Below are 60,948 nucleotides of genomic sequence, written 5' to 3' on the forward strand. Positions count from 1 at the left end.
CGTTTCGTTGGCTGCAGGTTTCGAGCTGGTTTCAAGCAGGTTTTCCGCTGGTGTCCTTTTGTCCGGGTGTCGAGCTACGATGAGCTGGAGCTCCAAAGCACAAGACTTCGACCGTGTCACCAGAGCAGCGTGTGCACCAGCATCCTGAGCAAAGACAAGAGCACTCGTGGAAACAGGTCAAAACCCAACTCTGAGCTGAATAATAAAGATAGTTAGGGTATTTTTGATCCAATGAGCGCACTCCAGCTAAACGTGAATTATTTATTTGTGGATTATTTATTTCATTTACATTATTTTGAACTGATTGCTTCATTTTTTTTTCCTGTGGATTTTTTTTTTCAACCACAAACTCAAAGCAAGGCTGGACTGGGACAAAAAATCGGCCCAGGCATTTTGACTAGAGACCGGGCCACCAGGATAAAGATTGAAAATGTGACGTCATTCAGGGGTAAAACCGCAAAGGATTCTGGGAACTTGTGGCAAGAGGTACTAGCGCACGCAGGCTTTCAATTGAATTCAGTTACACAGCGATAAAAAGAAACACAAAAAATGTCAAGAAGTTGTTGTATTATTAACTGCAATAGCCGGTCGCATGACAGCCACGGGAAGCCGACGGGTAGAGAGATCGTTTTTTTTTTTATCGGATTACGTTGTTGAAGAGAAATTTTTTAAGCCATGTTTCCGAAGTAAGAGCAGACGGATGGTCTGGATATGCCGAATATAACGTCCCAGAATCAGAATCAGAATCAGAATCAGAATACTTTATTGATCCCTGGGGGAAATTATTTTTTGTTACAGTGCTCCATTTTAAACCAACATTAAGACAAGACAGACAATACACTAACTAAGAATAGTACAATATATACATATATATACATACATACATACATACATACATACATACATACATAAGTCACTTATAAATAAATATTTGGAAAAGAAACATGTGTAGCTGTAGCAGCAAACAGTGTGTTAAGTGGATGCGTTGTACAGGGAGATGGCCACAGGCAGGAATGATTTCCTGTGTCGTTCAGTGGTGCTTTTCGGTAATCTCAGTCTCTCACTGAACGTGCTCCTGTGACTGACCAACATGTCATGGAGTGGGTGGGAGGTGTTATCCAACATTGTCTTTATCTTGGACAGCATCCGCCTCTCCGACACCACCTTGAGGGAGTCCAGCTCCATCCCCACAACATTGCTGGCCTTACGGATCAGTTTATTAAGTCTGTTGGCATCTGCGACCCTCAGCCTGCTCCCCCAGCATGCAACAGCATAGAGGATCGCACTGGCCACCACAGACTCATAGAAAATCCTCAGCATTTTCTGGCAGATGTTGAAGGACCTCAGTCGCCTCAAAAAATAGAGACGACTCTGGCCCTTCCTGTAAAGTGCTGTGGTGTTTTTAGCCCAGTCCAGTTTATTGTCAATGTGTACTCCAAGGTATTTATAGTCCTCCACAATGTCAACACTGACCCCCTGGATTGAAACAGGGGTCAAGTGTTTCCTGGTCTTCCTGAAGTCCACGATCAGTTCCTTGGTCTTTGCCACGTTGAGCTGCAGATGATTCTGCTCACACCACGTGACAAAGGAGTCGACCACAGCCCGGTACTCTGTCTCATCATCCCTGCTGATGCATCCAACCACCGCAGAGTCATCAGAAAACTTCTGAAGATGGCAGGTCTCTGTGCAGTGGCTGAAGTCTGTGGTGTAGAGGGTGAAGAGGAAGGGGGAGAGGACAGTCCCCTGTGGTGCCCCTGTGTTGCTAATCACCTTGTCAGACACACACTGTGGGAGACGTACATATTGTGGTCTTCCTGTCAGGTAATCAACAATCCAGGACACCAGAGAAGCATCCACCTGCATCGCTGCTAACTTATCACCCAGGAGGGTCGGCCTGATGGTGTTGAAAGCACTGGAAAAGTCAAAAAACATGACCCTCACAGTGCTCGCCGGCTGGTCCAGATGGGTGTAGACACGATTGAGCAGGTAGATGATGGCGTCCTCTGTTCCGAGACGAGGCTGATAAGCGAACTGAAGGGGATCCAGATGTGGTCTTACTATGGGTCGCAGCTGGTCCAGGATGAGCCTTTCCAGGGTCTTCATGATGTGGGAGGTCAGTGCCACGGGCCTGTAATCCTGGGGGCCACTGGGACGAGGCGTCTTTGGTACAGGGACGAGGCATGATGTCTTCCACATCACCGGGACCCTCTGCAGACTCAGACTCAGCATAAACAGTTTATGAAAGACTCCACACAGCTGGGGGGCACAGGCCTTGAGGACAAGGGGACTCACTCCGTCTGGTCCAGCAGACTTGCCTGAGTGAAGTCTCCTCATTTGCATCTCAACCTGGTATTGAGTGAAGGTGATGGGTGGGGGAGGGGTGTCAGGAATCTCACAGGAGGCAACATGTGAAGAGAGAGGCTGGCACAGTGGTGTGGCTCTGGATTCCAGGCTGACTGCAGGTGAGGTTGTGGGGGTGGGAGCAGACACTGTGGTGTCGAATCTATTGAAAAACAGATTCAACTCGTCGGCTCTATTCTCACCTCCCTCAGCTCCCCTGCTGTTGGTTGGCCTGAATCCAGTGATGGTCTTCATGCCCCTCCACACCTCTCTCATGCTGTTCTGCTGGAGTTTCCACTCCAGCTTCCTCCTGTAATTGTCCTTAGCCTCTCTGATCTTGTCCTTTAGTAACACCTGGACCTTCCTCACCTCCTCTTTGTTGCCCCCTCTGAAAGCCCTCTTCTTGTTGTTGAGGAGGGCTTTGATGTCCTTAGTCACCCACGGCTTGTTATTTGGGTAACAATGAACAGTCTGAGCTGGAACAATGGAGTCGGTGCAGAAAGTTATGTAGTCTGTGATACACTCAGTAAGCCCATTGATGTCCTCGGCGTGAGGCTCACAGAGTGTTTCCCAGTCGGTCACCTCGAAACAGCCCTGTAGTTCCGCTATTGCCTCCTCTGACCACCTCCTAACAGTCCTGGTGGTCACAGGTTCCCTCCTCACAATTGGCACATAGCGGGGGGTGAGGTGAATCAGGTTATGATCTGACCTACCAAGTGGGGGGAGGGAGGAGGAGCTGTATGCATCCTTGACGTTAGCATACAGTAAGTCTAAAGTTTTCTCTCCCCTGGTGGGACAGTCCACATATTGTTTGAATGTTGGTAGTGTATTGTCCAGTGATACATGGTTGAAGTCACCCGAGATCACAATAAAGGCACTCGGGTGCTGAGTCTGTAGCCGAGCTATGGCAGAGTGGATAGTGTCACATGCAGCTGTGGGGTTAGCAGAGGGGGGAACATAAACAGCCACCAAGATGACGTGAGAGAATTCCCTGGGTAAATAATACGGCCTGAGTCCAACAGCACACAGTTCAGTGTCCGGGCAACAAATCCTTTCTTTGATTGTTATGTTGGCAGGGTTACACCACCGGTTGTTAACTAAAACAGCAAGCCCACCTCCTTTACGCTTACCGCTAGCGGTAGAACACTCCAGCTCACATGTTAGTCTGCTCCAAGCATTCCCACAAAGGTCAGAGTTTTGTAGTAGTTAATGCGTCATTTTTATAACATAATTGGTGATATAGGTTACAAGCAAGTCTGGCGCTGAACAGAAATTGTCGCGCTATGCTCCTTTGTTTATTGTGCATAAATAGTAAATTGTCCTGACACAATATTGCGCTTCGCTTCTGTTATTACCATGGTACATTGACAAAAACATATACTTTTATTCACAGGATAAAACAGTTGTTTTGTATCACTAATTGTCCAGTACGATTACAACATACAATATTATTGTCACTGCTACATTTCTGTGATGCTACCAGAGATTATTTCCACTACTAATTAATTACCGTTGAGCTCAAAGGTTATATTAATAAACGGTTAACGAATGTGTATTTATGACGACGATTTGTGAGACTGGTAAACTTATGATAGGTACGATGGTCTTTCGTTCTACACGGTGCATTTCAAGGTCCTGTACCCATCCGTCGGCAAACTGTACCTGGGCTTGTTGCAGTGACCTGAAGTTACTAAACTTCATGAGTGTATGCACTCACTCCAAGAACCGTATAATTATAAATATGAGCGTGGTGAAAGTTGGGCAGCACGCTGACGTCTTTTGTCCACTCTGTGTGCTCGTAAGGGTCTGACCCTTTCACTCCTTTGATTTTTCCTCGTATCTTTTCTTTGTCTTTTCGTCAAGTCTGTCTTTGTACGGACCGGCATTGTTCTCCTTTTGTTTTGTACATTCCTTTTTTGTGCGGCAAAGAAAAAAAAGAAGGTATTGGAACCGGAGAATGAACGTTTTGCGGTGCTGCAAATGCTTGCATTTGATGCGGTACTTGGATTGTTTTGCCACGAGTTCCCGGCATGCAATGCGTGAAAGCCACGTGATTGCTAAACAAGGGGGCGGGTCCATCCGGCCTCCTCGGCTGTAATTGGTCCAGCCCAAAGTCGATCATGACCAACTGGCCAATCCAACACCTTTCATTATATATACCCTTCCTATATATATATAAAAAAAAAAAAATCTATCGGCCCATTAAAAACAAAAAATCACCAGCGGCCCACCGGGCAAGTGCCCGGTATGCCCGATGGCCAGTCCAGCTATGACTCAAAGTCTGTTAGTTGCCCCTCGTACAAGAAAAGAGACCAGGGGGGAAGATAGCTTTTCAGTCTGTGGCACCAAGGGTCTCTGAAACAGTTTAACACTCTGGCTTTGTTTAGCAGACTCTGTGAGGTCTTTTTAAAAAGAAAAAAAAAACAACAAAATTGAAAAACATTTTTATTTAATCAGGCCTTCTGATGAATTTTTTTTATGTGTGTTTTTATTTATTTTGATTCTGTTTTAAAATGCTTCTCTTGTAATTAATTTTGTTTAATTGTTGTACATCGATTTGTGAATTTAATGCCTGTGAAAAGTGCTCTACAAATAATCTTTACTTACTTATTATGAAGGATTAAAATTGCGCGCAGAACGAGAAGAATGACAGCCTCTATGCTGGTGGTTAAAAACAAACCAACAAAAAGAAAAACAGGTATGTAGTTGTAAAGCCCTGGCTGTTGATTTGGGCCATTTATTGTGCCTGACAGCTGACAAAGGAAGCGATGGTGCATTAATCCTGAACACACATACATCATAGACATATATTTTTTTGATGAAGACTCTTGTGGATTATTCTTGACACGTTGAAATTAGTTCTTCAACAGAAAGTAATTGATCTAGATTGTGAATATAAGGAGCATAATATAATAGATCCAGAAATAGATTCTGAAAGTAACTTTCTCTCTTCTTTTGTTAAAAATTGTAATTATTTCACTCAGGAACAATATGAAAAAGAAATTAACCTAGACGGGAAGCTCTCATTAATTCACTTTAACAGCAGAAGTATGTACTCTAATTTTGATTTCATTAAGGACTATTTGCAACAATTTTCTCGCCCCTTTAGTATTATAGCCATCACTGAAACTTGGTTCAATGTCGATAAAGGAATAGATTTTTGTTTGAATGGATATGATTTAAAATACATGAATAGATTAAATAAGGCGGGCGGCGGGGTTGCTATATATGTTCATAACTCTATAAAATATAATGTTGTAACAACTATGTCTATGGCTATTGATGGAATTTTGGAATGTTTGACTATTGAGATTATGAATGAAAAAAAGAGAAATGTTATAATAAGTTGTATATATCGGACACCCAGTTCAAGTATTGACACTTTTAATGAATGGATAGAAAAAACGTTTGCTTCGGTGAACCAAAAATTACTATTTATCTGTGGTGATTTTAACATTGATTTGCTAAATCCAACAAGGTTAAAAGCCATTGATGACTTTACTGACACAATGTACAGCTTATCACTATATCCAACAATAACAAAGCCAAGCAGAATAACATCACATAGCGCCACTATTATTGACAACATTTTTACTAATGTCATGGATTTCCAAATTAATAGTGGTCTGCTTGTCTGTGATATAACTGACCACTTACCAGTTTTTACTTTGTGTGACTGTGATTTAAAAAAAATAGATACCAAGATCATGATAGCAAAGCGAACAATAAATGAAGAAGCAATTCATGCCTTCAATTTCGATTTAGCACAACAAGATTGGAGTTCGGTGTATGAAGAGTCAGATGTGGACAAGGCTTATGATAATTTTCTAGATATTTTTACTATGTGGTACAATAAACATTGTCCTGTAAACGAACACATGACAAAGAAAAAAAAGATAAAAAGTCCTTGGCTCACAAAAGGAATTATTAATGCTTGCAAAAAGAAAAACAATCTGTATAAACAGTTCATCAAAGTAAAAACAAAAGAAGTGGAACAAAGATATAAAGCATATAGAAATAAATTGACTGATATTATAAGAACGAGCAAACAACTTTATTATAGAAGAAGATTATATGAAAATAAAAACAATATAAAAGGAACTTGGGATGTGTTAAACAACTTAATTAAACAAGGATCTTCTGGAACATCATATCCTGAATATTTTACTGATGCAAATGGTGAAAATCACAACATGAGTAATATTGTCGATGGGTTCAATAAATTCTTCATAAATGTTGGCCCAGAACTAGCAGCGGACATCCCGTGTCATAAAAATGAAAATATCAGTAATATAAAATCAAATCCCTTTTCACTGTTCCTCTCAGCTACAAATGAGCAAGAAGTAATAAATATCACATTAAAATGTAAAAGTAAGTCTTCAATGGATTATCATGACATAAATATGTCTGTAGTTAAACAGGTTATTCTGAATATCAGAATCAGAATCAGAATCAGAATACTTTATTGATCCCTGGGGGAAAATATTGCTAGTCCCTTAACATATATCTGTAATTTATCATTTCAGTCCGGTTGTTTTCCAAAAAAAATGAAAATTGCGAAAGTAATACCACTATATAAAAGTAATGACAAACACAGTTTTACCAATTATAGGCCTATTTCTCTACTGCCTCAATTCTCAAAAATTCTAGAAAAACTTTTTAATTCAAGATTAGAAAAATTCCTTGAAAAACATCAAATAATAAATGTTGGTCAGTATGGTTTCAGAACGCAAAGAACCACTTCAATGGCGATAATTGAGGCAGTAGAAGAAATTACTGATACACTGGATAAAAATAAATATGCAGTTGGTATTTTTGTTGACCTCAAAAAGGCCTTCGACACAATCAATCACTCAATTTTACTGGATAAATTGGAAAGATATGGTATTCGAGGGAAAGCTGGTAACTGGTTAAAAAGTTACCTAACAGGTCGGGAACAATATGTTAGCATAGGGCATTACCATTCAGAGAAACTTGGTATTACATGTGGTGTTCCCCAAGGGTCAGTGTTGGGACCAAAACTTTTCAACGTATACATAAATGATATTTTTGATGTTTCTCAAGTACTTAAACTCATACTGTTCGCAGATGACACCAACATATTTTTCAGTAGCGATGATTATACTGATCTTGTAATGACTGTAAACAGGGAGCTAAAATTAATAAAAAAAATGGATGGACATAAATAAATTATCATTAAATATAAATAAAACTAAAGCAATGTTTTTTGGTAATTTAAAATATAATATAGAATTACCAATTATCATTGAAGGTGTACCAATTGATAATGTGAGTGAAAACAAATTTTTGGGAGTTATAATTGATAACAAAATTTCATGGAAACCCCACGTCAGACACATAAAAACCAAAATTTCTAGAAGCCTCGCAGTTTTGAACAAAGTGAAACAATTCCTTGATAAAGATGCACTTCGTACTCTGTACTGTACCCTGGTTCTTCCATATCTTACATATTGTGTGGAAGTGTGGGGAAATACATATAAAAATACAACTAATCCATTAGTCACAGTACAGAAACGAGCACTGCGTATTATTCACAAGGCTGGTTATCTAGATCATACTCACAAATTCTTTCTTCAGGCAAAGTTACTTAAATTCCAGGATCTGGTTAATTACAATACATCCATAATTTTGTATAAAGCTTTTACTAAACTTTTACCGGCAAATTTACAAACTAGATTTGAAATTCGAGAAAAGGTTTATAATGTGAGAGGCTTTGGAGAATTCAAATTACCCAGAACTCGAACAACCCGTAAAGGCTTTTGTGTGTCTGTATGTGGTGTGAAAATCTGGAACAGTCTGAGTTTACAATTGAAACAATGCAAAAATATTCATAGATTTAAATTTCTCTACAAACAGTTGGTCTGGTCACAGTATACTCAATGATGGGTTTTAGTGTGCTCTGTAATGTCTGTCCTCTTACCATTGCTGGTATGGATTCCAAAATAAAAAAAAAAAAATAATAAAGTGTGCGTATGTATGTACATATATGTACTTGTGTGTGTAGATATATATGTATGTATATGTATGTGTGTCTGTTACTTGTAGTTATTACTGCCTGTTACCTGTGGTAATGCAATTTATAATTTATATATTCTGTATTCAGTTATGAAGGCTCTAATTGTTGGTTGCGAGCTGCCGCTTAGATGCTTGTATCTGCCCGGGGCTGTTGATGGGTCTGTATGCAATGATGGGCGTAGCTGCGGGAAGTTTATTGTTTTTTTTTGTTGATGAGTGAGTATAGGGGTGGGATTTAATAAGTTTTCTTCGTCCCACTCCTTTTTCAGGCAAGTTTTGTTTTTTGTTTTGTGTATTTTATGTTCAATATAGGTATTTGTTGTGCCTGAAAATGAATAAATAAATGAATGAATGAATGAATTCTAATTTTAGAATAAATATAACTATGAAATGTTTTGCTTTACTATTACTGCCTTCCAGTCATTAAAATGTTTAATAGTTTCATTTTTTTTTATTATGACATGTTTCTGAATATATTTTTGTTAATAAAATGTCAAAACTTCATATTTTTCGTTGCTTTGTCTACATGAATGTTGTGGGCGTATGTGTATAAATTGAATTATGTGATCATGTGAGAAATTACAAATGTGGTGGTTTTTTTTTTTCTTTCCTTTTTTGGGGGGTGGGGGAAGGCACTAAATCACACCATACAACTGTGACTACATTTAATTTCTCATAAATGCATAACAAAGAATTTTAAATATTTCCATTACTGAGTACCCAGAGGTAAAAAGTGAGAACTTTTTATAAAAGGTCTAAAAAAAATTCATTTTCTCTTGTTGGTTTTGATTACATTAACACATTTGACATCATTGTAGATCTCAGTGGCTCTGATCAACTTCAGCATCAAAAGTAATGTTGCTTTACTGACTTTAATGTCTTTAAATCAGTTTTAGTGACACTGTTTTTGGAGGTGTTCAGATGTTACCTGTGTTTCATGTTTGTACATGTTAATTCACAAGTGCTTGCTGATGTAGTTGCAGGAAGCATGTGCCGTGTGAACTGTGTGGTTTTTCTGTATATAGGTGTTCTAACAGTATGTAGGTATTAATGTAAGTAATTTGTTAATAATAATAATATGTATTATAATATTTAAATATTTTGCTGCTGACTCACACATGAATACAAAAAAAAGACATATTTAGCCTTTACAGTGTGAATGTTTGTTTGTGTGTGTCATTAATGTGAAGTCTAATGATGAGTGTTACATTTAGACAGTAATTATTGTCCGGCTACTGGGTGAGTGACGTATTATGGTGTTTAATTTGGGGAAGTAGGACTTAATGTGTATATTTGTAAAAACAAAACAAAAAAAATCGTTAATTGTAGGTAAAATGTTTGTGTGATCACATTAAATTTGTTATAAAGCCTTTTGATTTTTGCATGTTGTTTATTTGATAGGGAAACAGAAGGAATCCTTGAGGCGTGGTGTCTTTACAAGCAGTTTGAGAGGGAGAGCATTGCTGACTGTAACGACTAAAAAAAGCATTCTAAAACTTGTGAGCTAGTAATTTACAGATATATACACACTGAAGGAAGTTGTAAACAATATTCAACTTAGAAAATGTTCACTGACAAAAATGTAAAAATGGATGAATTCACAGATTAATTAAAGAAAGAGAGAAAACTGATACCTAAGATTCTAAATTCTATTTTTTGGTTCAAAGATTCAGTTCATCCGTCAGACTCACAGGTTATTTACATGTGACAACCCAGCATGGTCTACACCAATTTTCTGAACCTAAAAACTAAATTTCTCAATTATTTGGATTTTCTATGTGCCACTCTGCCTTGTTTTTAGTCCTCTCATGACAGCCCATTAAAAAAATCCTGGAAACACTCCTGCTGTGAGGAGTTAAAGCTCCACAATACTCAGTCTCAATTTAGCCTGGAACAGCTGCAAGTAATTCCCATCTCTCATTTGTTTTCATTCTTTTAAAGTACACAAGTACAAGAAATAATAAACACATGCATAAATAATATATGTGAATTGGGTCTGTAATTCATAACATATGACAAGCAGAAAAGAATATTTGATAATATTTTGGCAGCCTACTTTAAAACTTTATTTGATAGATACTACAATCTGCCAAATAAAGTGCCAACAAATTGTAAAATGAATAAACAAAGCAGTACTGTAGATGATAACACTCAGGAAACTGTTCTTACTAAGCAGTTAAAGAAAACAAAGATGAGGCCGCAAGCACTGATACAAGCCACAGGGTGGAGACAGCAGCTGGAGGAGACCTGAAGACATGGAAACAAAGCAGAGAGGGGGATTACTGTAAAATCTTTTTTTTAGTTACTAAAACACGAACATGATACATTTCCAGATGGTAAAACCTCTGAGATTCAGAAAATGTTGAAATTTATAATTTATTTGAGATACATATGCATTTTTAAGTAGCTGGACATACGAAATGTTTTCATGTGCTTTAAATGGTAAACATTTATAGCTTTAACACCACACTGCAGTTCCAAGATCAAAATTTGTGAAATTAATATGAAAAATATTTCACTTTAATTGAGAGAATATGAATCTTACCGTGAAAACATGTAACAGTTGTGTGAGCTGTTCAGTCCTGAGTGGTTTAAAACAATCTCAAGGTATTTGTCATCATCCGATGTAGTTTTTGTTTTCACTCGTTGCACAGTGAAAACTTCTGCTGGAGATAAGAGTATTTCATCCTGTTCTTGACCGCACACATAGTCTTTCAGGTTGACAAAGAAGCAAGAAGTGAGATTTAAAACGACCTCCTCATACAGATCAGTTTCACTTTTTAGCTCTTCATAATCTGAATAAGCTGAGGTGAAACTTGTAAATCTCACTGTGGAGCCTTTCTGTGGTTGGTTTTGACCACTTAGCAGAACATAAAAGTTCTTGCACTCCTTTGGCTTCAGCAGCCTCATGGAGTCCATCAGCAGGAAATGAAGAGACTTGAATTGGAATCGGTTTTTATAGATGCTAACATTTCCACCCATTGTCTCTATTGCTTTGTTCAGTGTTTGTATGAAAGGCCGGTCTCCTTTAAGATAGACTGAAAGTGCAGCAATATGCTCTTTTCTTCCTCCAGGGATCTGCTTTGAACACTCGTTACTTTTATTCCACGCTTTCTGAAATCCTTCACTGTTGCTTAGTTCTTTTTTTAACACGTCTGACTCGATGAACTTCTTCATGGCCTCTTCACGACATCCTTTGTACTGGTCATCTACAACATCTGTGGTCTTTTGGACATCCAGTAATCTTGTATCCTTTGCGGCCACCTTTAATTGAGGTGTATCACATTTAAAAAGACATTTTTAAATGTATAATTTTTCTAACCTTCGAATATTTTTTTTAAACACAATTCTTACTTTATAGCAGACAAGCATGAAAATTATTGCAGCAAGAAGCACTTTTCTTCTGCACCCCATTTTTGTTCTCTTCTTCTTCTGAAAGAAAGCACTGCAGGATCAAATGTGGACAGAAAAAAATTCTTTAACACTTTACACAATCCAGAAACAAGTTTAAAATTTTAAATGTTGGAAAGATTGAAAAGCACATACCTGAAGCAAGAAGAGTAAACTTGTGTTAGCAACTCACAAAAAGGCTGTATTGTACTGTACTGTACTGCAGGAAACACAGGGTGTGGAGTAAAGAATCAAGATGTCATACAATAGAACTTCTTAGTCTTTCCTGTGGAAGGAAGTAAAAAGGCACTGGGGGACCAGTTGTCCAGTTATTTATCCTGAGTAAGCTACCCAGTTCCTCTAAGCTTGTTCAGGTTTGTTGTAAACTGCTTTACAGACCAAGTAATGGTTGCATAGTTTTGCCCCTTTAAACCAGCAATAATTTATTTGTGTTCTAACATAATTTCAGTACAGCTGATTGGGCCAGATACCTCAGTAATTCTTCTGTGCAGCCTTTATCCAAAGTAAACGGGAGACTCCAGCAGCCCTAGTTGGACATCTTAAAGTTACAGTGTGATGTTCTGAGCTCACAGTACTGTTGTCCACACTGAGCAGTAACTTAACACATTAACCTCACTACATGCTTTTGCTTTGTATCATGATCTACCCACTTATAAACATTTCACTGTGACATGTCAGCAATCAGCATGGAAGAAATGTAACAATACTTTTCTTAACATAAACTTATAAAGTACTAGTGAAGTAATCACTTGATACTCTTCATATGATATAGCTGGTAAATTAAGCACTAAACTAAACACTTTTTAGTGCACACATACCTGATGACTTTCCACTGTATGTAGAATTGTTTTCTCCACTGTTCTCTGGTGCTTGTTAAGAGTAAATTCCTGCTGAGCAAGATCATGTTCTGTTTCCTACTTTCCACTCACGCCCTCCCTTGCTTTGTAGTAAAACATGCATGCTAAAACTTGGGTTTGCAGAGCACTCTGACAGGATTTTGTATTGCAAAACTGTTCAGTTTGAGTAAGAGGAAGGAGGGAGTGCTGTGGATTCAAGCAGTACCAGGCGTAGAGATTAGATAGTTTCATATATTTCGCATATATTTCGACATGAATGTCCATGGAAGGACTTGTTTTCCAGCACATCCCACAGATGCTCAACTGTGGTGTTGACTAAAAAAATGAGTTTGAGTCAACACCTCAAACTCATTATTGTGAACCTCAAACCATTCCTGGACCATTTTTAGTTTGTAGCAAGATGCATTACTCTGCTGAAATTAGTGTCAGATTACTTTATTAATCCCTAAGGAAATTATGTGGTTACAGTTGCTCCAAGACAACAACAGTAACAGACTGAACTAAATTAAATAATACAATATATTACAAAGTTTACAAAATATAAGAAATAGCTCTAATATATACAAAAAGCTCCAATTATCAATATCCAGAATATTACAGAGGTGAAATATAAATGATTGGAATTTTACTCTAAACTGTAAAACATGTTATTTGTTATTTTCACTGTCGAGGATGTGCAAAAGGGTGTAACTACTGCAGTGTTTACAGTGCATTTGATGGAGGAGTTGTACAGAGAGATGGCCATAGATAGGAATGATTTCCTGTGTCATTCAGTTGTGCCTTTCTGTAATCTCAGTGTCACACTGAACGTGCTGCTGTGACTAGCAAGCATGTCATGGAGTGGGTGGAAGGTTTTGTCCAGCATTTTCATTATCTTGGACAACATCCTGCTCTTAGACACTACCCTAAGAGATTCCAGCTCCATCTCCACAACATTACTGGCCTTGCTGATCAGTTTATTGAGTCTGTTGGAATCTGCATCCCTCAAGCTGCTGCCCCAGCATGCAACAGCATAGAGGATGGCACTGGCCACAGCAGACCCATAGAAAGTCCTGAGCATTGTCTGACAGATGTTAAAAGACCTAAGCCGCCTAAGAAAATAGAGATGACTCTGGCCCTTCCTGTAAAGTGCAGATGTGTTTTAACCCAGTCCAGTTTATTATCTATGCATACTCCAAGGTTTTTACAGTCCTACAAATGTCCACATCGACTCCCTGGACTGAAACAGGGGTCACAGGTATCCTGGTCTTCCTAAAGTCCACAATCAGTTCTTTGGTCTTTGTCAAATTGAGCTGCAGATGATTCTGCTTGCACCATGTGACAAAAGAGTCAACCACACTCTATTACTGCATCTCATCACCCTCACTGATGCATCCAACCACCGCAGAGTCATCAGTAAACCTCTGAAGATGGCAGGTCTTTGTGCATTGGCTCAAATCTGTGGTGTAGAGGATGAAGAAGAAAAGGGAGAGGACGGTCCATTGTGGTATAGAGACCATAGCTGTTCCCATCAAAGTACATGATCCGCAGGAGTAGGGGGTACATGTCAAAGTAACACCCACATGAATGGCAGGACCGATGGTTTCCAGCAAAACACTGCAATACACGCAGTTAGGAGAGAGACAACTTTTTTTAAAGTTTGATTTTGTACATTACCACAATGAATTTTAAATTAAAAAACTTAGATCAAGTTGAAGTGCAGACTTTCAGCTTCAATTCAGTGGGGTGAATAAAAAGATTGCATAAAAATGTGAGGAACTAAAGAATTTTAAAGTAATTGGACAAATTAAAAACTGTAATTAAAATGTTTATTTCTAATACTTAGTTGAAAACCCATTGTTGGAAATGATAGCGGAAGTCTTGAAATTATGGACATCACCAATGCTCGACTGTGTTAAGATCAGCTGACTGATTTGGATCTTCAAAAATATTCCACTTCTTTTCTTGAATAAACTCCTGGGTTGCTTTGGCTATATGTTTTGGGTCATTGTCCATCTGTATTATGAAACACCGACCAACCAATTTAACTGCATTTAGCTGGATTTGACCAGACAGCTTGTCTCTGAACACCTCCTCCTCCTGCTTCTGTCCTGTGTCACATCGTCAATAAACACTAGTGTCCCAGTGCGGCTGGCAGCCATGCACGCCCAAGCTATCACACTGCCTCTGCTGTGTTTTATAGATGATGTGGTATGCTTTGGATCATGAGTTGTTCCACACCTTCTCCACACTTTTTTCTTGCCATCCTTCTAATAGATGTTGATTTTTTTTCTTTTATTATTACTATTATTTTTTAGCAAAGTCCAAACTGTCTTTCTATTTTTGAGGCTTATGAGTGGCTTGCACCTTGCGGTGAACCCTTTATTTACTTTCATGCAGTCTTCGTTTTATGGTAGACTTGGATATCGATATGGCTACCTCCTGGAGAGTGTTGTTTACTTGGTTGGCTGTTGTGAAGGGGTTTCTCGTCACCATAGAAATTATAATAAACTTTGATTTTTTCTGTTTTCACAGCTTAAGGATGACTTGTTTCACCTGCATTGAGAACTCTTTTGACAACATGTTGTCCGTTCACAGCAAAATCATCCAAATACAAGCACCACACCTCAAATTGACTCCATGTCGTTTATCTGTTTAATTGATAAAGGCAATGAAGGAACTGCCCACACCTGCCCATGAAACAGCCTTTGAGTCATTGTCCAATTGCTTTTGGTCCCTTTAAAAATGTTAAGTAGGACAGTGGGACAAATATATGTGTGTATATATATACACACAAATATATATATCTATATATATCTATATCTATATCTATATCTATATATCTATATATCTATATCTATATATCTATATATCTATATCTATATCTATCTATATCTATATCTATCTATATATATATATCTATATATCTATATATCTATATATCTATATATATCTATATCTATATCTATATATCTATATATCTATATATATATATCTATATATCTATATATCTATATATCTATCTATATATATATATATATATATATATATATATATATATATATATATATATATATATATATATATATATATATATATATATATATATATTTATTACTAGTTATGCCACACATTTGTGACGACTGGCAGTGAGTCTTTCACGTAACTGTGGATTAATTTTAGCCCACTCTCTTTCTTTAGTTTGAATTCAGCCACATTGCTGGGTTTATATGATTTCTTGATTCCACGTGACTGAGTGGCTGTCCTCGTCCTCAGTTTTCCAAAACATGTGAATCACAGTTAAAAGATGATTTTGGCAGATGGGAGGAAATTATGTAAGACAAAAATAATAAATACCTTTATATTACGTATGAAATGCTGTAATATAGTTCAAATCAAGACTTTTATTTTGTTAAAACGCAGTTTTAATCCAGGAAGTGTAAATCCTGTGCTGTTGGTGTTTACGGTACCGACAGTACTTAATATTAAGGGCTTTTGTATGTATAAACACTTCAGACTTTAAAAAACGAACTGTGAAGGTCAGAAAAACTGCTGTTTTCTGGCTGCCAACAGCTGTCTACGGTCTTGTAACCGGAAACAGTCTCAATTCCGGTTCCCGACGCGCCAAAAACGAAAAACAAGACGTGATTTTCCGCACGTCTGTTTACATCTGTAGTAACCACTCATCTTGACCGAGTGACGAGAGACTAGGTGGACATAAACACAACGGTAAAACAATTTAATTAACTCCTTAAACCTTAGTGACCTTTAGCATTATCTCACTTCAAAGTTAATGCGAGCTAACTTACAGTTACATTAGCTCTGTTTCACTGTTGTTCACTTAGACTGTCTAAGTGAACAGTCTGTGCCTGTGGACAAATAGGTAGTACAGTAGATAGATTACAGTGGCTGAAGAAGTATTTACGAGTACTTTACAAGTACTCATACTTGGAAAAGACAACATTACATGTAAAAAAGAACAAAAAACTTGACATTTCAGAAACAGATTTTTGACTTTTTAGAGTAAAATGACTCACATATCATGCAGATGTGCAGCAGGATATAATTGTTATTACTATATAATATATTTGCCCATTTTTACATACTGCAAAGGCTCAGCTGCCAGATTTGAAGAAAAGTACACAAGCTGGTCACAGTTAGATCTGAAACACATCCCATTTGGATGTCATGAATATTATAATAAATATAAAAAAGCTATTTTATGTTTTTTCCACGGACACACACCCTTCCACTTGGGAGCTGTCCATGTGGATGCAATCTGAGTGTTCCAGGTCTTTATTGAATTGATAATCAGATAAAAGCAGCGCAAAAAAGGTCAGAGCCTGATAACAGTTAAAAAATATAAAAAATAGAAGGCACACAGTGGCAGAAGGTGTCTAATCTGACTTTGTCTTATGTCTTCGACAGATGTTTTTTTGAGGATGTTTTAAATTGTAATCGATCTGGAAAATACTGAGCAGAGAGAACGAGTCAAAACTGATACTCATGTTTTCAAATTTGTACTTCAGTACAGTAACTGAATATGTGGGCTGTGTCTCATCTTTACTTACTGTTACTGTTACTTACTTGGCTGCTGTACTTGGCAGGTTTGAGATGTGGTTAATGCAATCACTTTGTCACTTGTCCTATTCCTGTGGGAGACACAGAAATCCCATTGGGGCTGCATGAGGACGGGCATAAAGGACATAAAACTTAAGCAAATCACACTACCTGCTGTGGCGACGCCTTGTAGCTTGTCAGCTTTTATATACCCAGCATGGAGTTGCCAGTTTATAAGTTCACAGGTTATAGGTTACAGTATTCTTAAACTGTATCTAATCAATATGCCATATGTAGTTTTTATTTCAGGTTGAAGAATGACAGGATAACTAAAGATCATTGAGTGAAACTGTCCTTGAGTGAGAATAACAGAGAATTTGCTAATTGGAGGTTAATACGGACTTGAAGATGAGTAAGTGGGGGGATCGACTGAAGAAAGTTGAGGAGCTCGCTCAGTCGTTCCAGAAAAATCCTCTGACGACACCTTACAAGCCTCGACTGTGGCCCTGCCAGCCTTCGTCTGTTTGGAAACTCTTCCCTCGTCAATCCATGGCTATCAGCTTTGCTCAGAGCTGCAAAGAGGTACACAAGACCTTCTACTTTAATGTTTCCATACTGTATGTGGAGGGAAAGTTGCTGAATTTTGTGCCTTTCATTCTCAAGGCTGTGCATGTTTTTGCACTTGAAAAAGAAAAGGAGTCCATGGGTCAAAGGATTTACCTGGTTACCAGTTACAGTGAGCTGTGGTTTTACTACAGGTAATATTAATATATATCAGTTACTACTCGCTTCAGATGCAGCTCCTTTTGTGTTCAGTAACAAAATTGATGTTCAGCTGTTGATTCTGGTTATTTTTCCAGGACTTACACACAGTCTTTGATGCACTGTTATGAGGTGATACCAGAGGGAGCTGTCTGTAAGCTCTACTTGGACTTGGAGTTCCACAAACCTTCAAACAAAGGATCTGATGGGAAAACTATGGTGTCTTTGCTTATCCAGGTGGGGTCCATTTTTCTGTTTTACTACTTCCTGTTCAAAGGAGTTTAATAAAGCAGCTTGATTCACACACTTTTAGACATAAATTATGAATGGATTTAGATAGACTGTAGTATTTTCATAGTGAGCCTTGAAATGACTGCTGTTGTTGTCAACTGGAAATATATACAAATAAACCTGATTTGAAATTCTTGAAGTAGTAGTTTATTTTACCGCTAATAATGAAATGTAATAATGAAAATGAACCTGTGAAAAGAAATGGTTATAACTTGCTTCTGGACCCTGACGTCTGACTAGTGAGAAACATTTATACAGCACAAAGTCCACAAAAGGTGGGGCCCTGCGTATAATGTGAATAAAAACAGAATGCAAAGATTTGCAAATCTCTTTGACCCACATTTTATTCACAGTTAAGCACAGAAAAACTATGAAGTGCCTAAACTAAGAAAATGTATAATTTTAAGAAAAATAATAGCTCATTTTGTATTTGATGGCAACATGTCTTAAAAAAGTGGGGCAAGGCATCCCGTCTTTTTTTAAACAACAGTCTGCAAATGCCTGGGAACTGAAAAGACTAGCTGCTGGACTTCTGGGAGATAAATTTTGTCCCATTGAAAAAGGTCTGGACTGCACCTAGACTCTTCTACTATGAAGCCATGCTGCTTTAATAGATGCAGTATGTGATTTAGCATCATTCAGCATCCATCTAATTCAAACTGAGCTCATGTTTTCCATGAAATAGTAAAAGTTCTTGTCTAAACATTTGATATGTTTACCCCTCTCTGCTTTGTGTGGTGACAGTACGTCTGTGACAAGTTATTGGAAGTTTATGGGATTGAATGCTCTGCGAAAAATGTCCTCAATCTGGACTCCAGCACTGAGGAGAAATTCAGCAGACATCTCATCTTCTGTCTTCAACAAGCAGCTTTCAAAGACAACATTCATGTTGGTATGTTCAGCCCTACATGGAAAACATCAGCCTGTTAATACCTGCTTAATAGTCATATATTCCATCTGATTGGGATTTTGTAGGGAGGTTCATTCATGCAATTCTTCAGCCTGTCCTGAACAAACCCAAAAATGGAAGCCACCTTGATAATGGAGTGGAAACACGGTTTGTTCTCCCAGACCTGTAAAAACTGCATGTTTTTATTTCTATGTGCTCAGTGTTTAAGGTTAAAATTTTGCACTTATTCGCCCTGAGTAGAACTCAAGCAGCAAGTCCAGAGATGAAGAGGCGTAAAGAGGAAGGGAGAGACCTCAGCTTCCTCCAGGTGAAAAGCAAAGATGGTCGAGACTCTCTCTTTGTGGATCTTGGTGAGGGAAATCAGATTTTTAAAAATTATTATGTCCTTTTTTTATGTGTAAAGATATGCATTTACACAATTTCCCTTCACGTGCCGTGGCTTTTTATTTCAACACATAGGTGTCTATACAAAGAACAGAAATTTCCGCCTGTACAAGTCGTCTAAAGCGGGGAAGAATGCTGCGTTCACTGTGGCAGAAGATAACCAGTGTATTGCCAAACCTGAGAAGGGAACTTCTTTGGAGGAAAGCATTTTCTTGGCCTCCTTAGTGTGTAACGTGAGGTACATTGGGCACAAACAGCTCAGATTCCTGTGTGCTGTGATCTTTTTTTAAAAAGGGCCACACATAATCTCTCCTCCCGTGTATCAGCTTCACAGGTCAGAGGATTCTTACATGGGATGTCCCAGAATCAAGTGAGCCCAAAATCTCCCCATCTAAGTCCCAACAAGGGTCGGATTCAGACTCAGGTAATGCTGAACCGAGACCAGAGTTTTTCTTAATCTTCTGCATATACATATGTGAAGTATTCCTGCATGTAGTCAGTTTATGGCATAAATGTTATTGTTGGTTTCACCTCAAAAACCTCAGTGTGAAATGATTTGATTCGTGAAACTTTTTCCCATATATTACCAACAGGTGCACTTTCTGGCTTCCTGTCATCCCCTCACCAAGAAGTGGACAACTTTGTATTAACGGTGGTTAGAAAGGATGGGATACAAGGAAGTAAGTATTATGCAGTGAAAACATTTGCTCGTGAAACATTTCAGTCTGTAGAGTTCATCTGCCCTAAAATTGTGGTTTTCTGACGTGACATCCAGCCGAGTGAAACATTTAGATATTACCGTTTTTTTTTTCTTCCTGAAAAGAAAAGTGTGGCAGTTCACATCGATCGTCCTACCTGACGTTTATGATCTCATAAATTTTGACAGGCTTAAGACGATGGAACTACTTTGCCGCAGAGCAACTTCTCGTTTATGACATCGCCAAATACCGCTGGTGTGAAAACGTGGGGCGGTTTCACAAAAGCAACAACATCATGTGAGTGCAGTTTGTTTCCTTCATCTTCTGAAGATGGTCGAGTGTTCTTACGCTTTCTGATTTGGCTCTGTCACCCTCTGCAGGATCGTTGTGGATCTGAAAGAGGATGTGTGGTACCAGAAGTGCCACGATCCTGAATGCAGGAACTTCAGGTCCTCGAGTATGTCACGATCCGAAAGAGCTGCCATACTGACTTGTAGTTGAAATAATTCAAGGAAACATGATCTGACTGTGAGGTAACATCATGTCCCTGTTACAGGTTACCCACTGCCACAAGAGATCTGTATCAGCTACGTCTTGACGCTGGTTAGTTAATTTATTTTAACAGTGTTTTAGCTTTAACATGCATCAGTCGGTAATCACGTCTTCTGTTTCTTACAGGATGAGGAGGACCAGGTGTACCTCATGGACGATGCTGGCAACATTGAAAGCAGCCAGGAACATAAACCCATGGGCCCACAGAGCACAACTCACACAGAGGAGGAGAAATCTGATGTGTGGGGAGATGAACGGGATGATCAGGACTATTTGGAGAGTCTAGACGATTTTGAAGAGAAGAGTGAAGAGATCTCAGACCAGCTCCTGCTCAGTTGTATGGCTGATTTTGATTCCCAGTAGAGCATGAGATTTGTGTTCTTTTGCAGTATTGCATTAAAGACGCTGGCAGCACTTTAAACGTTGCGAAAACATGTAATAAATACTTTATTACATGTGCCGTGGAGACACCCCTGGTTTGTACATAGCTGCAGGTGTTTGTGCTTCTGCTCAAGTGGAGATCCTTGACTGCCTGCTCAAGTTTAAACTGAACATGAACTGTAACATAGCACAGCTGCTGCTCTGCTGCATTCAAAGGAGCCAGCTGAGATGGTTTGGGTATGTGATCAGATCAGCACCGCAGACCACACTAGATTAAATCTTTGACCAAGTTTCTGTTTGAGGTCATCTTCTCCACCATCTCCAGGCTGCCTTCACTGCTCCTGCTAATGTTATAAACACTCCCTGGAAGTACCTGGACAGAACACACACAAATACCACACCGAATGGCAGCATGGAGGACCTTTTTGCTATGAGGTGACAGTGCTAACAACTGCACGACCATGTTGTGTTTATTTGGTACATTTGACAGATACACTTTCCATTATAGCACAAAACTGGACCGTTCTCCCTTTTTGAGATCACAAGTCATTAAAAAAAACCAACTAAACAGTACAGCTTGTGCTGTTAAGAGGTCTTTGACACGATTGGATGTACATCACGATCATTCATCAGTCAGAAAACCGGCATTCACAAAAAACAAACAAATTTTTTTTCAAATGGCTGAAATGAAGACTGCTGATTTTGCAAAGGACATGGAAACTGTTTGATCAACGATAAAAATCACTGTTACTATTTTTACCCCAAATACTTGCAGAATATACAAACGATGGTTGTGCAGCTTCATTCCTCAGCTTTTGGCAATGCAATGTCAGGCATTTAGAAAGCAACAGTGAATATGTTACATGCAACATTTAAAAATAACACCAAAAACAAAAGCCCAAAATCTGTGAACCAACATGATTTTCAGTAGGCTGTTAACCAAAAACCTCATCAAAGTCCTTCAGCCGGCAGCACTGAGAAATATGGGAATGCAGGGAAGCTACAGAGTATCTGGCATGGTACCCTGTACACAAATTTTCCAGCAGATACACTATTTACAAAAAGATGATATTAAATATCCCCTTAAATAGATAACCAAAGCATGAAATGTCATGGCATATAAATAGTTAATATCTGTCACTGTTGTAGAAGTATTTTCAAAGATTTTCTCTTGTTGCTCTCACGAATAAAACTAGCAGAAATGTTTTCAGGATTCACCTTTCTGACCGTGAAGTTGTCATACATAAAAGCAGAAGTCAAACTTCCTCTGTGCCATTTTAACCCTTATTCTTGGATAAACTACACAAGAAACTTGGTGCGGGTTCTGCGGATCTCTTTGCCAGTTAGCCAGTGTTAGCTGGGATAATGGATCTGTGTGATTATTGATCAAAGTGGGGATAAAATGCACTTTTAAAATTCATTATCCAATTATCCTGAAAGCTTTTCCCCCATATAACTGTTAAGATTGTCACTTGCAGAGAAAGTGAGACGGATTCCCTCAGCACACTGTTTGGTTCTGGCTGTCTCTGAATGGCTTCCCTATAATACTCCTTGAACTTGGCTTACATCTTAATTTTGGCATAGAGTTCATCGATCTGTTCTCTGAAGTGGCTCCGAAGCTCAGTCCTCTTGGCTTTCAGGGTTGGAGTCAGCAGACCGTTCTGGATAGAGAACATCTCGGGATGTAACACAATGTCCCTCACCTGCAGAGGGGAAAAAAGATAAATGACAGAGCAAACATTGACTTAAGTATTGCTGCAAATAATTTTTAAGGATGCATATATTGCAAAATTCTGGGTCTCTGAAGTGTAAATCTTGCACTGAAACCAGAAAGAGACTCACTCGTGCTTTTTCATGTAAAAAAGATGAGAGATTAGCACAGTCACAGTGACATGTTTGGATCTTTCAAAATAAAACCAAAGTGATTGTGCACCATTAATTTCCTGGCAATATTTTCCTTGAGTGGAAAAACTAAAATTATTTTCCAAATTTACTTCAGTGGACATTCAGTTCAAATGAAGTCTGTTTGTGGGAAGCACTGGCTGTGCTTGAAGTTAGACAGGACCAGTCACCTGTTCAAAAGACTTGAGTCCCGTTTCTTTGCCCAAATTCAAGATGTCCTCCAGAATTGCCTTCTTCACATCCTAAAAGCAAAAGCAAAAAAAAAGGTCAGAAGATGTTACACAGGCATACAGAGTGAGAGTCCATGTTCAGATTGCTGATAGTAATAAATCGGACCTTGTTGTCACACAGCTCAGAGTAAGAGCCTTCAAACCCTTTTTTCTTGGCCCAAATAGGTAAGAAGTCAGGATCGGGCACCACTATCCCCACCAGGCATGCCTTTAAAACACAACATGGACCAGATGAGAATCAAATGCTTCAGACAGACTATTTGTGTAGATTTAAAAAAAAAGAAAAAAAAAGAAACAAAAGTCTGAGATTTAAGCCTTACCTGTAAGCTGTCACCATGAACAAACACCTGGGTCACGGGGTCGCTGCGAACATAGATGTTTTCAATTTTCTCCGGGGCGATGTACTCTCCCTGTGCCAGCTTAAAAATGTGTTTCTTTCTGTCAATAACCTTCAGAGTGCCATTCTGCAGGGAACCACAAGAGCAATGTAAGTTTAGGTTTATGCACAGTGATCATCACCATTCGCATCACCACTCAGCCCGTTTTACTCACAGGAAGCCATTTCCCAATGTCACCAGTGTGCAGCCATCCATCCTTATCAATAGCCTCAGCTGTTCTGTCAGGATCTTTCAGGTATCCCTGGAATACATTTGGTCCTTTGACGCACACCTACAACAACCGAGATTATAAATAAGAAGCTGTTTGGTTTGTTGTTCTTGTTTTTATATCAACCCCGCTACATTTTGTTTTTACAAATAGTTTCTCGCTCACGTCCCCGTTTGAAGCCAACATTGATTTCAAATGTTAAAGGACAGCCTCTCCTTTAAAGGGTTTCCTTTTGTTGTATCTAAGGCAAGCTTCTAATTATGTGGTAGAATATTGAATTAAAAATGTATGAGGATAATGTAAACCTCAGGACACTGAGGCTAGTTTCAAAATAATACAATTTCCATGTTAGTTTTATAGAAGAAATGTGTCACTTAAATACATATTGTGGTTCTTTAATATGTTTATAATAGTTTTGCATTTAAATTCTGTGTCGCGTTTTTGCTTCTTTTTCTTTAAAAAAAAAAAAAAAAAAATTCTGGATCCTGTTACACAAAGTTCATGTTATTAAAACAATAAATTCAGTTTTGGCCTCTAGAAATCTGCTCACAGCCATGTACCAAGAAAAAAAGACGAGCTTCAGCTGTCAGACAGATGGGCTCACATTTGACTTTAGCAAAACAAGTGCAAGTCATCACCCCTCCACCACCGTGCTGACACCTGGTATGAAGTGTTTGTGCTGATATGCTGTGTGTGGCTTTGCCCCAAACATGAAGCTGTGCATTGTGAGCAAACAGTTTGATCTCACGACTTGTTCAGATGCAACTTTGCAAACCCGACATGTTCTTTTTAAAGGAAAGGAGAAGCTGCCTGGTCTTGGCAACCCTTCTAAAACAAGCCGAGCCTGTTCAGTCTTTTTTTTTTTTTTTTTTAATTATGCTGTGTGTCACAGAGGTGCTCACACCCTTCTGATGATCAGTTGTATATCACCACCTGGCTGCTCTTAATTCCTATAGAAGCAGTAAGCAGTACTTTTTTCTACAGGGATGTATGGTTGTGTGAAAACTGACTGCAAGTCTCCGTAATGGCCGTATGCATTCGACGAATCCTATTCCTCACCTCTCCCTCTCCATTGGCTGCCAGATAATTCATTTCTGCCACATCCACCAGTTTAACAGCATTGCAGGGCAGAGGAGGCCCAACGTGACCTGATGACAGAGCAGTCATAGTGTCGTTTCATTCTTACAAGCATCACTGTGTCTACAAATTGCAAAATTTAGTGAAAGTCTTATATTTTACCTGCTGACCAGTCCCCAGGCATCGACATGGTACAGCCAGCTGTGCATTCAGTCTGACCGTAACCTTCATAAAACTGGAAAACGTTTACGTTATTAATGATATTCATAAACAAAGTATTAAAAAAAATTACAGATGAGATGACTGTGAATGTGGCTCACCTGACAGCCGAGAGCAGCTCTCAGGAAAGTCAGGATGGTCGGGGATACCGGGGCTGCTCCTGTAATCATGAGTCTCACACGGCCGCCGAGGCTCGCCTACAGTGCAAAACAAACATGAAAGCTCCAAAATGTCAACTCAAAACTAATTTATTATGCAACACAAAAACCGCTGCAGATTCATTTAACAAAATAATTTTGACGAAAAGGTCAAATGTGTGGGCGTGTTTATCCATTTTGTGTCTTTGTTCCTCTTTAGTGTACGTGCTCTTTGAAAGATTGTTAGGTGGCACGTAACATCTCCAAGTGCTTTAAAGTGTTTCGTGTTTACCTGCACTTTCTTGAAGATGAGTGTGTCCCACATGCTGTCTTTTCGGACCACTCCATTTTTAAGCTCCGCCTCTTTCCTTCTGAAGGCAAAATCAAGCAGCCATCTTTTCAGTGGCGTGTTGGCTTGACCAAAAACCTGCAGAGCAATGAGAAATATCCAAATCGTGTTTCGTGCAAAGCAGCAGACCAGAGAAACGGCACTTCTGACCACAAAAGCACATAAACAGCATAAACTGACCTTGTCAAACATGCGGTTGAGGAGGCGGGGGACAACAGGGAAAACTGTTGGCTGGAGTGTTTTCAGATCATCCATCAAGAGTCGAATGTCCCCTTGGAAGTAGCCGATTCGAGCCCCGTGGACGAGTACGACATACTGATGGAGGGGAAAAGATGCTGCTCATTCCAACTTTGACAAATTAAAAATGATATTTTTGACCACACGAGGGCACTAATGCTGCATCTAAACACACTAAGGCGGGGGAGTCACATGTAAGGCACAAGGGCCAGAATCGGTCTGCCAAAGACTCTAATCTGACCTACTGGACAACTGTGGAAAACATGAAGGAGTGCACAAATTTTAAACCTTTAATTGTATAATTCACACTGCTGATAAAACTCAAAAACACATGTATCAAATACTATACGCTAGGCATTAAGGGGTCTCACATACATTATACTAGCAGTCCTTCTCTGCTGACTCCTAAATATTACCTCCACTGATAAATTCATTGTGCATCTTAAGGTAAGCAACATACCTCCACAACCCTCTCAAACATGTGAGCTAGAGGGAGATAGGATACGTGAATGTCATTGGCGTTCAGCATGCAGTTTACCTGCAGAGGAACACACAAAACACATGCAGGTGAAGCACTCTGTACTTTACCTCCACTACACGCTCAAACATATGGGCCAAAGGCAGGAAGGAGATGACCACATCTTTACTTGTGGGCTTCAGTGTTTCCTAGACGACGCACGAGACCACACAGGACGGGACAGACGAGGGAGCAAGACAGACGGACAGAGGAAAATACAAAGAGGAATCAAGGAGAGGCAACAGGGGCCAGACAGGGATATTAGAGCCATGAGTCAGCTTCATGTTTTTTTCCATCTGACGTAGAAAAAAAACGTATGAGAACAAAAGAAAATGTTTGATTGAACTGTTCCGAATCAGCTTCTACAAAGATGGATGAAGATTTTGGCTTTTTTATTACATTTAGCAAATAAATTCAATGACATGGTTTGTTTTTCTATAATCTACCTTTACATTCGTTATACAACAGGTGGTGTACTTCAAAACGCCATTTAACTTAATTAAGAACTGAGACTTAATGCTTCTTTTTTTTTTTTTTTTTTTTTTTTTTTAAATCAGGTGTTGCCTTTCTTTCTCATCTTTGATGTTCATTTATCGCATCTTTAAAGGAGTACATGAAAAAAAAGAGGATACATGATTTCTTACAGTCTGATGACAACCTGAAGGCGACCCAGAGCCTCTGTGTTATTATTGTTTGGAAAGGTTTCAGTGAGATCAACCAATTGAAAATATTAGAGTGCCGGTGGGTGGGTTTGTTTACCTTGGTCAATTTAATGAAAGCGCCAGTGTTGCAGACTACGTTTTCATGAGAAATCATTGCACCTTTTGGGTATCCTGAAAGTAAAGTTTAAGCAAAACAAACACAATAAAAAACAATTATGATGATATATAACATAAAAACATAACATTTCTGAAATGTTAACGCAATAACAACCCCGTACTCACCTGTTGTTCCAGAGGTAAAGCAGATAAGAGCCTGGTCATTTGGTTTGGGAGGCTGTAATCACAGAGCAACACTGATACGTCTATTACATTTAAAATACTTTTTTTTTTAAGATGGACACCAGTTGATCAAGCAAATTCATCGAAGTTTCACCAATGACTCTCACTGGAGTAATTTAGTCTAAAAGAAGAGCCTTTAAAAAAAAACTCATGTTGTCAGTAGATCAGATAAAGATGGCGTGCTGTTCCTACTCACCACTGGTTGCTTGAGGTTAGCTTTACCCAAGGCCTGGAAACAAAAATGTACAAAAATTAGTACATCTGCAGGAAGTCCTGATAAGGGTCTGATTTCTACTTAGCTCGAACACGGCTGGATGGTTTCAAAAACACAAACAGAAACAGGCTGAAATATTCGAACCAGAGTCGCCTTCACAGTCATTTTTACATGCATGCAACAAAATTACAGTTCTATTCAACAGTGTCTTGATGCATGCTTAATTATCCCGGTAAGGCATTACTCAGTCTCAGCTGACTGCAGGTTTCTTCAACCTTATAAACAGTATATTTGCATAATGACTGAAAATAGCACCACTGTTGAAGAATCGGCTGTGAGGTCAGTTTCTTGATCAATAATATGAAAATGGTCATAAGAATTAATCAAAGAGCATTATGCCATTATGTACTGTTTATAAGGTTGAAGAAACCTGCAGTCAGCTGGGACTGAAGAAGTCACTTGGATGAGTGACGAAACGTTCCTCCCAGTGACAATCTACGTCAAGATGAACAGAATCAACTTTCTGGGGACTACTCTCTATAGTGCAGACATAACACAGAAGATGACACAATTTGCTCTGCACATCAAGAATGAACATTTGTGAAACTCAAAAATGACAAATCCGATTCTTATTCTCACCTCCAGCTCCTTTAAACTCAGGATCTCGATGCCGTTCTCCTTTGCGCGGGTCACCAGGTCGCTGTCAAACGCCTCGATGAGAATAATCATCTTCACCGCTCGTGCTTTTCCGCTGACACAATCCAGAATCATCCGGGCCTTTTCAGGGACATCACAGATCACCGTTGAGATGTCGGCTGTGAAACAGACGGCGCCAAGCGAACCATTAATTTAATCTTCCATCGTCACGGCCCTTGATTTATAAAGCACTCTGACAGTGCTGCAGGCGATATGTGGTTAGTGTGAGATGGTGCCCTTTTTTATACCTCTATCAATAATGTAGTCAATGGCTTCAGCGCCGAGTGTGTCATACAGCGGGACAGCCACCAAGGAGTACGTGTAACAGGCGAGCTCTGTAATGGTCCACTGCACAGAAACAGTATCATTCATTTGAGTTCAGCCGTGGAAAAAAAGGAAAAAGAACAATAAACAACTTGGTAATGCTACAAGAATCATTTATGTCACAGAGATCTTAATGGAAAATTTGGAAAGAGTTCAATATCTGATACACCTTTTGACTAACAATATAACAGCTTCAAACAGTATTTATGTCAGATGGATGAATTAGTCATTACCTAACTCTTTCTACCAGGTCTCCCATCAGAAGTGTGCAGTGTGTCTACACTAAACCAGACACTTTGCAAGGATCACCTGTTCAGCTGCTCATTAATGTAAATCAGCAAATTACAGGGTAGCAACCTGCTTTTATGTCTACAGACATGGTCAAGATGACCTACTCAAGTTCAACATGAGCATCATGACTCTGAGCATGAAATGGTTGTTAGTACCAGACGGGCTGATCTCAGTATTTCAGAAACTGCTGATCTACTATGAAATTACCAAACAAATATCTCCTCAGTTAAAGAGGAGTGTCCGCAGTATAAATTTACCCTTTTAATCTGCCCTTGTAACGCAGGAATGCAGTTAGCTTGTGGTTAGTGATAACAGAAACACCGTAGGATAACATGAGAGGATGATGTAAGTTTTACCTCTGGTCTGTTCTGAGAGAAGATGCCGATGAATTTGTCTCCTGTGTGAGAGTGTCCTCTGTGAAGGAGGGCGGAGCCGATGCATTCTCCTCTATCTATTACCTGTGCAAAAAATAAAATTAAATCCAGTTTTTAAAATAAATTCCCACTTTGATGGTTGTAAAATCCCACACTGGCATGTCCGTGGTGCCCATCTAACCTCTTTATAAGTCTGCCATTCATATGGCTGGTTTGGTTTCCTCGATCCTAGACAAGGTCCATTATCTGCAAAAGAAAGAAACGTTTATCCAACATCAGCGTCTTTGGGGATTTCTCACATTTAGCAAGTACAAGAGAGACACTGACTTGATACTCTGAGCCCTCGTAGAAACACCTCGTATAACGTGCGTGCATCGTCGTAGTAGTGTGTCAGGTAAGAGCCGTCTTCGCACAACACCGATCTTCTCGCACGCTCACCACCCTGCAAGGAAACAGAGTTCATTAACTAATAATTAGCAAACTCGCCATGATCCCTTAACACGTTTATCTACTCATGAGCTCCAATGCAAAGACTGGGCTACAAGTGACAACATTGTGCACCCTGAAATAATAAAACAACATTCAATGAGGCCCCGTTCATCAGCAGCATCAACAGTGACTGTGTGAAAAACATTTTAGTACTTTTAATGTAACAGGAAGTGATGAAGTCATGGCTTGTAACTCCTAAAACTGACACTAACGCCAGCTGTGATTGAGTTTGTGGAGAAAATCCATTAACATTTCCAGTGAATGAAGTCAACTGTTCAGTGCTTTTTGCCCAGCGTCACTGTAAAAGGGATCAAACCTCGGAAATTCCACTAACAAATATGACCGTAAAACCGAAACCTAAATCCAGAGAGTTTAACTGGAGAAAAAAAAAAAAAAAAAAGAGATCACTCACTGGTAACTCCACTGACTGCAGTCCAAGATCACAGGGTGGTTTGAGGGCTTTTGGACGGGTGGCAAACCAGTAGGTGGTGATGGCCGCGAAGGCACCCATACCCATGAGGGCGTTGGTGGGAAAGCCTCGGACGTACTGCCGAAAGTCATCCAGCTCGGGAATCCGCAGCTGTCTCAGGACCTCCTGAGCCTGCATGGTCGTTTTGCAGTGAACCTGCAGAAAAACAGAAAACAATAAATGTCATTGGTCTCAAGTTTTAGTTTTAATTTAGCTCAGAGACTTGTGTGGAGAAGTGAAATATTTAGCACATAATATGACTGTAATAGGAACTTTTTCCATTTAGTGAAATTCTGTAAAGAGCCTGAAGCTACTTGATGCTGGCAACTCAAACTGAACAGTTTCATGGCCTCACTTTTCTCACATCATGTTCGAAACACAGGCCCTGGTTTTGTGGTTTGTTTTAGCTGTAAAGAAATCTGCCATCTGTCCCTCAGACACGTTAGTGCTGCTGCTTTTCCAACCTACACCACCCTGCCATCCACCTGTAGGCTCCAGGGTAATATTTATCATTTCTCATCATGCAACATGTTTAAAGGGCCAGACTCTTTTCTGAGGCTATAAGGAATCAAACAAACCAGGCTAAACCGTTGTTTTAATAATACATTCTGACCTTCACATTACAACAGGAACACATACAGAAATGTACTCTATAAAACTAAAGCATCAGCTTAAAAAACAGGCATGATTTACCCTATAAACCTTCTGTTAGCTACACATGAATCCCGACCCAGCCTAGTGATCTCAGGTTTGACATTAATATTTGCTGTAAAACTGCTGTAACACGATCTCAAAAGCCAAATGTTTTTAAAAGGACTATATCACGTCTACAGCTTTCACTTTTCTCTGACACAAACACCTATTTCTGGCAAACTGACGCGTTAACACAAAAACGTACTGCGCAAAATAAAAGCTTCAAGGATAAACTAAGAGTGAATCATCCGAGGCTCACCGCAGAGATGGAGCAGCAGCACAGCTCAGTGATTCAGTAATGAACCAACTCTTCACTGCAACTGTTTTTTTTTCTTCTTCTGTGGTTTAAAAATCTGAGTACCAGACTTACAATGAGTCAAACATTGGATGTAAATGTGAATATTTCTTTCAGTGAATGTGAATACTGAAGACTGGAAAATGAAAATACGTAATTACGTTTGTGTTTAAAACATCAAGATTGATTGATAGATATAGATATATATCAATCAATCAATCTTGATATCTCTCTCTCTCATATATATATATATATATATATATATATATATATATATATATATATATATATATATATATATATATATATATATATAAAAAAAAATAAATATAAAAAATAAATAAAAAAATTATAATCACGTTTGTTGAAATGCCGCAAATATCAGCTCCTGGGAATTATGGTTGATAAGCGCTTGAAAAAGCATACTGGCTGGGTTAGCAGAAAAATCAACAAATCCACTGATACAATGAGGAGGGTTAGCCATCTTGCACTTAAAACCAGTTTCCTTAATGATTAATAGTTTCATTTATCCCCATCTTTCCTTTTGTAATGTAGTTTGAGCGAGTACGTTTCCTGCTGCTCTCTGCAGAACTCTTACAGAAGTGTTTTGTTAGGACTGCATCGTGTTCAGAGTCATATATCGCATCTGTTCCTTTATTTGGAAGCTTAAGATTTCTGCTATTTATGACGTCAATATCCATCTAGTATGTGCCTTTATTTATAAGTTATATTCTAGCAAAGGAAATCTCCCTAAGCAGACTCACTTTAATGTCACCTCACAGGTACATGATTACTCAGCTTTATTTCCTAACTTCCTCCCTTGCAGAGGTAATTTTCCACAGTTCTTCTACTTCATTTGAAAACATTTCAGTAATCTGACATTCATTTTATGTAGTCAGATCATTTATTGTGTGCAAATGTTGTGTTTTTCCATAACAATGATATTTTTTCATATATGAAATAGATGGCAGCTTCAAGGTCAACTTTATCCCCTGCTGCACTGTGTTATTTGTTATCTTTGTCTTTTAAATTGTGCAGGTGAATTTTTTTTTTTTAACTGATGTTGTTAATAGAAGAAAAAGAAGAGGATGTGCTATCCCATTCAACAGCTGTGCATTTGACAACAAGGACATGGGAAATAAAAATGACTCCTGACACATTTCCTGATCACAAACCTCAGTGGAAATATAACAAGATGGGCGACCGCAGATGCTGAACAAAAGGAAGAGAAGCTTTCTGCTTTGGATGGTTTAGAAATGAGCTCACTGGGCTGGGCTCGCTCTTCACTCTCATGGACATATGGCTCTATTCTAATAAAATATTCATACAACAATAAAAGTGAGTCACAAGTAGGCTGAATGCCTGATTTTTAATGACATGTTAAATGAAATAAGAGAAGCCCGAAGAAGGAAAAAGCTATTTAAATTCACTAAAATAGTCAACTAGAATTTTTTTAATTATTACGAGTTAATATGGAAGCAGCACATTAAATAATCATTTAGAGCTACAACTTTTCACGCTGCCTTCTGTGCAGCTCACTTTTTTTTTTTTTTTTTTTAAAATCAGCCTGGGCGGCTGGAAGCACATGAACTTTGTTTAACTCTTTTGACCTCTGTGGGGTAAATGAGCGAGCAGCAACAACAATTGACTTTTCACCTACTTCTATTATTATCAACAAACCTGTGACAAATGGAACCACTGCCAACTGGCACAAAGTTCTGCAGTGACGCTGTCATTGACTTATAATTGTGGATTCAATTAAATTTATATATACACATGTTAAATGACAAATAACTACTGTAAACTGAGCTGAGATGAGAATTTTTATATTGAAGAACAAACCACAAAGTAAAGGCTACATTCATTACAAGTGTTCGGATCCGTTTATCCTCTCGGAAGGAAAAAAAAAGGTTCCGAAATCATAAACGTTAGATTAAACTGTATTTTTAAACACCATAAAAAAGAGAAGCAGCAATAACATCTCTTTCAAATCACCTCAAGGACAACCTTAAGTGCAGCTAAGTACATTTTCACAAATCTAAGCACTGATTATTGACAGGCAGAAATAAAAATCAATCTCTTTACTCACTGCTCACAGCGTGTGTCTGAAGAAAGGTCGAGACCGTGGCCACAGTGGATATTTGAAAGGCCCTGTGCTGCTGCAGTTGCTATTAGAAGGACTCAGACTGACCTCTAATAGACCTCTGAAGTTCTCACAACTATGAATAGCAGAAACACGCCCCTTTCAAACAGAAACACACACACACACACACACACACACACACACCACACAAGTCACTCACTGAGGTACTGTTTAGCTAACGGGTAACTCAAACTCATTGCCGGTTTCTTTACTGATGTGAGCTTTTTGTGTTTGTGAACACAGGTGTGCATTTGTCTGTTTGTAAAAGTAGCTTAAAAGTAATCTTAGAAAAAGCTCAGAACAAACTGAAAGCTGATCTGAGTGATTCGAGCATTTTTATTTATGTTTATTCAAGAGTGAATCACCAGTATCTTATCACACATTGTCTTTATCTACACAAACGGAGTGTTAAGTTCTTGTGTTGCTGAGCAGCCAATCTAATGAAGCTGTGGAACAAAGAGGTACGTACTGATTATATGTCATGCTGTGTATTCTGTGTGATAGATATGTTGACAGACCTGATCTAGCAGAGATGTCGACACCAACATACACTCGTCTCAGAATGTACAAAGTCACCAAATAATGTGTGCAAACCATATGTGCAGAGTCCTTCGTGTCTAAGATGAATAAAATAACATTTCCAAAAAATGATGGCTAACTAAGACGAGTTTATTTGTGAGTCTGGACATTTAGTGTATTACACAGTTTCTACATGGATTTAAAGTCTTCTGGCTCTAGCAAATCGTGGACTGAGTCGAATAAGTGTGATGAGTTGTGGCTATATTGAACAAAGTGAATGCAGATTTTTGTGAAAAGTAAAGGAAGCATGCAGGCTAAAATGTAGACATGCATGGAGTCAAGAAAACTCAGTGTGGATATGAATAATTTTAAGAGTTCAAGCCATTTTTAATTTTTAAGACTGATACTGAATACAGAATATCACATTTAAATCACCGATATTCTGTGATTTAAATGTGATATTCTGATATATCGGCTGATATTTTTCTTTCTTTGGGACACACGGAATGTAAATAGATTTTGTTTACATTTCTTACATTTTTAGTTATTTATTTAACTGTAGTGATCCAAACAAACAGGAAATTTCAGTGCGCCCTCTGATGGACAAACTGAAAATTAACATGGTTGAAGGGTGTTTCTTCCATATTTTTATTTATATCATGTTTCAAAACATTCACGGGACACCGTTTTTACAGCTGTTTTTCTGGACCTGTTGATCATAAGTAAAGTATACATTTAAAAATAGGACCTCATTAGCATAAGTTGGGTTTCACACTGATAAACAACTCGTTCAAAATCTCTGAACTCCTTAATGAGCAACAGAGAAAAAAAAAGGTCCCAAAAAAATGACTAAATGTAACTCATGCACATGTCTCGCTTACTACTAACCCCTTTATTAAATTACAGTGTTTATGCCACACTGATCTTCATCAGGTACAAAGGCAATGTCATTGTATCCACTCCTTTATTTACAGATCACACTGATGCAAAAATCCTACACTAGCCTACCATACAAGACAGCCTGCAGGGATCCAAATGACCTAATAAATTAAGAATGAGTTTATAAAATCATTTAACATTTTAAAATACAAACCTAAGAAATTTGGAGATTTGATTGTGTTTTGTGTTGTGTTAATATTTTAAAAATATTGTTTTGTAAGCCTGATTTTGTTTTAATTGGTTTTATATAGAAATAACTTAACAATCTTGGTTCAATAATTTATTATTTGCATCAGTAAACCACACGCTGCACAGACCGAGTGACATCTTCACACATCTTATTTTGCAAGTGTTCATTACAGACCTACTCTGAGAGTACGCGTTTCTGTTTGATGGCCAGCAGTGGCACATGACACTGGTGTCATGCTTTGCTAAGAGTTGTCAGAGGCAAAAGGTACCACTACACCCACCACCACCACCACCCCCCACTAACCATACTTGGCCTGGGAGGATGAGGAGCCAATGGCAGAGCCAGCTCGGCAGTCACCCCACAAACATAAGGCACTGGAAAAAAGAGGTGGAGGGGCAGTGGGTTCATTTGACACATAACAGAACATGAAGATAAGTTGGCAACAGCCTCAAGCTTGCAGGCAGGTTACAGCTGTTTGGTATAAGAGACACTCTTACCGCAGTCAGGAAGCTACAAAAAAAGCACAGTTGGTCAGTCATACTTGAATTCTTCTGAAATGCTTTGGTTCCTCTTAGAGGAATGATGCAAGACATCTGAAACCTTAAAGCAGTGTGATACTGAGCTGCTTAGTCAGTTGTTGAGCATCAGATAAACCTGTTTAATCTCATTATTACTACCTTATTAAAGGAGGGTTAAACATTAAGCTTTTAAACACATAAAACATAATCCCATGTTAACAAGTCAGCTGCTTTCTCTCAGCTTTACATGAACTGGGGTGGTATACAGTATAACTAAAACAGTAAGTGTCTTTTTTAAGTAAATTAAATAACGTGTGTTGTGTTATGGCTGTACTAAAATAAATGTTTAAATTTCTTTTGTTGAAACCAAACTTCACAGGTGAGCGGTGGAACTAACTGAGAAACCAAGGACGCTGCACGCTCATATGGCAGGGACTTGTTAATCCCAAAGTCGCCACTCCCTAAAGCATACCCCTTATTGTCTATTTTACTCAAAATAGGACCATAACGCACATAACCTGCCATTAGGAAGAATGCAGGTTTGAAGCACTTCCACACTGGCTTCCTCTTTCAGACCCAAATGCGGTCAATAGTAGGTCCAGCTGAGAAATAAAAAAGCATCAGTTAGTGTCAGTGAAGCACTGCTTCTGCTGTGTGAGAACACATGGTTTTGACAGTAGCTAAAACCATTTTCACACATGCACGCAGACCCTGATGGAGTTGCATGTGACAACACAAAGGTCCATACAGGCGAACATTAAACGGTTATAACCTGCTAGCTCCTTGGTGCAAAGTCTGTGTGGTGTCAGGTTGCAATGGTCTGAGAAGAGTGAATCATAAACCGATCTCTGAGGGCATCTTCTGCATCTTGCCCATTTTAGGGTCTTCTAAAAAGCACTTTGTGTTTAACTGAGATATGTAACAGTACAATTCTTTTCTGATATACCAAGATAAAGAAACTAGCATGGTATTTCAGTGTAAATCATCACCGTGCGCATCTATAAATCAGTGCCTGCTCCACTTCATCATTGTTGGTCTGTTAAAGACTTTCCTCTTTAAATTGCTCACTAAAGCGCACACTTTTTTGTACTCCGAGACACGATATCATCACTTCTTCATGATGAGACCAGGCTTAATGCAACATGTGTTGAAACTTGACAACAGCTTTCTCACTGGTGAGAGGAAACACCAAAAACTTCACTGGTAATTCAACAGTTTGAAAATAAAGCACAGCACAGCGCCTAGGAAGTGATTAAAAGAAGAAAAAAAAAAAAAAAAAAAAGAGGAGTCAATATATTCTTATGGATGTAATGAGATATCCTTGCATACAGTATAAATTCACAAGGGCATTCACACACCCTAAAGGCAACTGACAAACCAGTTTTTCCTGATTAGCGTGGCAGATGAGGGGCACTCTGAAAGGCGCACAGGAAGAGAAGACCTCCACCCATTTTTATGTGATCAACGTGGCAGACCAACTGACATGACCAGCATTACACTGAGAGACATCCCAGCACAGCTACAGGAGGCCTGCTTTAACTCGTATGAGGCTTCACTATAGTCTGTCATGTCCTGCGATCCTCTGGCTGACTGTGACTTTTAACCCTGGTTTTCGGACACATGACCTGACCTTGCACAAGACAACCAGACTAAAGATTGCAGGTCATAACCTCCTTGATGAAACCACACACTCCAAGTCACATGGTCACACAGCGGAGGGGGAAAGAGAGGGTGGAGGACGAGCTCGCTTAAGTAGGACAAAGGTCACACAACTCTTAACAACTCCCGACACACCATTGGGGCAAAGCAAAAAAACAACCTAACATAGTGCTTTCACAGTGAAACATTACATTATAAAACCCCAAAAGCATCATTATGCTTTAATTTGCATCACTATCCTTTAAATCGCTAAGATTTGCTGCCAATCTGAAGTTTAGCAAGCACTATTTACACGGTAAATAGTTGTGCTTGCTAACATGTGCTAATTAACACAGATCACATGGAGGGCTAGAAATGTCAGTGGATTTGTGGCAAACTTGAATCCATTTAGCAGTTTTTTCATTAAAGAGGTGCTAAGAGGAAAAAAAGGGGGATCCTCCAAGATCCTATTGATTTTGGATCATCTTTTCCAAGAATGTAACTACTATTTTATTTTATAAGCAATCTGCCACAAAAGCAGCACGCCAGAGCTGATTGTTGTGTAAACATCATCCAGCTCAGTCCTTCCACCTTGCTAGCACCAAAGCAGACAGAAAGGCTGATACTGGTACTGTCGAAAGACTAAAGGCCACATGGCAAACCACGCTGTGCCACATACTGGGTTTGCTTTAATGAAAGCTCCTCCTCTACTTGAGTACTAAAACCGCCCACACGATTGCATCTTTATGGTAACTGTTCATGTGACTGCCCTGCATGACCGCAACAGCATTACCTAGTGTTTCAAAAATTGGGTTTAAAATGGGAGGAAAACAGCAGGCGGCATTCCAGAGATTCCTGTTAGAGGAAGTTTGCATAAAAACGCCTTCAGACACAAGCACATATCAGAGCTGCTCTCCAAAAAGTGATGTACACCAACAACTGACTGCTAAGCACTCAATTCACTTTCACCTCATTTTCTTTCTTATAGAAGAGGCTGGAACTTATTCATAATACTCAAGTATCCAACTACCGGCTACCAGCTGTCCATGACTTCTAGTCTGAGAGATTTTTTTCCTTTGAGGGGAAATGACAGAAACAGTCCAGCTTTTGAGTGGAAAACCTGCTGTTTTTCTCATATCTGCAGTTAATTCTAAACACACGAATGTTTCACATTTCAACAAGCTGTTAAACCTGCTTGATTTGTCTAATATGCATGAAAGTGAGTCTGCTCAACAATCTTATGTTTAATTTGATATCTGGAACATGCATGTTGTCCTCCAGCACAAGTAGGCAAGATATAAAGTATCTGCTGGCAAATGAAAGAGCTACAATTGAATGTAGAGTAAATGATGGCCATCTGCATCTCAAAGGGGCAGCAATCACAGGCCAGTCAGAATAGCTGTGGAGAAAGAAATTGAGATGCACTGATTGACCAGCCAGGAACCAGAATTACACAGTTTCCACTGTTCTTAACGTGGATTGGTGACTGGCTGGTCATGCATGCATTACTCACACATGGCAGCACAGGCAAATAGTCCCACGCAAACTCTTCACTCATGTTGTAGCATGAGATGGTGCATTGTCTTACTAAAGTAAGCTGCAAACATATCTGAAACAACAAACTTAAAAAGACACTTAAACGTGGACATTTTAAAGAAGCTAACAAAGGCAAAATGGCTAGCAGCCTCGGTATGAGCAAAGGATCAGATCAGTTATGGGGAGAGGAATAAAAAAAAAGGGAAAAGGTTGATGATCTGTTATCTGGTAACAATATAAAAATACAGAAAAATTATGTATTTTTATAAATAAATCTGCTGCACTTGTTAGTTGTGGTAAAATATGTCAGGTAAAGGTGGGTGTACAGCAACTCATGTTCATTCGTTATTTGTAACTTTTTTCCAGGGGCAGGACAGTTTACTTTCAGTGTTGAGAGAAAAGTATATAACTTACAGAAGCCTGTCACATTTAAATAAGTCTTTATCACAAAAAATCACTATGGGCAAGTCACACTAGGTGAAAAATCAGAAATTGGAATAGGCCAAGAAAACTACAATGGTGGATCTCTAATGAGAACGTCAAAGACATTGTGTCACTATGATATGCTCCACTGGTCACTGGTAAGGACATGGAAAGTTCCTGGAATATCTGCCTGTTGCTTAGCACATCATCCTTAAAACAGCAACTTGGTCCTGCACAGCTACACACTGTGGTCAGAAAGCAAAAACAAAACCTTTAAACTCTCAATCCGTGTTTTCAGATTCATTCTCAAAGTTTACAACTTTCCAAAAGCGGAAAAAAGAAACAGTTCAAGTTCACGGCGGTGGCTTCACTAAAAGCCATGTTCTCATTTTAAACAAAATAGATGTAGCCAACATTTTGACATTGAGTGGAAATTGGAGGAAACAGCAGCACGCGCTACTACTATCCGGTGTGGACCACTTTGGTCACTCTCTCACACACACACACACACACACACACACACACACACACACACACACAGGCGGAGTTATGAGTGATTTGGCGGGATGCCACCACAGTAGATAACAGTTACATTGTTACTCCTTGTCCACTTCTTATCTTTATTTAACAATGACGTGCGCGTGTAGCACGCTCACACCGACTATCAGCAGTGATGTTAGTAATAAAGAAATGATACATATGAAATAAAAAGTTTTTTTGAAAAAAAAAGAAAAAGGATTATCATCAGAGGCGTTGGTGACGTTTTCATCCCTGTTGCTACGTGTCCCTGTCTGTTTTCTTTTCAGAGGGCTGGTCCGTTCAGCCTACACGCGGGTTTGTCGCTGATAAACAGACCCACAAACATCAAAAATGAACAGCTCGTTCTGATCACGCACTAAATATCATGCTGCTCATCGTCAGATTAGCGGAAACGAAGATATAATGCGGAGAAAAGACAAAACGAGGCTGGGGTCTGGTCTATTTAAAGCAACAATAAGAGCAGCCCTTTCGGTGGCTTCATCCTGCTCTAACTTTTGCACACGGGCCTCGGTAGAGGAGCTCAGAGCTACGCTGCCTTTTTTCGGTTTTTAAGAGTCAAATGTTGGCACTAACCTGTTTGCAGCAGCAGACTTTAACGCGTTTCTTGAGGAAGCAGCAGAAGCAGCGGCGGGCGGCAGTGGCGGTTTACACTTTGTTCAGCTGGTGCAGCTACCAGCCAATCAGAGGCGGCTTCACGTGTTGCTTTCGTAAAGTCTGAGAGGCGTTCGGTCATTGGTCAGTTAGTTGTGACGGTCGATAGAGCGTTTCACATCCATGTGAATGAAATCAGGTACATCCGAACCGAGTAATTAACGAATACTAGCTAATTTTAAGACACCCTTACTTTTTTTTAATTGCTACTCAGGAGAATAGTGTTTAGAGGTTTAGTGAATGACTGCAGTGAGACTATTTGAAGTTATTTCCACCCCCAACTTAAAATATACAGTCAGTCCTTTAGGGAGTTCATTTGATTAAAGAATAGACTAAACATCTGCAGCTCCATTTGTCCTGTCAATTTAAGGTGGCACCTGAAGGCACCTTAAATTAAAAGTTCCAATTCAACAATGTAAAAATACTCAATTACAAGCTTTTCAAAGAAGTTATGTGAACACCTGTTAACAACTACTACCTGACAACCAGACAATCAAGCACCAGCCAGAAATCACCACTTGAATCTTAAACAGGGTACTTTGAACATTTATCATGTGTTTGTCATTAGTCAAATATGTAAGTCTTCTAATTCTATCTGCTGCCTTTCCTCATTTTCCATCTTCAACATCTTTTTCCAATATATCCACTGTCCCACTGCACATGCCACTAGTGGAATACATAAAATATACTTACATACACAATTTGAACACATAAAGTTACAATCACAATTATCTTAGTTTTGTATTTTCTAATTAATTTTTATTTCATTTTGACTTTTTGTTTTTTAATTAGGTGTAGTTTCAGTTAGCTTCCAGGGCTTATCTTCTTATTTTGGTTTAACTTTTATTGTTTGAAAATGTTGAGTTTTTATTCAATTCTGTGTTGGTTTTAGTGTTTTTAATGATTACTGTATGGAGGGCAAGTGTCAGAGGCCAGATTTAGTAAATTCACCACAGGCATTACAATAAAAACACAACTTTTTGAAAGCAGTCGACTTACAGCCTCGTAGATGTCCTCAATAACCATGTCCTTTAGCAAACTAACAAATACTAGAACCAGGGTTTTAGTTTTCTAAGTTTCAAAATTGTTTCAATTATGAGGGGGGTATCTAAAATCTTTTTCATGTCTAGTTTTTCATGTTTAGTTTTGGAAAGAGGTAAACTCTTTATCTTGTTAAAAGAACTCTGGAACGAGAATTTTTAATTGGAACTGTAGTTCTTTTCTTATATTAAAATATCTCAGGGTTTGGATGTGCAGTCAAAGTCTACTTAAGTTCTTTAAACTGACAGAAAGAGCAGTTGCACTGGCTCGGCCCACAAAAGATCAAAGCGGCTGTTCCAACGCACCGCACCACGTTCCAATTATTATGCAAATTGTGTTTAAGTGTCATAAAGATTAAATAAGTTGTTTTTTAAATTAAACCCATGGATGGAATTATGTCTCAGGACTCTTTGTATCACTGAAAACAATCTCGGACACCTATGATCATTAGTTTGCCAGGTGAGCCCAATTAAAGGAAAAACTACTAAAGAAGGATATTCCACATTATTAAGCAAATCCCCAATTTTCAGGCAGTATAGGAAGGAAAAATGATCCCTCTGCTGCTGAAAAGCGTGAAATAGTTGAATTCCTTGGACACGTAATGAAAACCTTAGATATTTCATGAAAATTTAAGCGTGATCACCATAATGTTAAGAGATTTGTGGCTGAGTCAGAGCACACACGTGTTTGTGCAGACAAAGGCACAATGATGAAGGTTTCTGCCATACAAATACATCAGATTAAGAGAGCAGTTGCTAAAAGGCCATTACAAAGCAGCAAACACATATTTGAAGCTGCTGGTGCCTCTGGAGTCCTGCGAACATCAAGGTGTAGGATCCTCCAGAGACTTGCTGTTGTGCATAAACCTTCTATTCGGCCACCCCTAACCAATGCTCACAAGCAGAAACGGCTACAGTGGGACCAGAACTACAAGAAGACTAATTTTCAAACAGTTTTGTTCACTGATGAGTGCCGTGCAACCCTGGATGGTCCAGATGGAGTGGTGGATGGCTGGTGGAAGGCCACCATGTCCCAGCAAGGCTGCGTCATCAGCAAGGAGGTGGTGGAGTCATGTTTTGAGCCGGAATCACGGGGAGAGAGCTGGTCGGCCCCTTTAGGGTCCCTGAAGGTGTGAAAATGATCTCTGCACAGTATGTGGAGTTTCTGACTGACCACTTTCCATGGTAGAAAGAGAAGAACTGTGTCTTCTGCAACACAACCATCTTCATGCAAGACAATGCACCATCTCATGCTACAACAACAAGAGGAAAAAGGAGAGGACCTCATGGTGTGGTACCTATTCTTCCCCAACTTCAGTCCTACTGAGAACCTTTGGAGCATCCTCAAGCAAAGAAATCTGAGGGTGGGAGGCAGTTCACATCCACACAGCAGCACTGGGAGACTCTTCTGACATCCTGCAAAGACATTCAAGTAGAAACCTTCCAAAAACTTACAAGTTCCATGGATGCAAGAATTGTAAACCTGCTATCAAATAAGTGGTCCTATGTTAATATGTAACTTGACCTGTTAAGATGTTTTTGATTGAAATAGCTTTTGATTTCAATGAAATTGATCTACTAATGCTGCAAATTCAACAAATGACCATTTTCAATTCTCTACAACCTATAAAATCTTTTGAAACTCTGTGTGCGTAATAATTTGGAACAGTGCGTTTTAAGTTTTTTTATTTTAAAAAAATGTTTTCATTGGGAGTTTTGTTCAGTAACACTTGAATTATACTCTATTGGTCGATGACTCAAAAATTATGCCGACTGTCATTTGAATCCACTATTTAGGAAAAACAGAGAAAAATATCATTTGCATAATAATTTGGAACGCGGTGTATGTGGTCTATAATTTAAAAATGGAATTGACATCTCTTGCTTATCAAATTCACAGTCACAGGGGGCTGGAGCTTATCCAAGCTGTCATACGTGGCAGGCAGGGTGTACTCTGGACAGGTCAGGGCTAACACGTGGAGCCAATCATTCAGCTTCAGATTCATATCTGAAGTCAATTTTGAGTCACTGGTTAACATGTTTCGACTCTGGGAGTTTAAAAAACACAGGACCTTCTTACTGAGAGGCAAAAGTGCTCTTATCAAGAAACCTGATCCTCCTCCCCTTAGACAACCTGCAACAGGAAACTGAAAGTCATTTGACAAACATTATAATTTAACGTTGTGGTGACATAAAAACACATTTTAAGACAGCTATGACGACAGAAATCCATAAAGGCAATGAACCAACCCAAAGACTGGAAAAACAGCAACAGCAATAAAAAAAGGGTGCACACTCTGAAACAGAGAATCAATAATGCTCGCTATGAAGTCACTGGCAGTCTGTTATATCACCACCAGAGAGGTTAAAGGTGACCTGTTTCCCTCACCTACATCGTAACCACCTCTGATAACTCTGGCTTTACAAACAGCACCGAGTTCTACAAAGTAAACAAGCATACTGTCAAATTTTTACCAACTACAGTTTAGAGATAAGCATTTACATTACATATGTACTCATATGCTGCATTTCACACTACTACAAGCCACTATCTGAAAGGGAAAAATTCTACCTTTTTCACAGCTGTATGCACTTGTTAAATTTAGACCGTAGCCAATAAACAACTTAAACTGCAAACAATTATGGGAACCATTATGTAATCTTTCTATTTTGGATACGACGTTCACATCCAATTTTCTGTGAGATTTGCAGCTTTGGGAATTGGAAAGCCTCTTTAAGATGACTTTAGTATTTTTAAACTACAGCAAATTTAAACTTTTATGAAACTTTAAAAAATATATATACTAGAGGTGGACTGAATTATAATATCTCTAACATTGTATTGCTAAAATTCTTGTTGACCGTTGATCCTGAGGTCCCCCACCAGAGTACTTCACTTTTTTTTTCGGTCCACTTAAATGTTTCAAATCATCAAACAAACTCTAATATTAGAAAAAGATAACCCAAGTAAATACTAAATGCAACTTTGTATTTAGTATTTACATTCAGAGAAGTTTACAATTCACCAAAAGTCACCCTTTCCGTTTCTTCATTAGGTTTATCTGCAAACACCACACAGCTAACTTACCCCATTGAACTCTCATGGAATTGTTTGAGTGCTTGACAAAAAAACAAAACAAAACAAAGAAACCCAATCCCAAATCTAAGTCAATATTTTCAAATGATTTAAGATGAATGCCTTTGAGAAGTCCAGTTATTTTCTTTTCAGACTACCATATATGACATATAACTTTATGACTATATAACTTATTTTAAAGAGTTTTTCCTGGTAGTGGAAAGCATCTATCACATACCACAGTAACCTGGAGCACTATAATATTGTTTATTTGTCTTTAAAAGAAAGCATAATGAACAGCGTCTCTGCATAAAGATCCTGGCCACTGCATTTCCCGGATTGTAACACAAGAGGGAGCGCTTTTGCCATTAGAGCAGCTATTATTCCTGTTGTTGAGTATTTGATCACAAGCCTCCTTTAAAGGATCTAAATTCTCTCTGACAAAATTACAATATAATTTGTTGTGGAGAAAATGTGTTTATTGTAAGTTTCTTGTGGCTCAGTAGTAATGTAAGACTTCTGTAACTGCTGATCAGAAACATGCTGTTCAGCAGGAGATATCTGCAGAACGACATGGAAAGATAAACTGGCGGTGTAAACGCAAAACGTTGCCAAACGTGTACGTTTTGAGTCTTCGTTTTAAAAGTCAAGAAGTTACCCCAGAGTCTGATAAGTCTGCCTTCCTTTCTAATTTATGAAAAAAGAAATCAATGAATCACAGTTAGGAAGAAGGAAGAGCTCTGTGATGATGATGATGACTATGTGGGACTTTAAATATGGGCGATGTGTCTTTCTGGTCTTTGTCAGTATCAACGGAAGGCCCTTCAGAGAGAGTTGGACTAGATTTGGACAGCATCGCTCTGAGACAAGATGTCCTCAACTTTATATATTACAGTCCCAGATGCTTGTCTTGTGTTAATATGACTTAAGTGTTAAAAGCTTTAAAGAGTGTAATGATAGTCAAGGTTTCTCCTAATCGAAACTCAGGTCAAAGTATAAAAGACTGTAATTTAGAGGTATGTGAATGTTTGTATTTTATGCAACGTTCACACATATTTCTGCAGATTTCTTTGCTACTCTATGATTAAATAGCATTTTTCTGACAAAGGCCCAGATATTACTTTAGGTATAGTCTGAATTTAAACGGACAAGCTTCCTTCTCTAGCTTTAACGGCTTAAATAGTTCCAGTCTTCGTTTTTCAAAGGGGCCCTGAAGCTGCTTAACCATGCAGTCTGAACTCAGCTTAGATCATTTCCACGGGCTCATTGGGGACCGTGTGAACTGCTGCAGTTCAGGCGGAGGGTGGCGCACCAAGCCAAAGGATTGTGTCTGGGACCCTCAGAGGTCACCACGGGTCAGAGCGCAGCGCCTGACAACACGGTCCACAGCGGCTACTGCTGCACACTGAGCCGCTGTTAGGCTTCGTGACTGGAGGCTTGTTTATGGTGTTTCAGTGGGGGGGTTTATCTCGCAGCGATGCCATTTGCAATAAAATAAAAAATAAATTATTATGATTAGAAAATAACCTAAAATGCAAAGATTGCACCAGACTCCCACAGGCATACTTGTCAGTCATCTTAAAAACAGATCCTCTGGGTGAATATTATTCTTTTATGTGCAAACTGGAGCTTTGAACAGCCAACAGAAACCATTTGAACATCCACACTGAATTTCTTTAGCAGCCCGCTGATATAACTGTACAAAAAAGTTAATTTTAGCAAGAAAAAACTGATCATGCACACATGAGCAACATATAACATTATCATACAAAAAGAGTCTTAATCATCTGATTTATGTTCAGATCTTGTTGATCTACTTTTGCATGTAAAGTAAAACTAAAAAAAAATGGATTTAACATGAGCGATGTGTCCTGTTAGGAATACTATAGGCTCACTTTAAACATACACTATTACACTATTATTAAATATATACAATAAATTTATTAAAATGTTCACAAAGAGAATTCACATGTGATTTATATTCAGTTTGCTGTGTTACATTTTCGCTAAGATCTCTTAAATGTCATTTTATACCACTTGCCATTTTGTGCCATTTTAGGGGAACAGAGTGATATTTAAATGCATATTTATTCATATGCGCTCTTGTGTCAAAAGTCCGCATTAGAGTTTATTTCTCAGTAAATTGAATTAAATTAGCTAATACAAAAGTAATCTACACATTTTTTGCTGTTTTTTAATGCCGTAAGAACTTTTTCTTTCTGTGGTGTTCAACAGGTGCTTGCTTTGCGACTGAATGCAAGTGCGCACGAGATAAATCAGCCCAGAAAGCGCGATTCTGTGCCCAGTGAGTGTACAGACTGCAGCAGTTTGATTTCATTCAAAGTAGATTGTTTAATATGCTCTAAAAAAGATAGTAATGCTTTTGCTCCTGAACAAACTAAAAGTTAAGCAGTTAATTTGCTGCAAAAATGTTACAGAAGCTGAGAAAGAAGGAGAAAAGGTGTGATAAAAGCTGACAGATGAGTGATTTCATTGTCAAGGCACAAAAAACTATTAATATGTATCCCATTTATTAAAACATTCGAAGTTTTACCAACAATAATTATCTGAATATGAAATACATTTAATGGATCACTACGAAACAAAAACCGTTAGGCTGAGAAACCCCGACTCACGAGTTGGTTTCCTTCTGACGCAACTCTGCCGTTTAAAGTCTGACAGCAAAAACTTCCAGTATTTAATTCAGTTTCTTTTACAAAAGCAACAGCGCACAAGTCCCACAATATTTCAAAGGACAAACACATAAAAAAAGTGTTAAAAACTCCACACTCAAGTAATTGGATTTTATGCCCCCGTCCCGCACGCTCGCGCCTTTCTCTCCATGGTGCTCTAAAAACTCTCCAAAAGCTTCAGATGTCTTGTGAGCTTTTCTTTCTCGATCTCCGCCGCTTTTAATTCGTCGACATCGCTCACAGGATCAAATATATCCAAGCACAGTGAAAGTTTCGAGATTAAAACGTTCTCATTGGAAGAAAAAAAAAAGGAGCTGGATCAAACTGTTTTGGCGCATGAGAGCACTTTGAATCTGTGAGAAGGAGCGCACACAATAAATCTGTTGTTAACCTTGCTGTGAAAATATGTTTGAAGAAAACAGCCAATTGTTGTATGAAATGTATTCAAGTATAAAATAATGCCCTTTGTTTGGGAGAAAAACTTCAGCAATGTGAGGGTACAAAAGTCCCCTGTGGCATTTACCAGCACCCTTTGTGCTGTTTGCGCTTTGGCGTCTCCACTTGGCGCATTACCCAGGCCCCTTTAAACGCGATTGTTTCTTTCTTTCTAATGACATTTACCGGATCAAAACATGCTGTTAATTCGATCAGAAAGCTTCACCCTTCATAACAATGGCAGTATAATTTCTCCCAAAGTTTGTTAAGTTGACCGAAATTAGGCAAATGAATAGGGGTCTCCAGGCTACCCATCTTGCAGGTGACGGGGAATAATGCGCGTTCACACCAGCTGCATTCTTCTTTATTTCTCCCTTTCTTTCACAGCATTATTAAAATTTAGGCCAATGAAACTATTCATTCGAGTGAATAGACATTTTCTTATAGGATAATAGGATACAAATTGAGCCTCTCCAAAGAGTCTCCAGTGGTGGGTAACCCTCGTGTGCCAGAGGCTGCTGGAGACGCTGGCCTTGACGCGGACGACGCTCGTGTGCCAGGGCTAATCACACACCTGCCGAGGAGTCCAACAAAATAAAGAATGTAAACAAAAAGCTTGCCATCTCTCATAAAAGATGGACGTGTCACCAAGTCGTGTGAGAAGCGCCGGGAACAAACGGGGGGACTCCGTCTCCAAAAGATCTCCCCTGAACTTGGCGGAACAGCCTATTAAAGGCTTACTTAATTACTCTAATGACACTGGACAGGCCTTAAAACTCGGACCGGGCTTGGATGAGAGTTAAGATCGCTTGCTGGGATTTGTAAACAGGCGATCGTGTGAGAAACGCGAGTTGGAAGAAAAAGCGATTCTTTTTTTCGCCGGCTTTGTTTTCAGTGCGCACAGTGCGCCCCGCCGGATCAGCCGATCCCAGCGCTCAGTTCTTATTTCCCGCCTGGGTTGTTACTATGCAAATAATATTCCAAAAGTAATCACGTGTCTTTTGAACAGCCACGTGGATTAACAAAGCAGGTTTGCCCCCCTGCTAGCCTATGGCTTTAGATTTTTACTATTTCTTTAACTGATCCTAAATGCACACATTTACCCAATGCATGTCTCTAATCCCATGGAATAATTTACACCATGAATGCGACAGTCCCTTGGATGGATCCTTTATAAAGGACAGCTTTCTGCTCAAACCTCAGTCTTCTCCTTCACCTTCCAGACCAGGACATCTCTACAGCTTCGAGCTAAATTCATTTTTAAGACGTTTATCAGGGATTCGTTGATGGCATCTAAAATGAAAGACAGGAAGGTATGCGCTCCCTGTGCGCTCGGCATTTTGAGGACAGAAATAATTTGGAACCTGGCACTTTTAAAGACTTTTGAGTACACTGTTGGAATTATTTGCTTCTCTATATAGCCTACAGCTAAAAGTGTAAAACTGCTATCTTCCGGACTTTTCACTTTAGAGGAGTAAAACGCTTTTGTGCATCTCCATGTGGCGCGCATTAAAGAGAAGCCTAACTTCTGTTGAGGTGAAAGACCATATTATGCAGTTCGGCAGTATCTGGTGGCAGCAGTGTGAACACATTTATCACAAACCTTTATAATCTGTTACACTCGTTAAACGATAGTCAGAGTATCGTTTACTTGTCTCAGAGATAACGAATTTGTCCAGAGCGCAGGTGGCCGCTGCGCGCTCCTGGAGCAGCACAGCGCGCGACGCGCAAAACCCGCCAGGATTTGTAGCTCTTCTTAGGATCTCTTCCACATTATTTCGTATTATTTTGAAAATTGTGGGATTTCCTTTCTAAAAAAAATAGCTTGTTTAGGACCGTAAAAGGGCGGCAATACAACGATTCCGTTTACTCATGATATCTCTTTCCCTGTTTTCACAGAGAACTCCAATCTCCCACAAAGTCATCGAGAAAAGAAGACGGGACCGCATTAATCGTTGCCTGAACGAACTGGGAAAAACAGTTCCAATGGCGTTGGCTAAACAGGTACTGTGAAATGTATCGCATATTTATTGTTGACTAGCTTTATTATATAACATCTAAAATGACAAATAAAAAAGTTAATAGGGCAGTCCAGTCTTCTATATATGTAAACATTTTAAAATGTTTTTAAAAATAATTTTAACGATTCATTTTTTCTCAGAATTCTGGAAAACTAGAGAAAGCTGAAATCTTGGAGATGACGGTCCAGTACCTGCGAGCGCTCCACTCAGCGGACTTTCCCCGCGGGAGAGAGAAAGGTCAGTGAAGTCTTGTACTTTACGCATGACATTGCCATCGTCCTCTCAGCTAAGTTAATAGCTTCAAACGTGCTGGTCGTGTAAAATTTGGCAGACTTTATTTTTTTAATGTATGTTTCACCGCATGCCCAGTTTTACGCACCAGAATGAGCCACAAAAACCACGAAGTGGTTGTTCAACATGTCACCCGCAGGGTTCTAACCAGCACTTATTTTGGCTAATTTCAGGCGAACTACTTGCTGAATTTGCAAACTACTTCCACTACGGATACCACGAGTGTATGAAGAACTTGGTGCACTACCTGACCACAGAGGATAGAGCTGAAACCAAAGACATCAAGTACGCAAGGATCCTCGCCTTTTTACAATCAAAGTCCCGTGTGGTCACCGAGCCTGTGTTCGGCTCTGTCGGCGCGATGCCAGAACCGTCTGAATATCTCAGCCAGCTGCATTCCTCCCCGGAGCACCAAAACCACAGCCCCAGTGACTCCGTGTACCAACAGAGTCCACCGGGACACTTCTCGTGGCACAGCTCAGCCCGCAGTCCAGGCATCTCATACCCAACAGTGCCACTCTCTGCCCACACACAACAGCACGGTGGATACTTGTCGCCGGTACCGGGACTCGATCACCACTATTTCAACTTCATCGGGCACACGCACGCAAATACGTTTAGTTTGCACAATGCGCAACACGCCATGTAAATAGCCCTGTTTTATGTTTTTTATTTATGCATATGGATCATGTAAATGTTGTGAATAAATAGAGTATTTCTGCCTAAAATACTGCTTGTTTTGTTATCATTACACTTACATTAGGTGAGCAAGAGGGCCCAAATCTCCGAATAAAGCAACACACACACACACACACACACACACACACACACACACACACACACACACACACACACACACACACACACAGAGAGAGAGAGAGAGAGAGAGAGAGAGAGAAAGGGAGACATAGCAGGATAAACCACAACTCTGGGAAAAGACTTTTACAAAAGAAAGGGGAAAGGGTTCATTTTTAGCAGTTTGTGATTTCCCTACATTGCCTGAACAGAGAAGAACTACTAGAAGTATACAAAAACAGCATGCTACAAACTTTTTTTTCCTGGTATATTTAAACAAAAGTTAAGTAAAATTTGACTGGAGTAGATTTGAGAGTAAATTGTGTCATTTGGACATGAGAGAGCTTGGTGACACACAAGTCTGAAGTGCTCTTGATATGAGCTAAACTAAACTGAAAAATGTATCCACAGAATAGCTTTGAGTATAAATCCCAGGCTAGGATCTGTGGCTGTGACAAATAAGGGTGTAAACATGAGTCTGATTCCCACCCACCCCTGACTTAACCAAGCCAGCACCAAAGAAACCCCAAATTACCCCTTACTTAAATTAATTTCAACATGCTGTTTAAGCATAGTTTTTATGTCAATAAAAGTTTTCAACATTAACTATTAAAACAACAGGATGCCCCCCAATCCCCACCCCCAGTGTGTTTTCCAGGCAGATGAATCTGCATTCCAGATTTCCAAAAATAAATTTTCAAAACAAACCCCCCACATAAACAAATAACATGATAACAATGAAAGCCACAGAAACAATTACAATAGCAATAAACTTGCAATAATAAAAGAAATTGAGTAAAAAAAAAAAACCTTGGAAAAATTGTAACGTGGTAGACTAATGTGCCTGTGTTAATTCAGCTCCATATTATTGTGTGAAGTTGCACTGGGTTGGGAGTGGTTGTGTGTGTGTGTGTCACATTTTTGGTGAGCCAATGGCTGGAATGGGGTTGGACTAATTAGAGGCAGGTGTACTTGATTGCACTGATAGACTGGTCTACTTATAGCCCACATTACAAACACTGCTGTGTCATTTTTGTCTCTATGTGCAGGTATGTATGTGTTCGTCTGCCTGTGATGAGTGAATGGTTTGTGTTTGTCTATGTTTGGGATGGATGGGTTTTGCGCTATGAATTCTATAGTGAAGGTGTCATTTTGTCTCTCTGTGCAGGCCAGGGCCTATTATATGCCACAGCCTAAAGGCAGCAGAGTTGCAGAGGCTGGAGTGACCACTGGCTATATACTTGCAGGGTGGTGGGTCTCAGAGGACAACTTCTAACCCTGTTGAAGGCAACACGTGGAGTGCAACTGGCAGTGTGGCATAACTGGCTCTGGCCTTGGGACTGTGTGTTTTACTTGATTCATAAATGGGACACTGGACTGTTTTATCTTTTGATTATTTGTCAATAAATTATCTTTTAGAATTTTATTGACTGTCATCTTTTTGCCCACGGCTGAGACGGTTGGTCAGACCTAGAATCTTTTCTTTTTTTGGGTGTGTTACAAGAATCACAAAAGAACAAACAATAACTTTATTAAAACAGAAGTAAAAAGACATGCAGTGTGATTGACAAAACCTTGACCTCAAAGCATGACTAAATACAAATATAAAATACGTATGCCTTTAAAAATGATTCAAATCCAGCTGTTGGACAGGTCCTCATGTCAGATGGAAATATTAGAGAAATCATGCTCTCCTTTAGTTGTTTAGGTGAGTAGGTGACACTAAGAGAAGCTGTTGGGAGGATGACCTCAGTGTCCTTGGACCCATGCAGCTACTCAGTGTAAATGAGGTAAAATGGAAGAAGTTTTGACCCACGTGCAATTGAAAATGAGTGGAATAATAAAATCCGGGAGTTACAATAGTCCAGCCAAGAGGTGATAAAGGCCTGGATAATTTTTTCTAAGCTAGCTAGAGGCAAAACTGGCTTTAATTTAGTATGAGTCGCAGTTGTTCTTCACAACACTATTGATTTGACTGTTCAAAGTCAACAACAAAGCATAATGATTTTCATCTACAGTTAAGACCAAGGGCCTTGATGGCAGTGATTTTGAGGCTGGGTTGGGGCAAAATAAATTTACCTGAGACTATTTGAAATCATTACAACATTTCAAGAGGTTCTTCACAGAATAGTCACTGTCACTTACAATCAGATAGAATATTTTCTGTATAACAGTGCTATTAAATATTATGTTTCTAAAAGACAGAGCTGAGGGGTACTGGTAAACTGAAAACAGAAGAGGACCCAAAATGGATCCTTGAGGGATGCCACGTCTACTGGAAGCTGGCCATGATGAACAGTTCTCTATAGAACAAATGTTCTAGTTCAAATATGAGTAACACAAGCCTAGACATCTGATTAAAAAGATTAGATAATGTGCGTGTGTGAATACTTTTAAATCAAAAGTTGCATTTTATTGATCACAGGGGTCTGTAAGAGAACAAAAGTTATCCTGTCAGAACTTTAGCCAAGTTTTCCTGTTTCCATATATTTAGGGAAATGAGGATCTTTATTCATCAGGATTAAAGAAGGATGCTATGCAGGAAAAAGAAAACCTGCCACAGTTAGAAAGTTTCTGTTTATTTACATTTGACATTTGTTGCCTCTTCAGAGCAACATAGAACCAACAATTTTATTGCGCTGATCAATTTTTACAGTCAGTAGGTTTCTTTGCCTTCAACAGAGTAAGAACTTGTTTTTGGCAAGCTTGCGTCTGCTGTATGTGACTGCCACATCTCAATAAGTGGAACAAAGTGCTTTCAGGCCCCTTTCTTTCTTACTTTCTGAAAAAGAAGGTAAGAAAGAAAGAGTGGGGGAAACCACATGTTGTTGTTTTTTTCAAACCAAGAAGCTCCTTTGTGGTGCATCTGGAAGGGGAACAATTGATGAATCCTTGTGCTTCATCCTTGAGTGACTGCGAAGAAAAATAATCAACACCATGAAATCAAAGTTTCTCTCTGAGAGGAGAGCAAGTAAACCCTTTCTCTCTGTTTTAATTCATAGGCAAAGCTGAAATTATTACACGTAGCTTACCCCCTTTGCCACTTTAGGCATCTGCCCTCCGATGTGGTACTGACAGAGAAAAAAGGAGGTGGGTAGGTGTCTTCATGTGCATGTTTTCATGTTAAAATTGCTGGATAGGTGTGCGAATCATTACTCAGTGGATAGGTGGAGGACGGCTGGATAAGCCCATATTAATCGCCTGGATGGCTGGATAAACCCACATTAACCAGCCTCTGACCAAAAAGACAAGCAACAAGCGAGCAAATGAAAGAAATGGAAGACAGTGGCCACGCAGATGGAAAAGTAACAATACGATGAAAGAGGAAAAGCTTTTCAAGGAATACTTGGATCCCTGCAGCCTCAATATTGGTTTAAATCCTGACTCTAGCAGGAAGAAAGACTCATGTTCAACCAGATGAGAAAGATTTAGCCACAGCACCTCACATGAATAATAATAAATTGAGCAGGAATAAAAAACAGACTCCAGACCATTCACCATTCATTGTCATGTAAAAATGAGCCGCGGTGGTAAAGCTTCAGTTAGAGAATCTTTATTTTAGCATTAATATCACAGGCTGAACATTAACAATCGGCTCTTTCATAAAATTATTCATCATGGGAATATCAAAGCACCTCACCGTCAGAGCTAAATCTTAGAGTTGAACTTTGAGGAGAATGAAGTCAGGCAACTTCATAAGGGAGAAAAAAGGAGTTTTATCATCCTACGGGACAAAGACAAAAGTATTTTATAAAGATAAAGTAAGATAAACCTTAAAAAGATCTGCGTATTCATCCGTTTACACACTTTTTAACTGCAACTCCTTTTTGTGCACTTTCTGAGAAATGGATTTGCATTACATGCAAGACACATGAGACACAATTCGTCACTCGCTCCGATTTTGTTTGTAAAAGATACCAAGACTACATTTGCAGTTTTTTTATACTGACAAGACTCTTTGCACACCAGCCAGCTTCTCTTCATCAAGAGTGATATGACTTTTTTTTGTCTGAATACATGTTACAGTCACTATAATTCTGCTGGTTGTGTACTGTTATGTGTAGCAGTTTTTCCTGCATCATTTGAAAAAGCAGGTCTCAAGTTCTCCTTAAGCTAAGCATCTGGGCAGCTACTCCTGTCATTGTGATGCTTTAATGCCTAACGTCTATTAATGCTTAATTAAAAGACTTCATTCATTTTTATCTTAAATTTATTTTGAAGATAAAATTTATTGCAAAATTAGTTTTGCTTCTGTAAAATCATGTTTTCAAGGTTTTAAATGTAAAAGTTAAAATTGTGTATAATGACTGTACTAAGGAGCAGTGGTGGAAGAATTCATCTTTATCTGAATAGCCAAACATCATCTAAACTAATAAGAAATTCTTTAAATTTTCTGCAGTTTTCTTTTCTTTTCTTTTCTTTTTTTATATTCTGCCTCTTCTCTTCTTAAATAATAGAAATATTCATTCAATTAAAGTCTGAGAAAGAAAATGAAAATGAAATTTCATGACTCATGATTAGAGATCAGTTCATCTTAAGGGAAAAATTTTGGAAAATTTTGGAAAATGTCTTTATTCACATCCGTAAGAAGAACCAGATGAAAAGATGCAAACAGCCTGCTTATTTGAGCCTTGCAATTGTTTTAGATTAACAGAGGAAAAGTATTACATGCAAATGTTAAAAAAGCCCTTGACCACCTCTAAAGTTCAGAAATGAAAACAGTGGGCTTTGGTATTGTGCCTTTTCTATTATTTCCCAGCAGTATAGTCTACAATGGATGGCTGAAACAGAGCAGCACACACTGTGTTTGGTTGTTACTACAGAACAAACACGGTGAGAATGCATAAACGCCTCAGCTGGTAAAAATGGATGAAGATAAAAAAAATAAATTTTTCAAAGGATTTCTGATCCCAGGTAAAAATGATCAAATGAATTCTGCTATAATGTGTGCGCTTTAACAATTGACTGCTCACTGGGCACAGTTTGTGCTGGAAGGACCTTGTTTTGTTGGTGTGCGTGTTTCAATTATTGTTTTGTTAAGATGTTCTTTGTCTCTGTGCTGAGCTGTTGCAGTGTCACAGTGCGAAGAATAGCTACTGCTTTGCTGCGTGTCTATGTGTGAATGCACACAAATACATGTGTCTGTGTATATGAATCTATGCACATATTAAACCTTTTTACTTGTCATGTATGGGTCCATATATGTCTGTAAATTCCATTTAAATATTGTATTTTGTCATTATATTTGTGGTGTTTATGGTGGGTTTTTTGCACCATGTGAGGGAGTATTGCCTTAATTTCATTACACTTGCACAATGGCAATAGAGCCTTGCATAATGTTTTCTTTTTCCAGGCTGGAAGCAGAAACAAGTGGGGGAGTAATTTACTGCTCTCAGCGAATAAATCTTCTCCCAATGTAAATAGCATGAACCTGTGATTTTCTTCTTTCTTTGTTTTTATAGTTCAGTTTCAGATCAAAGAGATCATGGACAGCATGATACTTTCAGAAAGAAACAGGCACTGTTTAACCCTCGTAATCGTAATATCAGGCTAAAATAAGCCACTTGTATTTATTTTACAGACACAGAAAATGTGCATTTACATAACTTTTCATTTAAGAGGCCATAAACTGGTAAGGTTGGAAATTCTAAATGCTGATTCGCTCAATATGTGTCTCAAAGCTCCTGTTTGATCTTTGCACTAAAGTCAAGCTTAGCTAAGCTTCTCAGGGCACAACATCTCCTGTTGTACTGCATTTGCATTGCGTCTTTGTATGTGTGTGTGTGTGTGTGTGTGAGTGTGTGTGTGCTTGAAGGAGGGTTACAGTCATACTTTGGGAGTGAAGCCAAAGAAGTACCCAAGCTGTGAGAAATCCAACAGTCAGTGCTGGTTGATAATCAAAGTGCTCCAGTGGCATCGGATCTTTGCCAGCTCACCTCAGGATGGTTGTCTGATCTACAGCATGAAAAGACAGACTGGGGAGGGAGAGGGGGAGGGGTTCAGGAGGGGGGTGAAATGGGGAGACAGAAGAAGAGAGTGAGTGCGAGAAACAGAAACAGCAAGAGATAGAGAGGGAGAGAGCAAGAGCCCTAAGTCTCAGAAAAGGGGGGAAAGGGATGAAGATCATTCCCACAACAGATAGCACTATCTCACAGGGTTTAAAGGGCCCCCTTTCTGTACTCCCCCCACTCCCTACCCTCTCCCTCCCCACCCCTTCCTCACCAATAATGCCAAAACTTGGCAGCCAACACAGCACATGAGCAACAGTTTCCCATCAGAGAGAGGCAGCCATCCCACTGCCTTGGCACCAGTGATGTCTAAAGAATGACAGCCACTGTAAGACGACTGCAGACATGAATGGAGTCTGTTTTTTTTTTTTTGGGGGGGGGGGGGGGGGGGGGGGGGCACTTATCAATTGCTTTAGATTGTCTGGGAGTGATTCTGGCGAGAGGACCTTGCTGAGCTTTTAGCCAGTGTGAAAAGTGATAGGATTTGATTTGATCATGTGGGTTTTGAGGGTGTGTGTACACATATTAAATAAGTGCAAAGCGTATGTTTTGCACAAGATGGGCAAAAAAATGAGTGCAAGCAGAACAAATAAAACTTGCTATCATCCTGTCGGAGGAGGGTTTTCATAGCTGTTTCTGCCCCCTGCCAAGGGATGAGGGCTTCACCTTTTTGCACTTGGCACAACCCTCTATGTGCACACCAGCAATGCCATCAGATTATGCAAATCCATGGAGATACTCTATTCAACACTACCACCATTTAGAGCAAAGATATTTGAGCCAAAAATGAATAGAGTGATAAAGGAGGCAGTGTTTTAAAGGAGAGGGAGCAACGAAGGGTCAAAGACATCTCCGATATAAATGAAAACATAATGAAGACTGTACAAAATATCCCACTGTGCACCACAGTTTTAGTCACACCCTTGCTTTTCTTGCTGCTTTGTGTCATTCTGTTGTTTGGTAATGTTTTTCTAGTTTACAGCACAGCGCAGTTGCTGCAGTCTGAAACATATCCGGCCACATGGCTGCATGGGAATACCCCAACCTGCATGCAGCAGTACACTGCAATAGAAACAACACAACAAGCAAAAAGAAAGAAAGAAAGAAAGAAAGAAAGAAAGAAAGAAAGAAAGAAAGAAAGAAAGAAAGAAAAAGAAACAAACTTGAATCAAACTCTTTGTTATTCATGGGAGAAAAGGAGCAAGCTTGTTAAGTTGCACAATTAAGGCATCATTTGCCAAGAGAAAGTGCAGTTCTTTGTTTTTGGAGGACAAAAGGTTGAGAAAGTGCGTTTTGGATCGGTGCTGAGTGTTTCACAAGGGAGGGTTTAGTTATCTGGTGTGCCACAACAAGGGGCACTTTTGTCATGAGCACAGACAGTGTGACATTGGAAAGTGCTCAAGATAAATCAGGTAATTTTGCATGGTAGTTGGACAATGAGCACCAGTCATTCTGGTTCCTGGCAAATGTAACACTGTGGGAGTAATTTCACAAGGCGTCCAATGGAGTGGCATAATTTAAAATTTAAGGCCTTTTTGTTAAAGATTAAAGGCATTAAGTTAACAACAATAACAACATCCATAAATTATTCATATTGGAAAAATATGTTAAAGAAATCTTAACCTAAATATTTAAGGCCACAAGTATTTATAATATTATAACACACAGTTTTCTCCTGACTCCTTTATTTCTTTACTTAAACTTGATATTTGAGACTGGCATTGAAAAATATTGGAAATAAAGAAAATAAACAGTCGCATATCAGTTGAAATTAAAGTCAGTGCAAATTATATATGATAGACTCTTAAACATGTTATGGTTGTTGGTGGCATAGGGACTGGTTGGAGTCTGCAGATATACTGGGATTTCCCCATAAAAGCATCAGCTCCCACCAGTCTGGACATTATCTTCTGACCTCTGGCATACTCAAGGCATCTTTACCCACAGAATTGTCATCACTGGATCTTGTTTCTTTTTCAGACCATTCTCTGTAAACACTAGAGATAGAAAGGCAACAGCAACTCAAATAACCACTTGTTACAATTGTTACAGGGTATGCAGAAGAGCATCTCTGAATGCACAAACCATGAAGTAGCAGCTAGAGCAGCTGAAGACCACCTGGATGTCACTCCTGCAAGTTAAGAACAGAAAACTGAGGCTACTATTCACTCAGGCTCACCAAAACTGCACAAAAGAACATTTGAATAATGTTGCCTCGTCTGATGAGTCTCGATTTCTGCTGTGACATTTGAATGGTCGGGTCAGACTTGGATGCTGACCATGTCCATCCCTTTATGACCAGTGTACCTATCTTTTGGTAGCTGCTTCCAGCAGGATAACACAGCATGTCACAAAGCTCAAATCATCAACTGGATTCTTGAATATGACAGCGACCTCCACAGTCACCACATCTCAAACCAATAATCCAGCCCAAGCACTTTTGGGATATGATGAAACAGAAGATTAACATCATGGCTATCATGTCAATATGGACCAAAATCTCTGAGGAATCTTTTCAGCACCTTGTTGAATCAATGCCATATAACTAAAATACAATAAAAACAAACAAATAAACATGTTTACAAACTACATGTGAATGTGCTGGAAACAATAATAACAACACAAAGATTCAAATAACAATCTGAACATAACCACTTAAATATTTTTAAGTTTTGTGTGTTTAAATAGAGCAAAACTAGCAGTGATTTTTTTTTGTACTTAAAATCAGAGATTGTCTGTAATTTAAGTAATAAACTTGTACTTTTTATTTCCTTGCTAAGCTATCGTGCTGTCTCTATTCTGAAAGTAGAGCTCAAGATCTCCAGCACCACTGGAATCCCCTTCTTGTGTTTGAAAGGGGAGATCCGTCCTTTCAGCTTCAATCACACCACAGTCGTGAGACCGTATTCACGCCTAGGGTTTCTTCGGGAAAGCCGGCAAGTTGTAACCGGTTCATTTGCCCCAGAAATCTTTCTCAAACATAACGCTTCAGTAGCATGAAGCATGAAACCTGACAGTGTGAATCAGGAGAGTGCAGCATGAGGCTCTTTGGGAATCTGAAGGGCTGTGTGAGAGTGTGATGTGGTCAGACGGTCACAGCTGAGGCACCTGACAAACTTGACGCCTCAGTCGACTCTTTGCAGGAGCAAAAAAAAAGGGTAAATTAAACCCAGAGGTCCTAATGTGCTCCCTGTGCGCTTGGCTGGACTCATGAGGGGTGAGCATGGTATGTTTGCCCTTTTGTCCGGTAAGATGACGGCTGCTCCTCTGTATTTAGCTGCTCCTGGGGGCAAGCACAGGGCCAGCAAGAGGGGACCCCAGGGCTCGGGTCAGGCTCTGAGGTCACGATCTGAGTAACCAATCGAGAAAGAGAAAAAAAAAAAGCAGAAATGAGATTGGCAGCCAGAGAGGGTGGAAAACTTGATCTCAAGTGAGTGCATGTGTTCAAAGTGAATGAGCAAATGAATGTTCTCGTGTGAAAGTTATAGTAGGGACAGAGTGAAAGGTTTTTTTTGGGGGGGGGAGAGCTTGCTTCTGAATACACATCGCAGGGACAGACTTTAACATATTAACAAGATAAGTGTTTGTAAATGTTTTAAATAATAAACAATATTGTGAATGAAAATAATCAGAATTTAACATCTCAACATCTCACTGGTTAAAAATCAGTGGTCATCGTGGCGGCTGGGTGAAACAGTCACAGCCCCAATGACCTCACCCTGACCTTCACAGCAGGACACCCGTGTCCAACACTGGGAACATGATGCAGCACAACACGAACACCCTGCAGAACGAGAAAAACACAATAACAATAATTATTATAATATAGATATATAGAGTATGAGCGGGTGACATGCAATAAAGAACCACATTAAGACCGAGAACGGGAGCTTTGAGGACACTGTGACGACTGTGACGACGACACTATTTCCACTGGAAAAAAGAAAAGAAATGTTTTCCTTCCGTAAGCGAATTTTTCACAGGATTATCTCAAAATATAATATAAAATGTCAAAATATTTTCTCAGTTAGTACGCTGAAATTCTGCAATACCTTTTTTCAGTGACATAAACAACACATGACACAGATGTCTTTTTAATTTTAACCTCACACAATATTTTTTGACTTTAAAAATAAGACAGTGACATTTTGCTTGTACCTATACTGGCGTTGAATGAATCAAAGTTAGCCAACCTATAATTTCAATCACAT

The 60,948-nt window shown here is 39.1% G+C and overlaps 5 protein-coding genes across 8 annotated transcripts in view; 3 read left to right on the plus strand and 2 right to left on the minus strand.

Annotated features, from left to right (window-relative positions):
* Positions 1–216, plus strand: part of LOC146630497 (neuromedin-K receptor-like) — a 5,062-nt gene extending 4,846 nt beyond the window's left edge. Inside the window, exon 5 of the mRNA XM_085355893.1 lies at positions 18–216. Within this exon, the coding sequence (XP_085212019.1) occupies positions 18–216 (199 nt within the window). The remainder of the gene's footprint in view (positions 1–17) is intronic.
* Positions 217–10,390: 10,174 nt separating this feature from the next.
* On the minus strand, positions 10,391–12,626 carry LOC146630498 (ecto-ADP-ribosyltransferase 4-like). Its single transcript, XM_085355894.1, has 5 exons — positions 12,606–12,626; positions 11,923–11,986; positions 11,731–11,821; positions 10,922–11,640; positions 10,391–10,623 (listed from the first exon to the last, which is right to left on the minus strand). The coding sequence occupies exons 3-5, from the start codon at positions 11,788–11,790 to the stop codon at positions 10,545–10,547; spliced, it is 858 nt and encodes a 285-aa protein (XP_085212020.1). The 5' UTR covers positions 11,791–11,821; positions 11,923–11,986; positions 12,606–12,626; the 3' UTR covers positions 10,391–10,544.
* A 4,965-nt stretch (positions 12,627–17,591) lies between these two features.
* primpol (primase and polymerase (DNA-directed)) lies at positions 17,592–21,143 on the plus strand. 2 transcript variants are annotated; one of them, XM_085356946.1, is made up of 13 exons: positions 17,592–17,765; positions 17,847–17,941; positions 18,044–18,182; positions 18,981–19,128; positions 19,212–19,311; positions 19,387–19,496; positions 19,606–19,768; positions 19,857–19,954; positions 20,124–20,210; positions 20,417–20,525; positions 20,609–20,685; positions 20,785–20,831; positions 20,907–21,143. In XM_085356946.1, the coding sequence occupies exons 1-13, from the start codon at positions 17,592–17,594 to the stop codon at positions 21,141–21,143; spliced, it is 1,584 nt and encodes a 527-aa protein (XP_085213072.1). The 2 variants fall into 2 exon arrangements, with proteins under 2 accessions (XP_085213072.1, XP_085213073.1); XM_085356947.1 differs by having other exon boundaries at positions 19,212–19,293.
* acsl1a (acyl-CoA synthetase long chain family member 1a) lies at positions 19,658–40,351 on the minus strand. Of its 3 annotated transcripts, none has more exons than XM_085356944.1 (21): positions 40,301–40,351; positions 30,237–30,449; positions 29,663–29,777; positions 29,517–29,581; positions 29,318–29,419; positions 28,595–28,694; positions 28,290–28,465; positions 27,633–27,665; positions 27,380–27,431; positions 27,195–27,268; positions 26,507–26,584; positions 25,862–25,996; positions 25,625–25,759; positions 25,297–25,392; positions 25,139–25,211; positions 24,959–25,047; positions 23,846–23,962; positions 23,614–23,757; positions 23,400–23,501; positions 23,234–23,305; positions 19,658–22,864 (listed from the first exon to the last, which is right to left on the minus strand). In XM_085356944.1, exons 2-21 carry the CDS (start codon positions 30,429–30,431, stop codon positions 22,724–22,726), a joined length of 2,094 nt encoding a protein of 697 aa, XP_085213070.1. In that variant the 5' UTR covers positions 30,432–30,449; positions 40,301–40,351; the 3' UTR covers positions 19,658–22,723. The 3 variants fall into 3 exon arrangements, with proteins under 3 accessions (XP_085213070.1, XP_085213071.1, XP_085213069.1); XM_085356945.1 differs by lacking the exons at positions 26,507–26,584; positions 40,301–40,351 and adding exons at positions 26,379–26,456; positions 33,371–33,485; XM_085356943.1 differs by lacking the exon at positions 40,301–40,351 and adding an exon at positions 33,371–33,485 and having other exon boundaries at positions 19,659–22,864.
* Positions 40,352–48,767: 8,416 nt separating this feature from the next.
* Positions 48,768–50,583, plus strand: helt (helt bHLH transcription factor). The gene is made up of 4 exons (XM_085355895.1): positions 48,768–48,935; positions 49,522–49,626; positions 49,784–49,880; positions 50,108–50,583. The coding sequence occupies exons 1-4, from the start codon at positions 48,768–48,770 to the stop codon at positions 50,581–50,583; spliced, it is 846 nt and encodes a 281-aa protein (XP_085212021.1).
* The last annotated feature ends 10,365 nt before the right edge of the window (positions 50,584–60,948 follow it).

This window comes from Diplotaxodon limnothrissa, linkage group LG6 (genome assembly GCF_057381915.1).
Source record: "Diplotaxodon limnothrissa isolate DT_005_m linkage group LG6, D_limnothrissa_male_GT1.1, whole genome shotgun sequence".
NCBI lineage: Eukaryota > Metazoa > Chordata > Actinopteri > Cichliformes > Cichlidae > Diplotaxodon > Diplotaxodon limnothrissa.

Bases quoted from the DNA above. Each gene is read 5' to 3' on its own strand.
- LOC146630498 (XM_085355894.1), bottom strand. From the start codon at position 11,790: ATGGGGTGCAGAAGAAAAGTGCTTCTTGCTGCAATAATTTTCATGCTT. The intron at 11,641-11,730 runs GTAAGAATTGTG...CCTCAATTAAAG, and splicing joins TCATGCTTGTCTGCTATAAA to GTGGCCGCAAAGGATACAAG. The intron at 10,624-10,921 runs GTAAGATTCATA...CCATGTCTTCAG, and splicing joins AACTGTTACATGTTTTCACG to GTCTCCTCCAGCTGCTGTCT.
- primpol (XM_085356946.1), top strand. From the start codon at position 17,592: ATGAGTAAGTGGGGGGATCGACTGAAGAAAGTTGAGGAGCTCGCTCAG. The intron at 19,497-19,605 runs GTGAGGGAAATC...TTCAACACATAG, and splicing joins CTCTCTCTTTGTGGATCTTG to GTGTCTATACAAAGAACAGA. The intron at 20,832-20,906 runs GTTAGTTAATTT...TGTTTCTTACAG, and splicing joins TCAGCTACGTCTTGACGCTG to GATGAGGAGGACCAGGTGTA.
- acsl1a (XM_085356944.1), bottom strand. From the start codon at position 30,431: ATGCAGGCTCAGGAGGTCCTGAGACAGCTGCGGATTCCCGAGCTGGAT. The intron at 29,582-29,662 runs GTCAGTGTCTCT...TTTCTTTTGCAG, and splicing joins ACGAGGGCTCAGAGTATCAA to ATAATGGACCTTGTCTAGGA. The intron at 27,269-27,379 runs GTGAGTACGGGG...CTTTACTTTCAG, and splicing joins CTTTACCTCTGGAACAACAG to GATACCCAAAAGGTGCAATG.
- helt (XM_085355895.1), top strand. From the start codon at position 48,768: ATGCGACAGTCCCTTGGATGGATCCTTTATAAAGGACAGCTTTCTGCT. The intron at 48,936-49,521 runs GTATGCGCTCCC...CTGTTTTCACAG, and splicing joins CTAAAATGAAAGACAGGAAG to AGAACTCCAATCTCCCACAA. The intron at 49,881-50,107 runs GTCAGTGAAGTC...GGCTAATTTCAG, and splicing joins TCCCCGCGGGAGAGAGAAAG to GCGAACTACTTGCTGAATTT.